The sequence below is a fragment of the Lepisosteus oculatus genome, unplaced genomic scaffold (assembly GCF_040954835.1).
Source record: "Lepisosteus oculatus isolate fLepOcu1 unplaced genomic scaffold, fLepOcu1.hap2 HAP2_SCAFFOLD_37, whole genome shotgun sequence".
Taxonomy (NCBI): domain Eukaryota; kingdom Metazoa; phylum Chordata; class Actinopteri; order Semionotiformes; family Lepisosteidae; genus Lepisosteus; species Lepisosteus oculatus.
The window spans coordinates 3,323,985-3,396,073 of NW_027167902.1; positions in this window are offsets into that span (position 1 = coordinate 3,323,985).

The following is a 72,089-nucleotide window of genomic DNA, read 5'->3' on the forward strand; positions in this document are numbered from 1 at the left end:
GCTGTTGCACTTTTAGCTGCACTTTAAATGACAAAATAAAGAGAGTTTACCCATTAGAACAGGTATTCTTCACACTTTTCATCTGGCTCAGTTTTGGATAAAATCACTGGATAGGGCAATATACAAAAAGGTGACCAAAACTGTCAGAAAACTAAAAGTGCAGATAGGAGCAAATTATCACTCATCCTAAAGATAACTGGGGAACCGGAATGCAGCACTGACAGTAAAAAACTTCTACCTGTTGTGGGAATGCTAACCCTAACTCTAGCTAGGGTTTTCAAATGTGCATTCCAGCAGGGTGTCTCAGAAGCCCTCCAAACATCAAAGTTGAATTTTTTCCTCAAACTCCAAAAACTCAGTCTCAAACTATCAAAACGGTTTTAAAAACCTCTAGGAAATGTATCTTCTTTAATAATCTGTCTTGTTCAGGCAAATTTTCATGAAGCTGAAAAATGCTGTTAAATGGTAGTTAAATCGGCACGCTTTTAATGCCTGACCAGTGTTAGGGTTACAAGAACCATAGAATTTTGCCAGCTGTTGCACTTTTAGCTGCACTTTAAATGACAAAATGAAGAGAGTTTACCCATTAGAACAGGTATTCTTTACACTTTTCATCTGGCTCAGTTTAGGGTAAAATCACTGGATAGGGCAATATACAAAAAGGTGACCAAAACTGTCAGAAAACTAAAAGTGCAGATAGGAGAAAATTATCACTCATCCTAAAGATAACTGGGGAACCGGAATGCAGCACTGACAGTAAAAAACTTCTACCTGTTGTGGGAATGCTAACCCTAACCCTAGCTAGGGTTTCAAATGTGCATTCCAGCAGGGTGTCTCAGAAGCCCTCCAAACATCAAAGTTGAATTTTTTCCTCAAACTACAAAAAATCAGTCTCAAACTATCAAAACGGTTTTAAAAACCTCTAGGAAATGTATCTTCTTTAATAATCTGTCTTGTTCAGGGAAATTTTCATGAAGCTGAAAAATGCTGTTAAATGGTAGTTAAATCGGCATGTTTTTAATGCCTGGCTAGGGTTAGGGTTACAAGAACCATAGAATTTTGCCCGCTCTTGCACTTTTAGCTGCACTTTAAATGACAAAATGAAGAGAGTTTTCCCATTAGAACAGGTATTCTTTACACTTTTCATCTGGCTCAGTTTAGGGTAAAATCACTGGATAGGGCAATATACAAAAAGGTGACCAAAACTGTCAGTAAACTAAAAGTGCAGATAGGAGAAAATTATCACTCATCCTAAAGATAACTGGGGACCCGGAATGCAGCACTGACAGTAAAAAACTTCTACCTGTTGTGGGAATGCTAACCCTAACTCTAGCTAGGTTTTCATATGTGCATTCCAGCAGGGTGTCTCAGAAGCCCTCCAAACATCAAAGTTGAATTTTTTCCTCAAACTCCAAAAACTCAGACTCAAACTATCAAAATGGTTTTAAAAACCTCTAGGAAATGTATCTTCTTTAATAATCGGTCTTGTTCAGGCAAATTTTCATGAAGCTGAAAAATGCTGTTAAATGGTAGTTAAATCGGCATGCTTTTAATGCCTGACCAGTGTTAGGGTTACAAGAACCATAGAATTTTGCCCGCTGTTGCACTTTTAGCTGCACTTTAAATGACAAAATGAAGAGAGTTTACCCATTAGAACAGGTATTCTTTACAGTTTTCATCTGGCTCAGTTTAGGGTAAAATCACTGGATAGGGCAATATTCAAAAAAGTGACCAAAACTGTCCGAAAACTAAAAGTGCAGATAGGAAGAAATTATCACTCATCCTAAAGATAACTGGGGGCCCGGAATGCAGCACTGACAGTAAAAAACTTCTACCTGTTGTGGGAATGCTAACCCTAACCCTTCTAGGGCTTCAAATGTGCATTCCAGCAGGGTGTCTCAGAAGCCCTCCAAACATCAAAGATGATTTTTTTCCTCAAACCAAAAAAAATCAGTCTCAAACTATCAAAACGGTTTCTAAAACCTCTAGGAGATGTATCTTCTTTAATATTCTGTCTGGTTTAGGCAAATTTTCATGAAGCTGAAAAATGTTGTTAAATGGTATTTAAATCGGCATGCTTTTAATGTCTGGCTAGGGTTAGGGTTACAAGAACCATAGAATTATGCTCGCTGTTGCACTTTTAGCTGCACTTTAAATGACAAAATGAAGAGAGTTTACCCATTAGAACTTGTATTCTTCACACTTTTCATCTGGCTCAGTTTTAGATAAAATCACTGGATAGGGCAATATTCAAAAAAGTGACCAAAACTGTCCGAAAACTAAAAGTGCAGATAGGAAGAAATTATCACTCATCCTAAAGATAACTGGGGGCCCGGAATGCAGCACTGACAGTAAAAAACTTCTACCTGTTGTGGGAATGCTAACCCTAACCCTTCTAGGGCTTCAAATGTGCATTCCAGCAGGGTGTCTCAGAAGCCCTCCAAACATCAAAGATGATTTTTTTCCTCAAACCAAAAAAAATCAGTCTCAAACTATCAAAACGGTTTCTAAAACCTCTAGGAGATGTATCTTCTTTAATATTCTGTCTGGTTTAGGCAAATTTTCATGAAGCTGAAAAATGTTGTTAAATGGTATTTAAATCGGCATGCTTTTAATGTCTGGCTAGGGTTAGGGTTACAAGAACCATAGAATTATGCTCGCTGTTGCACTTTTAGCTGCACTTTAAATGACAAAATGAAGAGAGTTTACCCATTAGAACTTGTATTCTTCACACTTTTCATCTGGCTCAGTTTTGGATAAAATCACTGGATAGGGCAATATACAAAAAGGTGACCAAAACTTTCCGAAAACTAAAAGTGCAGATAGGAGCAAATTATCACTCATCCTAAAGATAACTGGGGGCCCGGAATGCAGCACTGACAGTAAAAAACTTCTACCTGTTGTGGGAATGCTAACCCTAACCCTAACTAGGGTTTCAAATGTGCATTCCAGCAGGGTGTCTCAGAAACCCTCCAAACATCAAAGATGAATTTTTTCCTCAAACCAAAAAAAATCAGTCTCAAACTATCAAAACGGTTTTTAAAACCTCTAGGAAATGTATCTTCTTTAATATTCTGTCTTGTTCAGGGAAATTTTCATGAAGCTGAAAAATGCTGTTATATGGTAGTTAAATCGGCATATTTTTAATGCCTGGCTAGGGTTAGGGTTACAAGAACCATAGAATTTTGCCCGCTGTTGCACTTTTAGCTGCACTTTAAATGACAAAATGAAGAGAGTCTACCCATTAGAACAGGTATTCTTCACACTTTTCATCTGGCTCAGTTTTGCATAAAATCACTGGATAGGGCAATATACAAAAAGGTGACCAAAACTGTCCGAAAACTAAAAGTGCAGACAGGAGGAAACTATCACTCATCCTAAAGGTAACTGGGGACCCGGAATGCAGCACTGACAGTAAAAAACTTCTACCTGTTGTGGGAATGCTAACCCTAACCCTAACTAGGGTTTCAAATGTGCATTCCAGCAGGGTGTCTCAGAAGCCCTCCAAACATCAAAGATGAATTGTTTCCTCAAACCAAAAAAAATCAGTCTCAAACTATCAAAACGGTTTTAAAAACCTCTAGGAAATGTATCTTCTTTAATAATCTGTCTTGTTCAGGCAAATTTTCATGAAGCTGAAAAATGCTGTTAAATGGTAGTTAAATCGGCACGCTTTTAATGCCTGACCAGTGTTAGGGTTACAAGAACCATAGAATTTTGCCCGCTGTTGCACTTTTAGCTGCACTTTAAATGACAAAATGAAGAGAGTTTACCCATTAGAACAGGTATTCTTTACACTTTTCATCTGGCTCAGTTTAGGGTAAAATAACTGGATAGGGCAATATTCAAAAAAGTGACCAAAACTTTCCGAAAACTAAAAGTGCAGATAGGAGCAAATTATCACTCATCCTAAAGATAACTGGGGGCCCGGAATGCAGCACTGACAGTAAAAAACTTCTACCTGTTGTGGGAATGCTAACCCTAACCCTAACTAGGGTTTCAAATGTGCATTCCAGCAGGGTGTCTCAGAAGCCCTCCAAACATCAAAGATGAACTTTTTCCTCAAACCAAAAAAAATCAGTCTCAAACTATCAAAACGGTTTTTAAAACCTCTAGGAAAAGTATCTTCTTTAATAATCTGTCTTGTTCAGGCAAATTTTCATGAAGCTGAAAAATGCTGTTAAATGGTAGTTAAATCGGCATGTTTTTAATGCCTGGCTAGGGTTAGGGTTACAAGAACCATAGAATTTTGCCCGCTGTTGCACTTTTAGCTGCACTTTAAATGACAAAATGAAGAGAGTCTACCCATTAGAACAGGTATCCTTTACACTTTTCATCTGGCTCAGTTTTGGATAAAATCAATGGATAGGGCAATATTCAAAAAAGTGACCAAAACTTTCCGAAAACTAAAAGTGCAGATAGGAGCAAATTATCACTCATCCTAAAGATAACTGGGGGCCCGGAATGCAGCACTGACAGTAAAAAACTTCTACCTGTTGTGGGAATGCTAACCCTAACACTAGCTAGGGTTTCAAATGTGGATTCCAGCAGGGTGTCTCAGAAGCCCTCCAAACATCAAAGTTGAATTTTTTCCTCAAACTCCAAAAACTCAGTCTCAAACTATCAAAATGGTTTTTAAAACCTTTAGGAGATGTATCTTCTTTAATATTCTGTCTGGTTTAGGCAAATTTTCATGAAGCTGAAAAATGCTGTTAAATGGTAGTTAAATCGGCATGCTTTTAATGTCTGGCCAGGGTTAGGGTTACAAGAACCATAGAATTTTGCCTGTTGTTGCACTTTTAGCTGCACTTTAAATGACAAAATAATGAGAGTTTGCCCATTAGAACAGGTATTCTTCACACTTTTCATCTGGCTCAGTTTTGGATAAAATCACTGGATAGGGCAATATACAAAAAGGTGACCAAAACTGTCCGAAAACTAAAAGTGCAGATAGGAGCAAATTATCACTCATCCTAAAGATAACTGGGGGCCCGGAATGCAGCACTGACAGTAAAAAAATTCTACCTGTTGTGGGAATGCTAACCCTAACCCTAACTAGGGTTTCAAATGTGCATTCCAGCAGGGTGTCTCAGAAGCCCTCCAAACATCAAAGATGAATTTTTTCCTCAAACCAAAAAAAATCAGTCTCAAACTATCAAAACGGTTTTTAAAACCTCTAGGAAAAGTATCTTCTTTAATAATCTGTCTTTTTCAGGCCAATTTTCATGAAGCAGAAAAATGCTGTTAAATGGTAGTTAAATCGGCATGTTTTTAATGCCTGGCTAGGGTTAGGGTTACAAGAACCATAGAATTTTGCCCGCTGTTGCACTTTTAGCTGCACTTTAAATGACAAAATGAAGAGAGTTTACCCATTAGAACAGGTATTCTTCACACTTTTCATCTGGCTCAGTTTTGCATAAAATCACTGGATAGGGCAATATACAAAAAGGTGACCAAAACTGTCCGAGAACTAAAAGTGCAGACAGGAGGAAACTATCCCTCATCCTAAAGGTAACTGGGGACCCGGAATGCAGCACTGACAGTAAAAAACTTCTACCTGTTGTGGGAATGCTAACCCTAACCCTAACTAGGGTTTCAAATGTGCATTCCAGCAGGGTGTCTCAGAAGCCCTCCAAACATCAAAGATGAATTTTTTCCTCTAACCAAAAAAAAACAGTCTCAAACTATCAAAACGGTTTTAAAAACCTCTAGGAAATGTATTTTCTTTAATATTCTGTCTGGTTTAGGCCAATTTTCATGAAGCTGAAAAATGTTGTTAAATGGTAGTTAAATCGGCATGCTTTTAATGCCTGGTTAGGGCTAGGGTTACAAGAACCATAGAATTTTGCCCGCTGTTGCACTTTTAGCTGCACTTTAAATGACAAAATGAAGAGAGTCTACCCATTAGAACAGGTAATCTTTACACTTTTCATCTGGCTCAGTTTTGGATAAAATCAATGGATAGGGCAATATTCAATAAAGTGACCAAAACTTTCCGAAAACTAAAAGTGCAGATAGGAGCAAATTATCACTCATCCTAAAGATAACTGGGGGCCCGGAATGCAGCACTGACAGTAAAAAACTTCTACCTGTTGTGGGAATGCTAACCCTAACCCTAACTAGGGTTTCAAATGTGCATTCCAGCAGGGTGTCTCAGAAACCCTCCAAACATCAAAGATGAATTTTTTCCTCAAACCAAAAAAAATCAGTCTCAAACTATCAAAACGGTTTTTAAAACCTCTAGGAAAAGTATCTTCTTTAATAATCTGTCTTGTTCAGGCAAATTTTCATGAAGCTGAAAAATGCTGTTAAATGGTAGTTAAATCGGCATGTTTTTAATGCCTGGCTAGGGTTAGGGTTACAAGAACCATAGAATTTTGCCCGCTGTTGCACTTTTAGCTGCACTTTAAATGACAAAATGAAGAGAGTCTACCCATTAGAACAGGTATTCTTCACACTTTTCATCTGGCTCAGTTTTGCATAAAATCACTGGATAGGGCAATATACAAAAAGGTGACCAAAACTGTCCGAAAACTAAAAGTGCAGATAGGAGCAAATTATCACTCATCCTAAAGATAACTGGGGGCCCGGAATGCAGCACTGACAGTAAAAAACTTCTACCTGTTGTGGGAATGCTAACCCTAACCCTAACTAGGGTTTCAAATGTGCATTCCAGCAGGGTGTCTCAGAAGCCCTCCAAACATCAAAGATGAATTTTTTCCTCAAACCAAAAAAAATCAGTCTCAAACTATCAAAACGGTTTTAAAAACCTCTAGGAAATGTATCTTCTTTAATAATCTGTCTTGTTCAGGCAAATTTTCAAGAAGCTGAAAAATGCTGTTAAATGGTAGTTAAATCGGCATGTTTTTAATGCCTGGCTAGGGTTAGGGTTACAAGAACCATAGAATTTTGCCCGCTGTTGCACTTTTAGCTACACTTTAAATGACAAAATGAAGAGAGTTTACCCATTAGAACAGGTATTCTTCACACTTTTCATCTTGCTCAGTTTTGGATAAAATCACTGCATAGGGCAATATACAAAAAGGTGACCAAAACTGTCCGAAAACTAAAAGTGCAGATAGGAGCAAATTATCACTCATCCTAAAGATAACTGGGGACCCGGAATGCAGCACTGACAGTAAAAAACTTCTACCTGTTGTGGGAATGCTAACCCTAACCCTAGCTAGGGTTTAAAATGTGCATTCCAGCAGGGTGTCTCAGAAGCCCTCCAAACATCAAAGTTGAATTTTTCCTCAAACCAAAAAAAATCAGTCTCAAACTATCAAAACGGTTTCTAAAACCTCTAGGAAAAGTATCTTCTTTAATAATCTGTCTGGTTTAGGCAAATTTTCATGAAGCTGAAAAATGCTGTTAAATGGTTGTTAAATCGGAATGCTTTTAATGCCTGGCTAGGGTTAGGGTTACAAGAACCATAGAATTGTGCCCGCTGTTGCACTTTTAGCTGCACTTTAAATGATAAAATGAAGAGAGTTTACCCATTAGAACAGGTATTCTTCACACTTTTCATCTGGCTCAGTTTTGCATAAAATCACTGGATAGGGCAATATACAAAAAGGTGACCAAAACTGTCCGAAAACTAAAAGTGCAGAAAGGAGGAAATTATCACTCATCCTTAAGATAACTGGGGGCCCGGAATGCAGCACTGACAGTAAAAAACTTCTACCTGTTGTGGGAATTCTAACCCTAACCCTAGCTAGGGTTTCAAATGTGCATTCCAGCAGGGTGTCTCAGAAGCCCTCCAAACATCAAAGTTGAATTTTTCCTCAAACCAAAAAAAAATCAGTCTCAAACTATCAAAACGGTTTCTAAAACCTCTAGGAAAAGTATCTTCTTTAATAATCTGTCTGGTTTAGGCAAATTTTTATGAAGCTGAAAAATGCTGTTAAATGGTTGTTAAATCGGAATGCTTTTAATGCCTGGCTAGGGTTAGGGTTACAAGAACCATAGAATTGTGCCCGCTGTTGCACTTTTAGCTGCACTTTAAATGATAAAATGAAGAGAGTTTACCCATTAGAACAGGTATTCTTCACACTTTTCATCTGGCTCAGTTTTGCATAAAATCACTGGATAGGGCAATATACAAAAAGGTGACCAAAACTGTCCGAAAACTAAAAGTGCAGAAAGGAGGAAATTATCACTCATCCTTAAGATAACTGGGGGCCCGGAATGCAGCACTGACAGTAAAAAACTTCTACCTGTTGTGGGAATGCTAACCCTAACCCTAGCTAGGGTTTCAAATGTGCATTCCAGCAGGGTGTCTCAGAAGCCCTCCAAGTTTATTCTGCTGAAAAACATGTTTTGACACTGTCAGCACACTGGGGTTAAGACCTGAGCGTGTGGGCTCTTCTGAGCCTTGCAGTTACATAGGGATACAGCTGTCTGAAAAAACGCGTTTATTTCGGGCTGAAAAACACGTTTTGAAAAGTGTGCTGTTACTGCCCCATAACTTACATGGGGTTGACCAAACTTGCAGAAACATGTTTATTTCTGCTGAAAAACACGTTTTGACACTTTCAGCACACTGGGGTTAAGACCTGAGTGTGTGGGCTCTTCTGAGCCTTGCAGTTACATAGGGATACAGCTTTCTGAAAAAACGCGTTTATTTCGGGCTCAAAAACACGTTTTGAAAAGTGAGCTGTTACTGCCCCATAAGTCACATGGGGTTGACCAAACTTGCAGAAACATGTTTATTTCTGCTGAAAAACATGTTTTGACACTTTCAGCACACTGGGGTTAAGACCTGAGTGTGTGGGCTCTTCTGAGCCTTGCAGTTACATAGGGATACAGCTTTCTGAAAAAACGCGTTTATTTCGGGCTCAAAAACACGTTTTGAAAAGTGAGCTGTTACTGCCCCATAACTTACATGGGGTTGACCAAACTTGCAGAAACATGCTTATTTCTGCTGAAAAACATGTTTTGACACTGTCAGCACACTGGGGTTAAGACCTGTGTGTGTGGGCTCTTCTGAGCCTTGCAGTTACATAGGGATACAGCTGTCTGAAAAAACGCGTTTATTTCAGGCTGAAAAACACGTTTTGAAAAGTGTGCTGTTACTGCCCCATAACTTACATGGGGTCGACCAAACTTGCAGAAACATGTTTATTTCTGCTGAAAAACACGTTTTGACACTTTCAGCACACTGGGGTTAAGACCTGAGTGTGTGGGCTCTTCTGAGCCTTGCAGTTACATAGGGATACAGCTGTCTGAAAAAACGCGTTTATTTCGGGCTGAAAAACACGTTTTGAAAAGTGAGCTGTTACTGCCCCATAAGTTACATGGGGTTGACCAAACTTGCAGAAACATGTTTATTTCTGCTGAAAAACACGTTTTGACACTTTCAGCACACTGGGGTTAAGACCTGAGTGTGTGGGCTCTTCTGAGCCTTGCAGTTACATAGGGATACAGCTGTCTGAAAAAACGCGTTTATTTCGGGCTGAAAAACACGTTTTGAAAAGTGAGCTGTTACTGACCCATTACTTACATGGGGTTGACCAAACTTGCAGAAACATGTTTATTTCTGCTGAAAAACACATTTTGACACTTTCAGCACACTGGGGTTAAGACCTGAGTGTGTGGGCTCTTCTGAGCCTTGCAGTTACATAGGGATACAGCTGTCTGAAAAAACGTGTTTATTTGGGGCTGAAAAACACGTTTTGAAAAGTGTGCTGTTACTGCCCCATAACTTACATGGGGTTGACCAAACTTGCAGAAACATGTTTATTTCTGCTGAAAAACATGTTTTGACACTTTCAGCACACTGGGGTTAAGACCTGAGTGTGTGGGCTCTTCTGAGCCTTGCAGTTACATAGGGATACAGCTGTCTGAAAAAACGCGTTTATTTCTGGCTCAAAAACACGTTTTGAAAAGTGAGCTGTTACTGACCCATAACTTACATGGGGTTGACCAAACTTGCAGAAACATGTTTATTTCTGCTGAAAAACATGATTTGACACTTTCAGCACACTGGGGTTAAGACCTGAGTGTGTGGGCTCTTCTGAGCCTTGCAGTTACATAGGGATACAGCTGTCTGAAAAAACGCGTTTATTTAGGGCTGAAAAACACGTTTTGAAAAGTGAGCTGTTACTGACCCATAACTTACATGGGGTTGACCAAACTTGCAGAAACATGTTTATTTCTGCTGAAAAACATGTTTTGACACTGTCAGCACACTGGGGTTAAGACCTGAGTGTGTGGGCTCTTCTGAGCCTTGCAGTTACATAGGGATACAGCTTTCTGAAAATACGCGTTTATTTCGGGCTGAAAAACACGTTTTGAAAAGTGAGCTGTTACTGCCCCATAAGTTACATGGGGTTGACCAAACTTGCAGAAACATGTTTATTTTTGCTGAAAAACATGTTTTGACACTGTCAGCACACTGGGGTTAAGACCTGAGTGTGTGGGCTCTTCTGAGCCTTGCAGTTACATAGGGATACAGCTGTCTGAAAAAACGCGTTTATTTCGGGCTGAAAAACACGTTTTGAAAAGTGTGCTGTTACTGCCCCATAACGTACATGGGGTTGACCAAACTTGCAGAAACATGTTTATTTCTGCTGAAAAACACGTTTTGACACTTTCAGCACACTGGGGTTAAGACCTGAGTGTGTGGGCTCTTCTGAGCCTTGCAGTTACATAGGGATACAGCTGTCTGAAAAAACGCGTTTATTTCGGGCTGAAAAACACGTTTTGAAAAGTGAGCTGTTACTGCCCCATAAGTTACATGGGGTTGACCAAACTTGCAGAAACATGTTTATTTCTGCTGAAAAACATGTTTTGACACTTTCAGCACACTGGGGTTAAGACCTGAGTGTGTGGGCTCTTCTGAGCCTTGCAGTTACATAGGGATACAGCTGTCTGAAAAAACGCGTTTATTTCGGGCTGAAAAACACGTTTTGAAAAGTGAGCTGTTACTGACCCATAACTTACATGGGGTTGACCAAACTTGCAGAAACATGTTTATTACTGCTGAAAAACACATTTTGACACTTTCAGCACACTGGGGTTAAGACCTGAGTGTGTGGGCTCTTCTGAGCCTTGCAGTTACATAGGGATAGAGCTGTCTGAAAAAACGTGTTTATTTCGGGCTGAAAAACACGTTTTGAAAAGTGTGCTGTTACTGCCCCGTAACTTACATGGGGTTGACCAAACTTGCAGAAACATGTTTATTTCTGCTGAAAAACATGATTTGCTACTTTCAGCACACTGGGGTTAAGACCTGAGTGTGTGGGCTCTTCTGAGCCTTGCAGTTACATAGGGATACAGCTGTCAGAAAAAACGCGTTTATTTCGGGCTGAAAAACACGTTTTGAAAAGTGAGCTGTTACTGCCCCATAAGTTATATGGGGTTGACCAAACTTGCAGAAACATGTTTATTTCTGCTGAAAAACATGTTTTGACACTGTCAGCACACTGGGGTTAAGACCTGAGTGTGTGGGCTCTTCTGAGCCTTGCAGTTACATAGGGATACAGCTGTCTGAAAAAACGCGTTTATTTCGGGCTGAAAAACACGTTTTGAAAAGTGTGCTGTTACTGCCCCATAACTTACATGGGGTTGACCAAACTTGCAGAAACATGTTTATTTCTGCTGAAAAACACGTTTTGACACTTTCAGCACACTGGGGTTAAGACCTGAGTGTGTGGGCTCTTCTGAGCCTTGCAGTTACATAGGGATACAGCTGTCTGAAAAAACGCGTTTATTTCGGGCTGAAAAACACGTTTTGAAAAGTGAGCTGTTACTGCCCCATAAGTTACATGGGGTTGACCAAACTTGCAGAAACATGTTTATTTCTGCTGAAAAACATGTTTTGACACTTTCAGCACACTGGGGTTAAGACCTGAGTGTGTGGGCTCTTCTGAGCCTTGCAGTTACATAGGGATACAGCTGTCTGAAAAACGTGTTTATTTGGGGCTGAAAAACACGTTTTGAAAAGTGTGCTGTTACTGCCCCATAACTTACATTGGTTTGACCAAACTTGCAGAAACATGTTTATTTCTGCTGAAAAACATGTTTTGACACTTTCAGCACACTGGGGTTAAGACCTGAGTGTGTGGGCTCTTCTGAGCCTTGCAGTTACATAGGGATACAGCTGTCTGAAAAAACGCGTTTATTTCGGGCTCAAAAACACGTTTTGAAAAGTGAGCTGTTACTGACCCATAACTTACATGGGGTTGACCAAACTTGCAGAAACATGTTTATTTCTGCTGAAAAACATGATTTGACACTTTCAGCACACTGGGGTTAAGACCTGAGTGTGTGGGCTCTTCTGAGCCTTGCAGTTACATAGGGATACAGCTGTCTGAAAAAACGCGTTTATTTCGGGCTGAAAAACACGTTTTGAAAAGTGAGCTGTTACTGCCCCATAAGTTACATGGGGTTGACCAAACTTGCAGAAACATGTTTATTTCTGCTGAAAAACACGTTTTGACACTTTCAGCACACTGGGGTTAAGACCTGAGTGTGTGGGCTCTTCTGAGCCTTGCAGTTACATAGGGATACAGCTGTCTGAAAAAACGCGTTTATTTCGGACTGAAAAACACGTTTTGAAAAGTGAGCTGTTACTGACCCATAACTTACATGGGGTTGACCAAACTTGCAGAAACATGTTTATTTCTGCTGAAAAACATGTTTTGACACTGTCAGCACACTGGGGTTAAGACCTGAGTGTGTGGGCTCTTCTGAGCCTTGCAGTTACATAGGGATACAGCTTTCTGAAAATACGCGTTTATTTCGGGCTGAAAAACACGTTTTGAAAAGTGAGCTGTTACTGCCCCATAACTTACATGGGGTTGACCAAACTTGCAGAAACATGTTTATTTCTGCTGAAAAACATGTTTTGACACTATCAGCACACTGGGGTTAAGACCTGAGTGTGTGGGCTCTTCTGAGCCTTGCAGTTACATAGGGATACAGCTGTCTGAAAAAACGCGTTTATTTCGGGCTGAAAAACACGTTTTGAAAAGTGTGCTGTTACTGCCCCATAACTTACATGGGGTTGACCAAACTTGCAGAAACATGTTTATTTCTGCTGAAAAACACGATTTGACACTTTCAGCACACTGGGGTTAAGACCTGAGTGTGTGGGCTCTTCTGAGCCTTGCAGTTACATAGGGATACAGCTGTCTGAAAAAACGCGTTTATTTCGGGCTGAAAAACACGTTTTGAAAAGTGAGCTGTTACTGCCCCATAAGTTACATGGGGTTGACCAAACTTGCAGAAACATGTTTATTTCTGCTGAAAAACATGTTTTGACACTTTCAGCACACTGGGGTTAAGACCTGAGTGTGTGGGCTCTTCTGAGCCTTGCAGTTACATAGGGATACAGCTGTCTGAAAAAACGCGTTTATTTCGGGCTGAAAAACACGTTTTGAAAAGTGAGCTGTTACTGACCCATAACTTACATGGGGTTGACCAAACTTGCAGAAACATGTTTATTTCTGCTGAAAAACACATTTTGACACTTTCAGCACACTGGGGTTAAGACCTGAGTGTGTGGGCTCTTCTGAGCCTTGCAGTTACATAGGGATACAGCTGTCTGAAAAAACGTGTTTATTTCGGGCTGAAAAACACGTTTTGAAAAGTGTGCTGTTACTGCCCCATAACTTACACGGGGTTGACCAAACTTGCAGAAACATGTTTATTTCTGCTGAAAAACATGATTTGCTACTTTCAGCACACTGGGGTTAAGACCTGAGTGTGTGGGCTCTTCTGAGCCTTGCAGTTACAAAGGGATACAGCTGTCAGAAAAAACGCGTTTATTTCGGGCTGAAAAACACGTTTTGAAAAGTGAGCTGTTACTGCCCCATAAGTTATATGGGGTTGACCAAACTTGCAGAAACATGTTTATTTCTGCTGAAAAACATGTTTTGACACTGTCAGCACACTGGGGTTAAGACCTGAGTGTGTGGGCTCTTCTGAGCCTTGCAGTTACATAGGGATACAGCTGTCTGAAAAAACGCGTTTATTTCGGGCTGAAAAACACGTTTTGAAAAGTGTGCTGTTACTGCCCCATAACTTACATGGGGTTGACCAAACTTGCAGAAACATGTTTATTTCTGCTGAAAAACACGTTTTGACACTTTCAGCACACTGGGGTTAAGACCTGAGTGTGTGGGCTCTTCTGAGCCTTGCAGTTACATAGGGATACAGCTGTCTGAAAAAACGCGTTTATTTCGGGCTGAAAAACACGTTTTGAAAAGTGAGCTGTTACTGCCCCATAAGTTACATGGGGTTGACCAAACTTGCAGAAACATGTTTATTTCTGCTGAAAAACATGTTTTGACACTTTCAGCACACTGGGGTTAAGACCTGAGTGTGTGGGCTCTTCTGAGCCTTGCAGTTACATAGGGATACAGCTGTCTGAAAAACGTGTTTATTTGGGGCTCAAAAACACGTTTTGAAAAGTGAGCTGTTACCGACCCATAACTTACATGGGGTTGACCAAACTTGCAGAAACATGTTTATTTCTGCTGAAAAACATGATTTGACACTTTCAGCACACTGGGGTTAAGACCTGAGTGTGTGGGCTCTTCTGAGCCTTGCAGTTACATAGGGATACAGCTGTCTGAAAAAACGCGTTTATTTCGGGCTGAAAAACACGTTTTGAAAAGTGAGCTGTTACTGCCCCATAAGTTACATGGGGTTGACCAAACTTGCAGAAACATGTTTATTTCTGCTGAAAAACACGTTTTGACACTTTCAGCACACTGGGGTTAAGACCTGAGTGTGTGGGCTCTTCTGAGCCTTGCAGTTACATAGGGATACAGCTGTCTGAAAAAACGCGTTTATTTCGGGCTGAAAAACACGTTTTGAAAAGTGAGCTGTTACTGACCCATAACTTACATGGGGTTGACCAAACTTGCAGAAACATGTTTATTTCTGCTGAAAAACACATTTTGACACTTTCAGCACACTGGGGTTAAGACCTGAGTGTGTGGGCTCTTCTGAGCCTTGCAGTTACATAGGGATACAGCTGTCTGAAAAAACGCGTTTATTTCGGGCTGAAAAACACGTTTTGAAAAGTGAGCTGTTACTGACCCATAACTTACATGGGGTTGACCAAACTTGCAGAAACATGTTTATTTCTGCTGAAAAACACATTTTGACACTTTCAGCACACTGGGGTTAAGACCTGAGTGTGTGGGCTCTTCTGAGCCTTGCAGTTACATAGGGATACAGCTGTCTGAAAAAAACTTGTTTATTTGGGGCTGAAAAACACGTTTTGAAAAGTGTGCTGTTACTGCCCCATAACTTACATGGGGTTGACCAAACTTGCAGAAACATGTTTATTTCTGCTGAAAAACATGTTTTGACACTTTCAGCACATTGGGGTTAAGACCTGAGTGTGTGGGCTCTTCTGAGCCTTGCAGTTACATAGGGATACAGCTGTCTGAAAAAACGCGTTTATTTCTGGCTCAAAAACACGTTTTGAAAAGTGAGCTGTTACTGACCCATAACTTACATGGGGTTGACCAAACTTGCAGAAACATGTTTATTTCTGCTGAAAAACATGATTTGACACTTTCAGCACACTGGGGTTAAGACCTGAGTGTGTGGGCTCTTCTGAGCCTTGCAGTTACATAGGGATACAGCTTTCTGAAAAAACGCGTTTATTTCGGGCTCAAAAACACGTTTTGAAAAGTGAGCTGTTACTGCCCCATAACTTACATGGGGTTGACCAAACTTGCAGAAACATGTTTATTTCTGCTGAAAAACATGTTTTGACACTGTCAGCACACTGGGGTTAAGACCTGAGTGTGTGGGCTCTTCTGAGCCTTGCAGTTACATAGGGATACAGCTGTCTGAAAAAACGCGTTTATTTCGGGCTGAAAAACACGTTTTGAAAAGTGTGCTGTTACTGCCCCATAACTTACATGGGGTTGACCAAACTTGCAGAAACATGTTTATTTCTGCTGAAAAACACGTTTTGACACTTTCAGCACACTGGGGTTAAGACCTGAGTGTGTGGGCTCTTCTGAGCCTTGCAGTTACATAGGGATACAGCTGTCTGAAAAAACGCGTTTATTTCGGGCTGAAAAACACGTTTTGAAAAGTGAGCTGTTACTGACCCATAACTTACATGGGGTTGACCAAACTTGCAGAAACATGTTTATTTCTGCTGAAAAACATGTTTTGACACTGTCAGCACACTGGGGTTAAGACCTGAGTGTGTGGGCTCTTCTGAGCCTTGCAGTTACATAGGGATACAGCTTTCTGAAAATACGCGTTTATTTCGGGCTGAAAAACACGTTTTGAAAAGTGAGCTGTTACTGCCCCATAAGTTACATGGGGTTGACCAAACTTGCAGAAACATGTTTATTTCTGCTGAAAAACATGTTTTGACACTGTCAGCACACTGGGGTTAAGACCTGAGTGTGTGGGCTCTTCTGAGCCTTGCAGTTACATAGGGATACAGCTGTCTGAAAAAACGCGTTTATTTCGGGCTGAAAAACACGTTTTGAAAAGTGTGCTGTTACTGCCCCATAACTTACATGGGGTTGACCAAACTTGCAGAAACATGTTTATTTCTGCTGAAAAACACGTTTTGACACTTTCAGCACACTGGGGTTAAGACCTGAGTGTGTGGGCTCTTCTGAGCCTTGCAGTTACATAGGGATACAGCTGTCTGAAAAAACGCGTTTATTTCGGGCTGAAAAACACGTTTTGAAAAGTGAGCTGTTACTGCCCCATAAGTTACATGGGGTTGACCAAACTTGAAGAAACATGTTTATTTCTGCTGAAAAACATGTTTTGACACTTTCAGCACACTGGGGTTAAGACCTGAGTGTGTGGGCTCTTCTGAGCCTTGCAGTTACATAGGGATACAGCTGTCTGAAAAAACGCGTTTATTTCGGGCTGAAAAACACGTTTTGAAAAGTGAGCTGTTACTGACCCATAACTTACATGGGGTTGACCAAACTTGCAGAAACATGTTTATTTCTGCTGAAAAACACATTTTGACACTTTCAGCACACTGGGGTTAAGACCTGAGTGTGTGGGCTCTTCTGAGCCTTGCAGTTACATAGGGATACAGCTGTCTGAAAAAACGTGTTTATTTCGGGCTGAAAAACACGTTTTGAAAAGTGTGCTGTTACTGCCCCATAACTTACATGGGGTTGACCAAACTTGCAGAAACATGTTTATTTCTGCTGAAAAACATGATTTGCTACTTTCAGCACACTGGGGTTAAGACCTGAGTGTGTGGGCTCTTCTGAGCCTTGCAGTTACAAAGGGATACAGCTGTCAGAAAAAACGCGTTTATTTCGGGCTGAAAAACACGTTTTGAAAAGTGTGCTGTTACTGCCCCATAACTTACATGGGGTTGACCAAACTTGCAGAAACATGTTTATTTCTGCTGAAAAACACGTTTTGACACTTTCAGCACACTGGGGTTAAGACCTGAGTGTGTGGGCTCTTCTGAGCCTTGCAGTTACATAGGGATACAGCTGTCTGAAAAAACGCGTTTATTTCGGGCTGAAAAACACGTTTTGAAAAGTGAGCTGTTACTGCCCCATAAGTTACATGGGGTTGACCAAACTTGCAGAAACATGTTTATTTCTGCTGAAAAACATGTTTTGACACTTTCAGCACACTGGGGTTAAGACCTGAGTGTGTGGGCTCTTCTGAGCCTTGCAGTTACATAGGGATACAGCTGTCTGAAAAAACGCGTTTATTTCGGGCTGAAAAACACGTTTTGAAAAGTGAGCTGTTACTGACCCATAACTTACATGGGGTTGACCAAACTTGCAGAAACATGTTTATTTCTGCTGAAAAACACATTTTGACACTTTCAGCACACTGGGGTTAAGACCTGAGTGTGTGGGCTCTTCTGAGCCTTGCAGTTACATAGGGATACAGCTGTCTGAAAAAACGTGTTTATTTCGGGCTGAAAAACACGTTTTGAAAAGTGTGCTGTTACTGCCCCATAACTTACATGGGGTTGACCAAACTTGCAGAAACATGTTTATTTCTGCTGAAAAACATGATTTGCTACTTTCAGCACACTGGGGTTAAGACCTGAGTGTGTGGGCTCTTCTGAGCCTTGCAGTTACAAAGGGATACAGCTGTCAGAAAAAACGCGTTTATTTCGGGCTGAAAAACACGTTTTGAAAAGTGAGCTGTTACTGCCCCATAAGTTATATGGGGTTGACCAAACTTGCAGAAACATGTTTATTTCTGCTGAAAAACATGTTTTGACACTTTCAGCACACTGGGGTTAAGACCTGAGTGTGTGGGCTCTTCTGAGCCTTGCAGTTACATAGGGATACAGCTGTCTGAAAAAACGCGTTTATTTCGGGCTCAAAAACACGTTTTGAAAAGTGAGCTGTTACTGACCCATAACTTACATGGGGTTGACCAAACTTGCAGAAACATGTTTATTTCTGCTGAAAAACATGATTTGACACTTTCAGCACACTGGGGTTAAGACCTGAGTGTGTGGGCTCTTCTGAGCCTTGCAGTTACATAGGGATACAGCTGTCTGAAAAAACGCGTTTATTTCGGGCTGAAAAACACGTTTTGAAAAGTGAGCTGTTACTGCCCCATAAGTTACATGGGGTTGACCAAACTTGCAGAAACATGTTTATTTCTGCTGAAAAACACGTTTTGACACTTTCAGCACACTGGGGTTAAGACCTGAGTGTGTGGGCTCTTCTGAGCCTTGCAGTTACATAGGGATACAGCTGTCTGAAAAAACGCGTTTATTTCGGGCTGAAAAACACGTTTTGAAAAGTGAGCTGTTACTGACCCATAACTTACATGGGGTTGACCAAACTTGCAGAAACATGTTTATTTCTGCTGAAAAACACATTTTGACACTTTCAGCACACTGGGGTTAAGACCTGAGTGTGTGGGCTCTTCTGAGCCTTGCAGTTACATAGGGATACAGCTGTCTGAAAAAACGCGTTTATTTCGGGCTGAAAAACACGTTTTGAAAAGTGAGCTGTTACTGACCCATAACTTACATGGGGTTGACCAAACTTGCAGAAACATGTTTATTTCTGCTGAAAAACACATTTTGACACTTTCAGCACACTGGGGTTAAGACCTGAGTGTGTGGGCTCTTCTGAGCCTTGCAGTTACATAGGGATACAGCTGTCTGAAAAAACGCGTTTATTTCGGGCTGAAAAACACGTTTTGAAAAGTGTGCTGTTACTGCCCCATAACTTACATGGGGTTGACCAAACTTGCAGAAACATGTTTATTTCTGCTGAAAAACACGTTTTGACACTTTCAGCACACTGGGGTTAAGACCTGAGTGTGTGGGCTCTTCTGAGCCTTGCAGTTACATAGGGATACAGCTGTCTGAAAAAACGCGTTTATTTCGGGCTGAAAAACAAGTTTTGAAAAGTGAGCTGTTACTGACCCATAACTTACATGGGGTTGACCAAACTTGCAGAAACATGTTTATTTCTGCTGAAAAACACATTTTGACACTTTCAGCACACTGGGGTTAAGACCTGAGTGTGTGGGCTCTTCTGAGCCTTGCAGTTACATAGGGATACAGCTGTCTGAAAAAACGTGTTTATTTCGGGCTGAAAAACACGTTTTGAAAAGTGTGCTGTTACTGCCCCACAACTTACATGGGGTTGACCAAACTTGCAGAAACATGTTTATTTCTGCTGAAAAACATGATTTGCTACTTTCAGCACACTGGGGTTAAGACCTGAGTGTGTGGGCTCTTCTGAGCCTTGCAGTTACAAAGGGATACAGCTGTCAGAAAAAACGCGTTTATTTCGGGCTGAAAAACACGTTTTGAAAAGTGAGCTGTTACTGCCCCATAAGTTACATGGGGTTGACCAAACTTGCAGAAACATGTTTATTTCTGCTGAAAAACATGTTTTGACACTTTCAGCACACTGGGGTTAAGACCTGAGTGTGTGGGCTCTTCTGAGCCTTGCAGTTACATAGGGATACAGCTGTCTGAAAAAACGCGTTTATTTCGGGCTGAAAAACACGTTTTGAAAAGTGAGCTGTTACTGACCCATAACTTACATGGGGTTGACCAAACTTGCAGAAACATGTTTATTTCTGCTGAAAAACACATTTTGACACTTTCAGCACACTGGGGTTAAGACCTGAGTGTGTGGGCTCTTCTGAGCCTTGCAGTTACATAGGGATACAGCTGTCTGAAAAAACGCGTTTATTTCGGGCTGAAAAACACGTTTTGAAAAGTGTGCTGTTACTGCCCCATAACTTACATGGGGTTGACCAAACTTGCAGAAACATGTTTATTTCTGCTGAAAAACACGTTTTGACACTTTCAGCACACTGGGGTTAAGACCTGAGTGTGTGGGCTCTTCTGAGCCTTGCAGTTACATAGGGATACAGCTGTCTGAAAAAACGCGTTTATTTCGGGCTGAAAAACACGTTTTGAAAAGTGAGCTGTTACTGCCCCATAAGTTACATGGGGTTGACCAAACTTGCAGAAACATGTTTATTTCTGCTGAAAAACATGTTTTGACACTTTCAGCACACTGGGGTTAAGACCTGAGTGTGTGGGCTCTTCTGAGCCTTGCAGTTACATAGGGATACAGCTGTCTGAAAAAACGCGTTTATTTCGGGCTGAAAAACAAGTTTTGAAAAGTGAGCTGTTACTGACCCATAACTTACATGGGGTTGACCAAACTTGCAGAAACATGTTTATTTCTGCTGAAAAACACATTTTGACACTTTCAGCACACTGGGGTTAAGACCTGAGTGTGTGGGCTCTTCTGAGCCTTGCAGTTACATAGGGATACAGCTGTCTGAAAAAACGTGTTTATTTCGGGCTGAAAAACACGTTTTGAAAAGTGTGCTGTTACTGCCCCACAACTTACATGGGGTTGACCAAACTTGCAGAAACATGTTTATTTCTGCTGAAAAACATGATTTGCTACTTTCAGCACACTGGGGTTAAGACCTGAGTGTGTGGGCTCTTCTGAGCCTTGCAGTTACAAAGGGATACAGCTGTCAGAAAAAACGCGTTTATTTCGGGCTGAAAAACACGTTTTGAAAAGTGAGCTGTTACTGCCCCATAAGTTATATGGGGTTGACCAAACTTGCAGAAACATGTTTATTTCTGCTGAAAAACATGTTTTGACACTGTCAGCACACTGGGGTTAAGACCTGAGTGTGTGGGCTCTTCTGAGCCTTGCAGTTACATAGGGATACAGCTGTCTGAAAAAACGCTTTTATTTCGGGCTGAAAAACACGTTTTGAAAAGTGTGCTGTTACTGCCCCATAACTTACATGGGGTTGACCAAACTTGCAGAAACATGTTTATTTCTGCTGAAAAACACGTTTTGACACTTTCAGCACACTGGGGGTAAGACCTGAGTGTGTGGGCTCTTCTGAGCCTTGCAGTTACATAGGGATACAGCTGTCTGAAAAAACGCGTTTATTTCGGGCTGAAAAACACGTTTTGAAAAGTGAGCTGTTACTGCCCCATAAGTTACATGGGGTTGACCAAACTTGCAGAAACATGTTTATTTCTGCTGAAAAACATGTTTTGACACTTTCAGCACACTGGGGTTAAGACCTGAGTGTGTGGGCTCTTCTGAGCCTTGCAGTTACATAGGGATACAGCTGTCTGAAAAAACGCGTTTATTTCGGGCTGAAAAACACGTTTTGAAAAGTGAGCTGTTACTGACCCATAACTTACATGGGGTTCACCAAACTTGCAGAAACATGTTTATTTCTGCTGAAAAACACATTTTGACACTTTCAGCACACTGGGGTTAAGACCTGAGTGTGTGGGCTCTTCTGAGCCTTGCAGTTACATAGGGATACAGCTGTCTGAAAAAACGCGTTTATTTCGGGCTGAAAAACACGTTTTGAAAAGTGAGCTGTTACTGACCCATTACTTACATGGGGTTGACCAAACTTGCAGAAACATGTTTATTTCTGCTGAAAAACACATTTTGACACTTTCAGCACACTGGGGTTAAGACCTGAGTGTGTGGGCTCTTCTGAGCCTTGCAGTTACATAGGGATACAGCTGTCTGAAAAAACGTGTTTATTTGGGGCTGAAAAACACGTTTTGAAAAGTGTGCTGTTACTGCCCCATAACTTACATGGGGTTGACCAAACTTGCAGAAACATGTTTATTTCTGCTGAAAAACATGTTTTGACACTTTCAGCACACTGGGGTTAAGACCTGAGTGTGTGGGCTCTTCTGAGCCTTGCAGTTACATAGGGATACAGCTGTCTGAAAAAACGCGTTTATTTCTGGCTCAAAAACACGTTTTGAAAAGTGAGCTGTTACTGACCCATAACTTACATGGGGTTGACCAAACTTGCAGAAACATGTTTATTTCTGCTGAAAAACATGATTTGACACTTTCAGCACACTGGGGTTAAGACCTGAGTGTGTGGGCTCTTCTGAGCCTTGCAGTTACATAGGGATACAGCTGTCTGAAAAAACGCGTTTATTTAGGGCTGAAAAACACGTTTTGAAAAGTGAGCTGTTACTGACCCATAACTTACATGGGGTTGACCAAACTTGCAGAAACATGTTTATTTCTGCTGAAAAACATGTTTTGACACTGTCAGCACACTGGGGTTAAGACCTGAGTGTGTGGGCTCTTCTGAGCCTTGCAGTTACATAGGGATACAGCTTTCTGAAAATACGCGTTTATTTCGGGCTGAAAAACACGTTTTGAAAAGTGAGCTGTTACTGCCCCATAAGTTACATGGGGTTGACCAAACTTGCAGAAACATGTTTATTTTTGCTGAAAAACATGTTTTGACACTGTCAGCACACTGGGGTTAAGACCTGAGTGTGTGGGCTCTTCTGAGCCTTGCAGTTACATAGGGATACAGCTGTCTGAAAAAACGCGTTTATTTCGGGCTGAAAAACACGTTTTGAAAAGTGTGCTGTTACTGCCCCATAACTTACATGGGGTTGACCAAACTTGCAGAAACATGTTTATTTCTGCTGAAAAACACGTTTTGACACTTTCAGCACACTGGGGTTAAGAAATGAGTGTGTGGGCTCTTCTGAGCCTTGCAGTTACATAGGGATACAGCTGTCTGAAAAAACGCGTTTATTTCGGGCTGAAAAACACGTTTTGAAAAGTGAGCTGTTACTGCCCCATAAGTTACATGGGGTTGACCAAACTTGCAGAAACATGTTTATTTCTGCTGAAAAACATGTTTTGACACTTTCAGCACACTGGGGTTAAGACCTGAGTGTGTGGGCTCTTCTGAGCCTTGCAGTTACATAGGGATACAGCTGTCTGAAAAAACGCGTTTATTTCGGGCTGAAAAACACGTTTTGAAAAGTGAGCTGTTACTGACCCATAACTTACATGGGGTTGACCAAACTTGCAGAAACATGTTTATTTCTGCTGAAAAACACATTTTGACACTTTCAGCACACTGGGGTTAAGACCTGAGTGTGTGGGCTCTTCTGAGCCTTGCAGTTACATAGGGATAGAGCTGTCTGAAAAAACGTGTTTATTTCGGGCTGAAAAACACGTTTTGAAAAGTGTGCTGTTACTGCCCCGTAACTTACATGGGGTTGACCAAACTTGCAGAAACATGTTTATTTCTGCTGAAAAACATGATTTGCTACTTTCAGCACACTGGGGTTAAGACCTGAGTGTGTGGGCTCTTCTGAGCCTTGCAGTTACATAGGGATACAGCTGTCAGAAAAAACGCGTTTATTTCGGGCTGAAAAACACGTTTTGAAAAGTGAGCTGTTACTGCCCCATAAGTTATATGGGGTTGACCAAACTTGCAGAAACATGTTTATTTCTGCTGAAAAACATGTTTTGACACTGTCAGCACACTGGGGTTAAGACCTGAGTGTGTGGGCTCTTCTGAGCCTTGCAGTTACATAGGGATACAGCTGTCTGAAAAAACGCGTTTATTTCGGGCTGAAAAACACGTTTTGAAAAGTGTGCTGTTACTGCCCCATAACTTACATGGGGTTGACCAAACTTGCAGAAACATGTTTATTTCTGCTGAAAAACACGTTTTGACACTTTCAGCACACTGGGGTTAAGACCTGAGTGTGTGGGCTCTTCTGAGCCTTGCAGTTACATAGGGATACAGCTGTCTGAAAAAACGCGTTTATTTCGGGCTGAAAAACACGTTTTGAAAAGTGAGCTGTTACTGCCCCATAAGTTACATGGGGTTGACCAAACTTGCAGAAACATGTTTATTTCTGCTGAAAAACATGTTTTGACACTTTCAGCACACTGGGGTTAAGACCTGAGTGTGTGGGCTCTTCTGAGCCTTGCAGTTACATAGGGATACAGCTGTCTGAAAAACGTGTTTATTTGGGGCTGAAAAACACGTTTTGAAAAGTGTGCTGTTACTGCCCCATAACTTACATTGGTTTGACCAAACTTGCAGAAACATGTTTATTTCTGCTGAAAAACATGTTTTGACACTTTCAGCACACTGGGGTTAAGACCTGAGTGTGTGGGCTCTTCTGAGCCTTGCAGTTACATAGGGATACAGCTGTCTGAAAAAACGCGTTTATTTCGGGCTCAAAAACACGTTTTGAAAAGTGAGCTGTTACTGACCCATAACTTACATGGGGTTGACCAAACTTGCAGAAACATGTTTATTTCTGCTGAAAAACATGATTTGACACTTTCAGCACACTGGGGTTAAGACCTGAGTGTGTGGGCTCTTCTGAGCCTTGCAGTTACATAGGGATACAGCTGTCTGAAAAAACGCGTTTATTTCGGGCTGAAAAACACGTTTTGAAAAGTGAGCTGTTACTGCCCCATAAGTTACATGGGGTTGACCAAACTTGCAGAAACATGTTTATTTCTGCTGAAAAACACGTTTTGACACTTTCAGCACACTGGGGTTAAGACCTGAGTGTGTGGGCTCTTCTGAGCCTTGCAGTTACATAGGGATACAGCTGTCTGAAAAAACGCGTTTATTTCGGACTGAAAAACACGTTTTGAAAAGTGAGCTGTTACTGACCCATAACTTACATGGGGTTGACCAAACTTGCAGAAACATGTTTATTTCTGCTGAAAAACATGTTTTGACACTGTCAGCACACTGGGGTTAAGACCTGAGTGTGTGGGCTCTTCTGAGCCTTGCAGTTACATAGGGATACAGCTTTCTGAAAATACGCGTTTATTTCGGGCTGAAAAACACGTTTTGAAAAGTGAGCTGTTACTGCCCCATAACTTACATGGGGTTGACCAAACTTGCAGAAACATGTTTATTTCTGCTGAAAAACATGTTTTGACACTATCAGCACACTGGGGTTAAGACCTGAGTGTGTGGGCTCTTCTGAGCCTTGCAGTTACATAGGGATACAGCTGTCTGAAAAAACGCGTTTATTTCGGGCTGAAAAACACGTTTTGAAAAGTGTGCTGTTACTGCCCCATAACTTACATGGGGTTGACCAAACTTGCAGAAACATGTTTATTTCTGCTGAAAAACACGATTTGACACTTTCAGCACACTGGGGTTAAGACCTGAGTGTGTGGGCTCTTCTGAGCCTTGCAGTTACATAGGGATACAGCTGTCTGAAAAAACGCGTTTATTTCGGGCTGAAAAACACGTTTTGAAAAGTGAGCTGTTACTGCCCCATAAGTTACATGGGGTTGACCAAACTTGCAGAAACATGTTTATTTCTGCTGAAAAACATGTTTTGACACTTTCAGCACACTGGGGTTAAGACCTGAGTGTGTGGGCTCTTCTGAGCCTTGCAGTTACATAGGGATACAGCTGTCTGAAAAAACGCGTTTATTTCGGGCTGAAAAACACGTTTTGAAAAGTGAGCTGTTACTGACCCATAACTTACATGGGGTTGACCAAACTTGCAGAAACATGTTTATTTCTGCTGAAAAACACATTTTGACACTTTCAGCACACTGGGGTTAAGACCTGAGTGTGTGGGCTCTTCTGAGCCTTGCAGTTACATAGGGATACAGCTGTCTGAAAAAACGTGTTTATTTCGGGCTGAAAAACACGTTTTGAAAAGTGTGCTGTTACTGCCCCATAACTTACATGGGGTTGACCAAACTTGCAGAAACATGTTTATTTCTGCTGAAAAACATGATTTGCTACTTTCAGCACACTGGGGTTAAGACCTGAGTGTGTGGGCTCTTCTGAGCCTTGCAGTTACAAAGGGATACAGCTGTCAGAAAAAACGCGTTTATTTCGGGCTGAAAAACACGTTTTGAAAAGTGAGCTGTTACTGCCCCATAAGTTATATGGGGTTGACCAAACTTGCAGAAACATGTTTATTTCTGCTGAAAAACATGTTTTGACACTGTCAGCACACTGGGGTTAAGACCTGAGTGTGTGGGCTCTTCTGAGCCTTGCAGTTACATAGGGATACAGCTGTCTGAAAAAACGCGTTTATTTCGGGCTGAAAAACACGTTTTGAAAAGTGTGCTGTTACTGCCCCATAACTTACATGGGGTTGACCAAACTTGCAGAAACATGTTTATTTCTGCTGAAAAACACGTTTTGACACTTTCAGCACACTGGGGTTAAGACCTGAGTGTGTGGGCTCTTCTGAGCCTTGCAGTTACATAGGGATACAGCTGTCTGAAAAAACGCGTTTATTTCGGGCTGAAAAACACGTTTTGAAAAGTGAGCTGTTACTGCCCCATAACTTACATGGGGTTGACCAAACTTGCAGAAACATGTTTATTTCTGCTGAAAAACATGTTTTGACACTTTCAGCACACTGGGGTTAAGACCTGAGTGTGTGGGCTCTTCTGAGCCTTGCAGTTACATAGGGATACAGCTGTCTGAAAAACATGTTTATTTGGGGCTCAAAAACACGTTTTGAAAAGTGAGCTGTTACTGACCCATAACTTACATGGGGTTGACCAAACTTGCAGAAACATGTTTATTTCTGCTGAAAAACATGATTTGACACTTTCAGCACACTGGGGTTAAGACCTGAGTGTGTGGGCTCTTCTGAGCCTTGCAGTTACATAGGGATACAGCTGTCTGAAAAAACGCGTTTATTTCGGGCTGAAAAACACGTTTTGAAAAGTGAGCTGTTACTGCCCCATAAGTTACATGGGGTTGACCAAACTTGCAGAAACATGTTTATTTCTGCTGAAAAACACGTTTTGACACTTTCAGCACACTGGGGTTAAGACCTGAGTGTGTGGGCTCTTCTGAGCCTTGCAGTTACATAGGGATACAGCTGTCTGAAAAAACGCGTTTATTTCGGGCTGAAAAACACGTTTTGAAAAGTGAGCTGTTACTGACCCATAACTTACATGGGGTTGACCAAACTTGCAGAAACATGTTTATTTCTGCTGAAAAACACATTTTGACACTTTCAGCACACTGGGGTTAAGACCTGAGTGTGTGGGCTCTTCTGAGCCTTGCAGTTACATAGGGATACAGCTGTCTGAAAAAACGCGTTTATTTCGGGCTGAAAAACACGTTTTGAAAAGTGAGCTCTTACTGACCCATAACTTACATGGGGTTGACCAAACTTGCAGAAACATGTTTATTTCTGCTGAAAAACACATTTTGACACTTTCAGCACACTGGGGTTAAGATCTGAGTGTGTGGGCTCTTCTGAGCCTTGCAGTTACATAGGGATACAGCTGTCTGAAAAAAACTTGTTTATTTGGGGCTGAAAAACACGTTTTGAAAAGTGTGCTGTTACTGCCCCATAACTTACATGGGGTTGACCAAACTTGCAGAAACATGTTTATTTCTGCTGAAAAACATGTTTTGACACTTTCAGCACACTGGGGTTAAGACCTGAGTGTGTGGGCTCTTCTGAGCCTTGCAGTTACATAGGGATACAGCTGTCTGAAAAAACGCGTTTATTTCTGGCTCAAAAACACGTTTTGAAAAGTGAGCTGTTACTGACCCATAACTTACATGGGGTTGACCAAACTTGCAGAAACATGTTTATTTCTGCTGAAAAACATGATTTGACACTTTCAGCACACTGGGGTTAAGACCTGAGTGTGTGGGCTCTTCTGAGCCTTGCAGTTACATAGGGATACAGCTTTCTGAAAAAACGCGTTTATTTCGGGCTCAAAAACACGTTTTGAAAAGTGAGCTGTTACTGCCCCATAACTTACATGGGGTTGACCAAACTTGCAGAAACATGTTTATTTCTGCTGAAAAACATGTTTTGACACTGTCAGCACACTGGGGTTAAGACCTGAGTGTGTGGGCTCTTCTGAGCCTTGCAGTTACATAGGGATACAGCTGTCTGAAAAAACGCGTTTATTTCGGGCTGAAAAACACGTTTTGAAAAGTGTGCTGTTACTGCCCCATAACTTACATGGGGTTGACCAAACTTGCAGAAACATGTTTATTTCTGCTGAAAAACACGTTTTGACACTTTCAGCACACTGGGGTTAAGACCTGAGTGTGTGGGCTCTTCTGAGCCTTGCAGTTACATAGGGATACAGCTGTCTGAAAAAACGCGTTTATTTCGGGCTGAAAAACACGTTTTGAAAAGTGAGCTGTTACTGCCCCATAAGTTACATGGGGTTGACCAAACTTGCAGAAACATGTTTATTTCTGCTGAAAAACATGTTTTGACACTTTCAGCACACTGGGGTTAAGACCTGAGTGTGTGGGCTCTTCTGAGCCTTGCAGTTACATAGGGATACAGCTGTCTGAAAAAACGCGTTTATTTCGGGCTGAAAAACACGTTTTGAAAAGTGAGCTGTTACTGACCCATAACTTACATGGGGTTGACCAAACTTGCAGAAACATGTTTATTTCTGCTGAAAAACACATTTTGACACTTTCAGCACACTGGGGTTAAGACCTGAGTGTGTGGGCTCTTCTGAGCCTTGCAGTTACATAGGGATACAGCTGTCTGAAAAAACGTGTTTATTTCGGGCTGAAAAACACGTTTTGAAAAGTGTGCTGTTACTGCCCCATAACTTACATGGGGTTGACCAAACTTGCAGAAACATGTTTATTTCTGCTGAAAAACATGATTTGCTACTTTCAGCACACTGGGGTTAAGACCTGAGTGTGTGGGCTCTTCTGAGCCTTGCAGTTACAAAGGGATACAGCTGTCAGAAAAAACGCGTTTATTTCGGGCTGAAAAACACGTTTTGAAAAGTGAGCTGTTACTGCCCCATAAGTTATATGGGGTTGACCAAACTTGCAGAAACATGTTTATTTCTGCTGAAAAACATGTTTTGACACTTTCAGCACACTGGGGTTAAGACCTGAGTGTGTGGGCTCTTCTGAGCCTTGCAGTTACATAGGGATACAGCTGTCTGAAAAAACGCGTTTATTTCGGGCTCAAAAACACGTTTTGAAAAGTGAGCTGTTACTGACCCATAACTTACATGGGGTTGACCAAACTTGCAGAAACATGTTTATTTCTGCTGAAAAACATGATTTGACACTTTCAGCACACTGGGGTTAAGACCTGAGTGTGTGGGCTCTTCTGAGCCTTGCAGTTACATAGGGATACAGCTGTCTGAAAAAACGCGTTTATTTCGGGCTGAAAAACACGTTTTGAAAAGTGAGCTGTTACTGCCCCATAAGTTACATGGGGTTGACCAAACTTGCAGAAACATGTTTATTTCTGCTGAAAAACACGTTTTGACACTTTCAGCACACTGGGGTTAAGACCTGAGTGTGTGGGCTCTTCTGAGCCTTGCAGTTACATAGGGATACAGCTGTCTGAAAAAACGCGTTTATTTCGGGCTGAAAAACACGTTTTGAAAAGTGAGCTGTTACTGACCCATAACTTACATGGGGTTGACCAAACTTGCAGAAACATGTTTATTTCTGCTGAAAAACACATTTTGACACTTTCAGCACACTGGGGTTAAGACCTGAGTGTGTGGGCTCTTCTGAGCCTTGCAGTTACATAGGGATACAGCTGTCTGAAAAAACGCGTTTATTTCGGGCTGAAAAACACGTTTTGAAAAGTGAGCTGTTACTGACCCATAACTTACATGGGGTTGACCAAACTTGCAGAAACATGTTTATTTCTGCTGAAAAACACATTTTGACACTTTCAGCACACTGGGGTTAAGACCTGAGTGTGTGGGCTCTTCTGAGCCTTGCAGTTACATAGGGATACAGCTGTCTGAAAAAACGCGTTTATTTCGGGCTGAAAAACACGTTTTGAAAAGTGTGCTGTTACTGCCCCATAACTTACATGGGGTTGACCAAACTTGCAGAAACATGTTTATTTCTGCTGAAAAACACGTTTTGACACTTTCAGCACACTGGGGTTAAGACCTGAGTGTGTGGGCTCTTCTGAGCCTTGCAGTTACATAGGGATACAGCTGTCTGAAAAAACGCGTTTATTTCGGGCTGAAAAACACGTTTTGAAAAGTGAGCTGTTACTGCCCCATAAGTTACATGGGGTTGACCAAACTTGCAGAAACATGTTTATTTCTGCTGAAAAACATGTTTTGACACTTTCAGCACACTGGGGTTAAGACCTGAGTGTGTGGGCTCTTCTGAGCCTTGCAGTTACATAGGGATACAGCTGTCTGAAAAAACGCGTTTATTTCGGGCTGAAAAACAAGTTTTGAAAAGTGAGCTGTTACTGACCCATAACTTACATGGGGTTGACCAAACTTGCAGAAACATGTTTATTTCTGCTGAAAAACACATTTTGACACTTTCAGCACACTGGGGTTAAGACCTGAGTGTGTGGGCTCTTCTGAGCCTTGCAGTTACATAGGGATACAGCTGTCTGAAAAAACGTGTTTATTTCGGGCTGAAAAACACGTTTTGAAAAGTGTGCTGTTACTGCCCCACAACTTACATGGGGTTGACCAAACTTGCAGAAACATGTTTATTTCTGCTGAAAAACATGATTTGCTACTTTCAGCACACTGGGGTTAAGACCTGAGTGTGTGGGCTCTTCTGAGCCTTGCAGTTACAAAGGGATACAGCTGTCAGAAAAAACGCGTTTATTTCGGGCTGAAAAACACGTTTTGAAAAGTGAGCTGTTACTGCCCCATAAGTTATATGGGGTTGACCAAACTTGCAGAAACATGTTTATTTCTGCTGAAAAACATGTTTTGACACTGTCAGCACACTGGGGTTAAGACCTGAGTGTGTGGGCTCTTCTGAGCCTTGCAGTTACATAGGGATACAGCTGTCTGAAAAAACGCGTTTATTTCGGGCTGAAAAACACGTTTTGAAAAGTGTGCTGTTACTGCCCCATAACTTACATGGGGTTGACCAAACTTGCAGAAACATGTTTATTTCTGCTGAAAAACACGTTTTGACACTTTCAGCACACTGGGGTTAAGACCTGAGTGTGTGGGCTCTTCTGAGCCTTGCAGTTACATAGGGATACAGCTGTCTGAAAAAACGCGTTTATTTCGGGCTGAAAAACACGTTTTGAAAAGTGAGGTGTTACTGCCCCATAAGTTACATGGGGTTGACCAAACTTGCAGAAACATGTTTATTTCTGCTGAAAAACATGTTTTGACACTTTCAGCACACTGGGGTTAAGACCTGAGTGTGTGGGCTCTTCTGAGCCTTGCAGTTACATAGGGATACAGCTGTCTGAAAAAACGCGTTTATTTCGGGCTGAAAAACACGTTTTGAAAAGTGAGCTGTTACTGACCCATAACTTACATGGGGTTGACCAAACTTGCAGAAACATGTTTATTTCTGCTGAAAAACACATTTTGACACTTTCAGCACACTGGGGTTAAGACCTGAGTGTGTGGGCTCTTCTGAGCCTTGCAGTTACATAGGGATACAGCTGTCTGAAAAAACGCGTTTATTTCGGGCTGAAAAACACGTTTTGAAAAGTGTGCTGTTACTGCCCCATAATTTACATGGGGTTGACCAAACTTGCAGAAACATGTTTATTTCTGCTGAAAAACACGTTTTGACACTTTCAGCACACTGGGGTTAAGACCTGAGTGTGTGGGCTCTTCTGAGCCTTGCAGTTACATAGGGATACAGCTGTCTGAAAAAACGCGTTTATTTCGGGCTGAAAAACACGTTTTGAAAAGTGAGCTGTTACTGCCCCATAAGTTACATGGGGTTGACCAAACTTGCAGAAACATGTTTATTTCTGCTGAAAAACATGTTTTGACACTTTCAGCACACTGGGGTTAAGACCTGAGTGTGTGGGCTCTTCTGAGCCTTGCAGTTACATAGGGATACAGCTGTCTGAAAAAACGCGTTTATTTCGGGCTGAAAAACAAGTTTTGAAAAGTGAGCTGTTACTGACCCATAACTTACATGGGGTTGACCAAACTTGCAGAAACATGTTTATTTCTGCTGAAAAACACATTTTGACACTTTCAGCACACTGGGGTTAAGACCTGAGTGTGTGGGCTCTTCTGAGCCTTGCAGTTACATAGGGATACAGCTGTCTGAAAAAACGTGTTTATTTCGGGCTGAAAAACACGTTTTGAAAAGTGTGCTGTTACTGCCCCACAACTTACATGGGGTTGACCAAACTTGCAGAAACATGTTTATTTCTGCTGAAAAACACGTTTTGACACTTTCAGCACACTGGGGTTAAGACCTGAGTGTGTGGGCTCTTCTGAGCCTTGCAGTTACATAGGGATACAGCTGTCTGAAAAAACGCGTTCATTTCGGGCTGAAAAACACGTTTTGAAAAGTGAGCTGTTACTGCCCCATAAGTTACATGGGGTTGACCAAACTTGCAGAAACATGTTTATTTCTGCTGAAAAACATGTTTTGACACTTTCAGCACACTGGGGTTAAGACCTGAGTGTGTGGGCTCTTCTGAGCCTTGCAGTTACATAGGGATACAGCTGTCTGAAAAAACGCGTTTATTTCGGGCTGAAAAACACGTTTTGAAAAGTGAGCTGTTACTGACCCATAACTTACATGGGGTTGACCAAACTTGCAGAAACATGTTTATTTCTGCTGAAAAACACATTTTGACACTTTCAGCACACTGGGGTTAAGACCTGAGTGTGTGGGCTCTTCTGAGCCTTGCAGTTACATAGGGATACAGCTGTCTGAAAAAACGTGTTTATTTGGGGCTGAAAAACACGTTTTGAAAAGTGTGCTGTTACTGACCCATAACTTACATGGGGTTGACCAAACTTGCAGAAACATGTTTATTTCTGCTGAAAAACATGATTTGACACTTTCAGCACACTGGGGTTAAGACCTGAGTGTGTGGGCTCTTCTGAGCCTTGCAGTTACATAGGGATACAGCTGACTGAAAAAACGCGTTTATTTCGGGCTGAAAAACACGTTTTGAAAAGTGAGCTGTTACTGCCCCATAAGTTACATGGGGTTGACCAAACTTGCAGAAACATGTTTATTTCTGCTGAAAAACATGTTTTGACACTGTCAGCACACTGGGGTTAAGACCTGAGTGTGTGGGCTCTTCTGAGCCTTGCAGTTACATAGGGATACAGCTTTCTGAAAAAACGCGTTTATTTCGGGCTGAAAAACACGTTTTGAAAAGTGAGCTGTTACTGCCCCATAAGTTACATGGGGTTGACCAAACTTGCAGAAACATGTTTATTTCTGCTGAAAAACATGTTTTGACACTGTCAGCACACTGGGGTTAAGACCTGAGTGTGTGGGCTCTTCTGAGCCTTGCAGTTACATAGGGATACAGCTGTCTGAAAAAACGCGTTTATTTCGGGCTGAAAAACACGTTTTGAAAAGTGTGCTGTTACTGACCCATAACTTACATGGGGTTGACCAAACTTGCAGAAACATGTTTATTTCTGCTGAAAAACACGTTTTGACACTTTCAGCACACTGGGGTTAAGACCTGAGTGTGTGGGCTCTTCTGAGCCTTGCAGTTACATAGGGATACAGCTGTCTGAAAAAACGCGTTCATTTCGGGCTGAAAAACACGTTTTGAAAAGTGAGCTGTTACTGCCCCATAAGTTACATGGGGTTGACCAAACTTGCAGAAACATGTTTATTTCTGCTGAAAAACATGTTTTGACACTTTCAGCACACTGGGGTTAAGACCTGAGTGTGTGGGCTCTTCTGAGCCTTGCAGTTACATAGGGATACAGCTGTCTGAAAAAACGCGTTTATTTCGGGCTGAAAAACACGTTTTGAAAAGTGAGCTGTTACTGACCCATAACTTACATGGGGTTGACCAAACTTGCAGAAACATGTTTATTTCTGCTGAAAAACACATTTTGACACTTTCAGCACACTGGGGTTAAGACCTGAGTGTGTGGGCTCTTCTGAGCCTTGCAGTTACATAGGGATACAGCTGTCTGAAAAAACGTGTTTATTTGGGGCTGAAAAACACGTTTTGAAAAGTGTGCTGTTACTGCCCCATAACTTACATGGGGTTGACCAAACTTGCAGAAACATGTTTATTTCTGCTGAAAAACATGTTTTGACACTTTCAGCACACTGGGGTTAAGACCTGAGTGTGTGGGCTCTTCTGAGCCTTGCAGTTACATAGGGATACAGCTGTCTGAAAAAACGCGTTTATTTCTGGCTCAAAAACACGTTTTGAAAAGTGAGCTGTTACTGACCCATAACTTACATGGGGTTGACCAAACTTGCAGAAACATGTTTATTTCTGCTGAAAAACATGATTTGACACTTTCAGCACACTGGGGTTAAGACCTGAGTGTGTGGGCTCTTCTGAGCCTTGCAGTTACATAGGGATACAGCTGACTGAAAAAACGCGTTTATTTCGGGCTGAAAAACACGTTTTGAAAAGTGAGCTGTTACTGACCCATAACTTACATGGGGTTGACCAAACTTGCAGAAACATGTTTATTCTGCTGAAAAACATGTTTTGACACTGTCAGCACACTGGGGTTAAGACCTGAGTGTGTGGGCTCTTCTGAGCCTTGCAGTTACATAGGGATACAGCTGTCAGAAAAAACGCGTTTATTTCGGGCTGAAAAACACGTTTTGAAAAGTGAGCTGTTACTGCCCCATAAGTTACATGGGGTTGACCAAACTTGCAGAAACATGTTTATTTCTGCTGAAAAACATGTTTTGACACTGTCAGCACACTGGGGTTAAGACCTGAGTGTGTGGGCTCTTCTGAGCCTTGCAGTTACATAGGGATACAGCTTTCTGAAAAAACGCGTTTATTTCGGGCTGAAAAACACGTTTTGAAAAGTGAGCTGTTACTGCCCCATAAGTTACATGGGGTTGACCAAACTTGCAGAAACATGTTTATTTCTGCTGAAAAACATGTTTTGACACTGTCAGCACACTGGGGTTAAGACCTGAGTGTGTGGGCTCTTCTGAGCCTTGCAGTTACATAGGGATACAGCTGTCTGAAAAAACGCGTTTATTTCGGGCTGAAAAACACGTTTTGAAAAGTGTGCTGTTACTGACCCATAACTTACATGGGGTTGACCAAACTTGCAGAAACATGTTTATTTCTGCTGAAAAACACGTTTTGACACTTTCAGCACACTGGGGTTAAGACCTGAGTGTGTGGGCTCTTCTGAGCCTTGCAGTTACATAGGGATACAGCTGTCTGAAAAAACGCGTTTATTTCGGGCTGAAAAACACGTTTTGAAAAGTGAGCTGTTACTGCCCCATAAGTTACATGGGGTTGACCAAACTTGCAGAAACATGTTTATTTCTGCTGAAAAACATGTTTTGACACTTTCAGCACACTGGGGTTAAGACCTGAGTGTGTGGGCTCTTCTGAGCCTTGCAGTTACATAGGGATACAGCTGTCTGAAAAACGTGTTTATTTGGGGCTGAAAAACACGTTTTGAAAAGTGTGCTGTTCCTGCCCCATAACTTACATTGGGTTGACCAAACTTGCAGAAACATGTTTATTTCTGCTGAAAAACATGTTTTGACACTTTCAGCACACTGGGGTTAAGACCTGAGTGTGTGGGCTCTTCTGAGCCTTGCAGTTACATAGGGATACAGCTGTCTGAAAAAACGCGTTTATTTCGGGCTCAAAAACACGTTTTGAAAAGTGAGCTGTTACTGACCCATAACTTACATGGGGTTGACCAAACTTGCAGAAACATGTTTATTTCTGCTGAAAAACATGATTTGACACTTTCAGCACACTGGGGTTAAGACCTGAGTGTGTGGGCTCTTCTGAGCCTTGCAGTTACATAGGGATACAGCTGTCTGAAAAAACGCGTTTATTTCGGGCTGAAAAACACGTTTTGAAAAGTGAGCTGTTACTGCCCCATAAGTTACATGGGGTTGACCAAACTTGCAGAAACATGTTTATTTCTGCTGAAAAACACGTTTTGACACTTTCAGCACACTGGGGTTAAGACCTGAGTGTGTGGGCTCTTCTGAGCCTTGCAGTTACATAGGGATACAGCTGTCTGAAAAAACGCGTTTATTTCGGGCTGAAAAACACGTTTTGAAAAGTGAGCTGTTACTGCCCCATAAGTTATATGGGGTTGACCAAACTTGCAGAAACATGTTTATTTCTGCTGAAAAACATGTTTTGACACTGTCAGCACACTGGGGTTAAGACCTGAGTGTGTGGGCTCTTCTGAGCCTTGCAGTTACACAGGGATACAGCTGTCTGAAAAAACGCGTTTATTTCGGGCTGAAAAACACGTTTTGAAAAGTGTGCTGTTACTGCCCCATAACTTACATGGGGTTGACCAAACTTGCAGAAACATGTTTATTTCTGCTGAAAAACACAATTTGACACTTTCAGCACACTGGGGTTAAGACCTGAGTGTGTGGGCTCTTCTGAGCCTTGCAGTTACATAGGGATACAGCTGTCTGAAAAAAACGTGTTTATTTGGGGCTGAAAAACACGTTTTGAAAAGTGTGCTGTTACTGCCCCATAACTTACATGGGGTTGACCAAACTTGCAGAAACATGTTTATTTCTGCTGAAAAACATGTTTTGACACTTTCAGCACACTGGGGTTAAGACCTGAGTGTGTGGGCTCTTCTGAGCCTTGCAGTTACATAGGGATACAGCTGTCTGAAAAAACGCGTTTATTTCTGGCTCAAAAACACGTTTTGAAAAGTGAGCTGTTACTGACCCATAACTTACATGGGGTTGACCAAACTTGCAGAAACATGTTTATTTCTGCTGAAAAACATGATTTGACACTTTCAGCACACTGGGGTTAAGACCTGAGTGTGTGGGCTCTTCTGAGCCTTGCAGTTACATAGGGATACAGCTTTCTGAAAAAACGCGTTTATTTCGGGCTCAAAAACACGTTTTGAAAAGTGAGCTGTTACTGCCCCATAACTTACATGGGGTTGACCAAACTTGCAGAAACATGTTTATTTCTGCTGAAAAACATGTTTTGACACTTTCAGCACACTGGGGTTAAGACCTGTGTGTGTGGGCTCTTCTGAGCCTTGCAGTTACATAGGGATACAGCTGTCTGAAAAAACGCGTTTATTTCGGGCTGAAAAACACGTTTTGAAAAGTGTGCTGTTACTGCCCCATAACTTACATGGGGTCGACCAAACTTGCAGAAACATGTTTATTTCTGCTGAAAAACACGTTTTGACACTTTCAGCACACTGGGGTTAAGACCTGAGTGTGTGGGCTCTTCTGAGCCTTGCAGTTACATAGGGATACAGCTGTCTGAAAAAACGCGTTCATTTCGGGCTGAAAAACACGTTTTGAAAAGTGAGCTGTTACTGCCCCATAAGTTACATGGGGTTGACCAAACTTGCAGAAACATGTTTATTTCTGCTGAAAAACATGTTTTGACACTTTCAGCACACTGGGGTTAAGACCTGAGTGTGTGGGCTCTTCTGAGCCTTGCAGTTACATAGGGATACAGCTGTCTGAAAAAACGCGTTTATTTCGGGCTGAAAAACACGTTTTGAAAAGTGAGCTGTTACTGACCCATAACTTACATGGGGTTGACCAAACTTGCAGAAACATGTTTATTTCTGCTGAAAAACACATTTTGACACTTTCAGCACACTGGGGTTAAGACCTGAGTGTGTGGGCTCTTCTGAGCCTTGCAGTTACATAGGGATACAGCTGTCTGAAAAAACGTGTTTATTTGGGGCTGAAAAACACGTTTTGAAAAGTGTGCTGTTACTGCCCCATAACTTACATGGGGTTGACCAAACTTGCAGAAACATGTTTATTTCTGCTGAAAAACATGTTTTGACACTTTCAGCACACTGGGGTTAAGACCTGAGTGTGTGGGCTCTTCTGAGCCTTGCAGTTACATAGGGATACAGCTGTCTGAAAAAACGCATTTATTTCTGGCTCAAAAACACGTTTTGAAAAGTGAGCTGTTACTGACCCATAACTTACATGGGGTTGACCAAACTTGCAGAAACATGTTTATTTCTGCTGAAAAACATGATTTGACACTTTCAGCACACTGGGGTTAAGACCTGAGTGTGTGGGCTCTTCTGAGCCTTGCAGTTACATAGGGATACAGCTGACTGAAAAAACGCGTTTATTTCGGGCTGAAAAACACGTTTTGAAAAGTGAGCTGTTACTGACCCATAACTTACATGGGGTTGACCAAACTTGCAGAAACATGTTTATTTCTGCTGAAAAACATGTTTTGACACTGTCAGCACACTGGGGTTAAGACCTGAGTGTGTGGGCTCTTCTGAGCCTTGCAGTTACATAGGGATACAGCTGTCAGAAAAAACGCGTTTATTTCGGGCTGAAAAACACGTTTTGAAAAGTGAGCTGTTACTGCCCCATAAGTTACATGGGGTTGACCAAACTTGCAGAAACATGTTTATTTCTGCTGAAAAACATGTTTTGACACTGTCAGCACACTGGGGTTAAGACCTGAGTGTGTGGGCTCTTCTGAGCCTTGCAGTTACATAGGGATACAGCTTTCTGAAAAAACGCGTTTATTTCGGGCTGAAAAACACGTTTTGAAAAGTGAGCTGTTACTGCCCCATAAGTTACATGGGGTTGACCAAACTTGCAGAAACATGTTATTTCTGCTGAAAAACATGTTTTGACACTGTCAGCACACTGGGGGTTAAGACCTGAGTGTGTGGGCTCTTCTGAGCCTTGCAGTTACATAGGGATACAGCTGTCTGAAAAAACGCGTTTATTTCGGGCTGAAAAACACGTTTTGAAAAGTGTGCTGTTACTGACCCATAACTTACATGGGGTTGACCAAACTTGCAGAAACATGTTTATTTCTGCTGAAAAACACGTTTTGACACTTTCAGCACACTGGGGTTAAGACCTGAGTGTGTGGGCTCTTCTGAGCCTTGCAGTTACATAGGGATACAGCTGTCTGAAAAAACGCGTTCATTTCGGGCTGAAAAACACGTTTTGAAAAGTGAGCTGTTACTGCCCCATAAGTTACATGGGGTTGACCAAACTTGCAGAAACATGTTTATTTCTGCTGAAAAACATGTTTTGACACTTTCAGCACACTGGGGTTAAGACCTGAGTGTGTGGGCTCTTCTGAGCCTTGCAGTTACATAGGGATACAGCTGTCTGAAAAAACGCGTTTATTTCGGGCTGAAAAACACGTTTTGAAAAGTGAGCTGTTACTGACCCATAACTTACATGGGGTTGACCAAACTTGCAGAAACATGTTTATTTCTGCTGAAAAACACATTTTGACACTTTCAGCACACTGGGGTTAAGACCTGAGTGTGTGGGCTCTTCTGAGCCTTGCAGTTACATAGGGATACAGCTGTCTGAAAAAACGTGTTTATTTGGGGCTGAAAAACACGTTTTGAAAAGTGTGCTGTTACTGCCCCATAACTTACATGGGGTTGACCAAACTTGCAGAAACATGTTTATTTCTGCTGAAAAACACGTTTTGAGACTTTCAGCACACTGGGGTTAAGACCTGAGTGTGTGGGCTCTTCTGAGCCTTGCAGTTACATAGGGATACAGCTGTCTGAAAAAACGCGTTTATTTCTGGCTCAAAAACACGTTTTGAAAAGTGAGCTGTTACTGACCCATAACTTACATGGGGTTGACCAAACTTGCAGAAACATGTTTATTTCTGCTGAAAAACATGATTTGACACTTTCAGCACACTGGGGTTAAGACCTGAGTGTGTGGGCTCTTCTGAGCCTTGCAGTTACATAGGGATACAGCTGACTGAAAAAACGCGTTTATTTCGGGCTGAAAAACACGTTTTGAAAAGTGAGCTGTTACTGACCCATAACTTACATGGGGTTGACCAAACTTGCAGAAACATGTTTATTTCTGCTGAAAAACATGTTTTGACACTGTCAGCACACTGGGGTTAAGACCTGAGTGTGTGGGCTCTTCTGAGCCTTGCAGTTACATAGGGATACAGCTGTCAGAAAAAACGCGTTTATTTCGGGCTGAAAAACACGTTTTGAAAAGTGAGCTGTTACTGCCCCATAAGTTACATGGGGTTGACCAAACTTGCAGAAACATGTTTATTTCTGCTGAAAAACATGTTTTGACACTGTCAGCACACTGGGGTTAAGACCTGAGTGTGTGGGCTCTTCGGAGCCTTGCAGTTACATAGGGATTCAGCTTTCTGAAAAAACGCGTTTATTTCGGGCTGAAAAACACGTTTTGAAAAGTGAGCTGTTACTGCCCCATAAGTTACATGGGGTTGACCAAACTTGCAGAAACATGTTTATTTCTGCTGAAAAACATGTTTTGACACTGTCAGCACACTGGGGTTAAGACCTGAGTGTGTGGGCTCTTCTGAGCCTTGCAGTTACATAGGGATACAGCTGTCTGAAAAAACGCGTTTATTTCGGGCTGAAAAACACGTTTTGAAAAGTGTGCTGTTACTGACCAATAACTTACATGGGGTTGACCAAACTTGCAGAAACATGTTTATTTCTGCTGAAAACACGTTTTGACACTTTCAGCACACTGGGGTTAAGACCTGAGTGTGTGGGCTCTTCTGAGCCTTGCAGTTACATAGGGATACAGCTGTCAGAAAAAACGCGTTTATTTCGGGCTGAAAAACACGTTTTGAAAAGTGAGCTGTTACTGCCCCATAAGTTATATGGGGTTGACCAAACTTGCAGAAACATGTTTATTTCTGCTGAAAAACATGTTTTGACACTTTCAGCACACTGGGGTTAAGACCTGAGTGTGTGGGCTCTTCTGAGCCTTGCAGTTACATAGGGATACAGCTGTCTGAAAAAACGCGTTTATTTCGGGCTGAAAAACACGTTTTGAAAAGTGAGCTGTTACTGACCCATAACTTACATGGGGTTGACCAAACTTGCAGAAACATGTTTATTTCTGCTGAAAAACACATTTTGACACTTTCAGCACACTGGGGTTAAGACCTGAGTGTGTGGGCTCTTCTGAGCCTTGCAGTTACATAGGGATACAGCTGTCTGAAAAAACGTGTTTATTTCGGGCTGAAAAACACGTTTTGAAAAGTGTGCTGTTACTGCCCCATAACTTACATGGGGTTGACCAAACTTGCAGAAACATGTTTATTTCTGCTGAAAAACATGATTTGCTACTTTCAGCACACTGGGGTTAAGACCTGAGTGTGTGGGCTCTTCTGAGCCTTGCAGTTACATAGGGATACAGCTGTCAGAAAAAACGCGTTTATTTCGGGCTGAAAAACACGTTTTGAAAAGTGAGCTGTTACTGCCCCATAAGTTATATGGGGTTGACCAAACTTGCAGAAACATGTTTATTTCTGCTGAAAAACATGTTTTGACACTGTCAGCACACTGGGGTTAAGACCTGAGTGTGTGGGCTCTTCTGAGCCTTGCAGTTACACAGGGATACAGCTGTCTGAAAAAACGCGTTTATTTCGGGCTGAAAAACACGTTTTGAAAAGTGTGCTGTTACTGCCCCATAACTTACATGGGGTTGACCAAACTTGCAGAAACATGTTTATTTCTGCTGAAAAACACGTTTTGACACTTTCAGCACACTGGGGTTAAGACCTGAGTGTGTGGGCTCTTCTGAGCCTTGCAGTTACATAGGGATACAGCTGTCTGAAAAAACGCGTTTATTTCGGGCTGAAAAACACGTTTTGAAAAGTGAGCTGTTACTGCCCCATAAGTTACATGGGGTTGACCAAACTTGCAGAAACATGTTTATTTCTGCTGAAAAACATGTTTTGACACTTTCAGCACACTGGGGTTAAGACCTGAGTGTGTGGGCTCTTCTGAGCCTTGCAGTTACATAGGGATACAGCTGTCTGAAAAACGTGTTTATTTGGGGCTGAAAAACACGTTTTGAAAAGTGTGCTGTTACTGCCCCATAACTTACATTGGGTTGACCAAACTTGTAGAAACATGTTTATTTCTGCTGAAAAACATGTTTTGACACTTTCAGCACACTGGGGTTAAGACCTGAGTGTGTGGGCTCTTCTGAGCCTTGCAGTTACATTGGGATACAGCTGTCTGAAAAAACGCGTTTATTTCGGGCTGAAAAACACGTTTTGAAAAGTGAGCTGTTACTGCCCCATAATTTACATGGGGTTGACCAAACTTGCAGAAACATGTTTATTTCTGCTGAAAAACACGTTTTGACACTTTCAGCACACTGGGGTTAAGACCTGAGTGTGTGGGCTCTTCTGAGCCTTGCAGTTACATAGGGATACAGCTGTCTGAAAAAACGCGTTTATTTCGGGCTGAAAAACACGTTTTGAAAAGTGAGCTGTTACTGACCCATAACTTACATGGGGTTGACCAAACTTGCAGAAACATGTTTATTTCTGCTGAAAAACACATTTTGACACTTTCAGCACACTGGGGTTAAGACCTGAGTGTGTGGGCTCTTCTGAGCCTTGCAGTTACATAGGGATACAGCTGTCTGAAAAAACGCGTTTATTTCGGGCTGAAAAACACGTTTTGAAAAGTGAGCTGTTACTGACCCATAACTTACATGGGGTTGACCAAACTTGCAGAAACATGTTTATTTCTGCTGAAAAACACAATTTGACACTTTCAGCACACTGGGGTTAAGACCTGAGTGTGTGGGCTCTTCTGAGCCTTGCAGTTACATAGGGATACAGCTGTCTGAAAAAAACGTGTTTATTTGGGGCTGAAAAACACGTTTTGAAAAGTGTGCTGTTACTGCCCCATAACTTACATGGGGTTGACCAAACTTGCAGAAACATGTTTATTTCTGCTGAAAAACATGTTTTGACACTTTCAGCACACTGGGGTTAAGACCTGAGTGTGTGGGCTCTTCTGAGCCTTGCAGTTACATAGGGATACAGCTGTCTGAAAAAACGCGTTTATTTCTGGCTCAAAAACACGTTTTGAAAAGTGAGCTGTTACTGACCCATAAGTTACATGGGGTTGACCAAACTTGCAGAAACATGTTTATTTCTGCTGAAAAACATGATTTGACACTTTCAGCACACTGGGGTTAAGACCTGAGTGTGTGGGCTCTTCTGAGCCTTGCAGTTACATAGGGATACAGCTGTCTGAAAAAACGCGTTTATTTCGGGCTGAAAAACACGTTTTGAAAAGTGTGCTGTTACTGCCCCATAACTTACATGGGGTCGACCAAACTTGCAGAAACATGTTTATTTCTGCTGAAAAACACGTTTTGACACTTTCAGCACACTGGGGTTAAGACCTGAGTGTGTGGGCTCTTCTGAGCCTTGCAGTTACATAGGGATACAGCTGTCTGAAAAAACGCGTTTATTTCGGGCTGAAAAACACGTTTTGAAAAGTGAGCTGTTACTGCCCCATAAGTTACATGGGGTTGACCAAACTTGCAGAAACATGTTTATTTCTGCTGAAAAACGTTTTGACACTTTCAGCACACTGGGGTTAAGACCTGAGTGTGTGGGCTCTTCTGAGCCTTGCAGTTACATAGGGATACAGCTGTCTGAAAAAACGCGTTTTTTTCGGGCTGAAAAACACGTTTTGAAAAGTGAGCTGTTACTGACCCATAACTTACATGGGGTTGACCAAACTTGCAGAAACATGTTTATTTCTGCTGAAAAACACATTTTGACACTTTCAGCACACTGGGGTTAAGACCTGAGTGTGTGGGCTCTTCTGAGCCTTGCAGTTACATAGGGATACAGCTGTCTGAAAAAACGTGTTTATTTGGGGCTGAAAAACACGTTTTGAAAAGTGTGCTGTTACTGCCCCATAACTTACATGGGGTTGACCAAACTTGCAGAAACATGTTTATTTCTGCTGAAAAAACATGTTTTGACACTTTCAGCACACTGGGGTTAAGACCTGAGTGTGTGGGCTCTTCTGAGCCTTGCAGTTACATAGGGATACAGCTGTCTGAAAAAACGCGTTTATTTCTGGCTCAAAAACACGTTTTGAAAAGTGAGCTGTTACTGACCCATAACTTACATGGGGTTGACCAAACTTGCAGAAACATGTTTATTTCTGCTGAAAAACATGATTTGACACTTTCAGCACACTGGGGTTAAGACCTGAGTGTGTGGGCTCTTCTGAGCCTTGCAGTTACATAGGGATACAGCTGACTGAAAAAACGCGTTTATTTCGGGCTGAAAAACACGTTTTGAAAAGTGAGCTGTTACTGACCCATAACTTACATGGGGTTGACCAAACTTGCAGAAACATGTTTATTTCTGCTGAAAAACACATTTTGACACTTTCAGCACACTGGGGTTAAGACCTGAGTGTGTGGGCTCTTCTGAGCCTTGCAGTTACATAGGGATACAGCTGTCTGAAAAAACGTGTTTATTTGGGGCTGAAAAACACGTTTTGAAAAGTGTGCTGTTACTGCCCCATAACTTACATGGGGTTGACCAAACTTGCAGAAACATGTTTATTTCTGCTGAAAAACATGTTTTGACACTTTCAGCACACTGGGGTTAAGACCTGAGTGTGTGGGCTCTTCTGAGCCTTGCAGTTACATAGGGATACAGCTGTCTGAAAAAACGCGTTTATTTCTGGCTCAAAAACACGTTTTGAAAAGTGAGCTGTTACTGACCCATAACTTACATGGGGTTGACCAAACTTGCAGAAACATGTTTATTTCTGCTGAAAAACATGATTTGACACTTTCAGCACACTGGGGTTAAGACCTGAGTGTGTGGGCTCTTCTGAGCCTTGCAGTTACATAGGGATACAGCTGACTGAAAAAACGCGTTTATTTCGGGCTGAAAAACACGTTTTGAAAAGTGAGCTGTTACTGACCCATAACTTACATGGGGTTGACCAAACTTGCAGAAACATGTTTATTTCTGCTGAAAAACATGTTTTGACACTGTCAGCACACTGGGGTTAAGACCTGAGTGTGTGGGCTCTTCTGAGCCTTGCAGTTACATAGGGATACAGCTGTCAGAAAAAACGCGTTTATTTCGGGCTGAAAAACACGTTTTGAAAAGTGAGCTGTTACTGCCCCATAAGTTACATGGGGTTGACCAAACTTGCAGAAACATGTTTATTTCTGCTGAAAAACATGTTTTGACACTGTCAGCACACTGGGGTTAAGACCTGAGTGTGTGGGCTCTTCTGAGCCTTGCAGTTACATAGGGATACAGCTTTCTGAAAAAACGCGTTTATTTCGGGCTGAAAAACACGTTTTGAAAAGTGAGCTGTTACTGCCCCATAAGTTACATGGGGTTGACCAAACTTGCAGAAACATGTTTATTTCTGCTGAAAAACATGTTTTGACACTGTCAGCACACTGGGGTTAAGACCTGAGTGTGTGGGCTCTTCTGAGCCTTGCAGTTACATAGGGATACAGCTGTCAGAAAAAACGCGTTTATTTCGGGCTGAAAAACACGTTTTGAAAAGTGAGCTGTTACTGCCCCATAAGTTATATGGGGTTGACCAAACTTGCAGAAACATGTTTATTTCTGCTGAAAAACATGTTTTGACACTGTCAGCACACTGGGGTTAAGACCTGAGTGTGTGGGCTCTTCTGAGCCTTGCAGTTACATAGGGATACAGCTGTCTGAAAAAACGCGTTTATTTCGGGCTGAAAAACACGTTTTGAAAAGTGAGCTGTTACTGCCCCATAAGTTACATGGGGTTGACCAAACTTGCAGAAACATGTTTATTTCTGCTGAAAAACACATTTTGACACTTTCAGCACACTGGGGTTAAGACCTGAGTGTGTGGGCTCTTCTGAGCCTTGCAGTTACATAGGGATACAGCTGTCTGAAAAAACGTGTTTATTTCGGGCTGAAAAACACGTTTTGAAAAGTGTGCTGTTACTGCCCCATAACTTACATGGGGTTGACCAAACTTGCAGAAACATGTTTATTTCTGCTGAAAAACATGATTTGCTACTTTCAGCACACTGGGGTTAAGACCTGAGTGTGTGGGCTCTTCTGAGCCTTGCAGTTACATAGGGATACAGCTGTCAGAAAAAACGCGTTTATTTCGGGCTGAAAAACACGTTTTGAAAAGTGAGCTGTTACTGCCCCATAAGTTATATGGGGTTGACCAAACTTGCAGAAACATGTTTATTTCTGCTGAAAAACATGTTTTGACACTGTCAGCACACTGGGGTTAAGACCTGAGTGTGTGGGCTCTTCTGAGCCTTGCAGTTACACAGGGATACAGCTGTCTGAAAAAACGCGTTTATTTCGGGCTGAAAAACACGTTTTGAAAAGTGTGCTGTTACTGCCCCATAACTTACATGGGGTTGACCAAACTTGCAGAAACATGTTTATTTCTGCTGAAAAACACAATTTGACACTTTCAGCACACTGGGGTTAAGACCTGAGTGTGTGGGCTCTTCTGAGCCTTGCAGTTACATAGGGATACAGCTGTCTGAAAAAAACGTGTTTATTTGGGGCTGAAAAACACGTTTTGAAAAGTGTGCTGTTACTGCCCCATAACTTACATGGGGTTGACCAAACTTGCAGAAACATGTTTATTTCTGCTGAAAAACATGTTTTGACACTTTCAGCACACTGGGGTTAAGACCTGAGTGTGTGGGCTCTTCTGAGCCTTGCAGTTACATAGGGATACAGCTGTCTGAAAAAACGCGTTTATTTCTGGCTCAAAAACACGTTTTGAAAAGTGAGCTGTTACTGACCCATAACTTACATGGGGTTGACCAAACTTGCAGAAACATGTTTATTTCTGCTGAAAAACATGATTTGACACTTTCAGCACACTGGGGTTAAGACCTGAGTGTGTGGGCTCTTCTGAGCCTTGCAGTTACATAGGGATACAGCTTTCTGAAAAAACGCGTTTATTTCGGGCTCAAAAACACGTTTTGAAAAGTGAGCTGTTACTGCCCCATAACTTACATGGGGTTGACCAAACTTGCAGAAACATGTTTATTTCTGCTGAAAAACATGTTTTGACACTTTCAGCACACTGGGGATAAGACCTGTGTGTGTGGGCTCTTCTGAGCCTTGCAGTTACATAGGGATACAGCTGTCTGAAAAAACGCGTTTATTTCGGGCTGAAAAACACGTTTTGAAAAGTGTGCTGTTACTGCCCCATAACTTACATGGGGTCGACCAAACTTGCAGAAACATGTTTATTTCTGCTGAAAAACACGTTTTGACACTTTCAGCACACTGGGGTTAAGACCTGAGTGTGTGGGCTCTTCTGAGCCTTGCAGTTACATAGGGATACAGCTGTCTGAAAAAACGCGTTCATTTCGGGCTGAAAAACACGTTTTGAAAAGTGAGCTGTTACTGCCCCATAAGTTACATGGGGTTGACCAAACTTGCAGAAACATGTTTATTTCTGCTGAAAAACATGTTTTGACACTTTCAGCACACTGGGGTTAAGACCTGAGTGTGTGGGCTCTTCTGAGCCTTGCAGTTACATAGGGATACAGCTGTCTGAAAAAACGCGTTTATTTCGGGCTGAAAAACACGTTTTGAAAAGTGAGCTGTTACTGACCCATAACTTACATGGGGTTGACCAAACTTGCAGAAACATGTTTATTTCTGCTGAAAAACACATTTTGACACTTTCAGCACACTGGGGTTAAGACCTGAGTGTGTGGGCTCTTCTGAGCCTTGCAGTTACATAGGGATACAGCTGTCTGAAAAAACGTGTTTATTTGGGGCTGAAAAACACGTTTTGAAAAGTGTCCTTTTACTGCCCCATAACTTACATGGGGTTGACCAAACTTGCAGAAACATGTTTATTTCTGCTGAAAAACATGTTTTGACACTTTCAGCACACTGGGGTTAAGACCTGAGTGTGTGGGCTCTTCTGAGCCTTGCAGTTACATAGGGATACAGCTGTCTGAAAAAACGCGTTTATTTCTGGCTCAAAAACACGTTTTGAAAAGTGAGCTGTTACTGACCCATAACTTACATGGGGTTGACCAAACTTGCAGAAACATGTTTATTTCTGCTGAAAAACATGATTTGACACTTTCAGCACACTGGGGTTAAGACCTGAGTGTGTGGGCTCTTCTGAGCCTTGCAGTTACATAGGGATACAGCTGTCTGAAAAAACGCGTTTATTTCGGGCTGAAAAACACGTTTTGAAAAGTGAGCTGTTACTGCCCCATAAGTTACATGGGGTTGACCAAACTTGCAGAAACATGTTTATTTCTGCTGAAAAACGTTTTGACACTTTCAGCACACTGGGGTTAAGACCTGAGTGTGTGGGCTCTTCTGAGCCTTGCAGTTACATAGGGATACAGCTGTCTGAAAAAACGCGTTTTTTTCGGGCTGAAAAACACGTTTTGAAAAGTGAGCTGTTACTGACCCATAACTTACATGGGGTTGACCAAACTTGCAGAAACATGTTTATTTCTGCTGAAAAACACATTTTGACACTTTCAGCACACTGGGGTTAAGACCTGAGTGTGTGGGCTCTTCTGAGCCTTGCAGTTACATAGGGATACAGCTGTCTGAAAAAACGTGTTTATTTGGGGCTGAAAAACACGTTTTGAAAAGTGTGCTGTTACTGCCCCATAACTTACATGGGGTTGACCAAACTTGCAGAAACATGTTTATTTCTGCTGAAAAAACATGTTTTGACACTTTCAGCACACTGGGGTTAAGACCTGAGTGTGTGGGCTCTTCTGAGCCTTGCAGTTACATAGGGATACAGCTGTCTGAAAAAACGCGTTTATTTCTGGCTCAAAAACACGTTTTGAAAAGTGAGCTGTTACTGACCCATAACTTACATGGGGTTGACCAAACTTGCAGAAACATGTTTATTTCTGCTGAAAAACATGATTTGACACTTTCAGCACACTGGGGTTAAGACCTGAGTGTGTGGGCTCTTCTGAGCCTTGCAGTTACATAGGGATACAGCTGACTGAAAAAACGCGTTTATTTCGGGCTGAAAAACACGTTTTGAAAAGTGAGCTGTTACTGACCCATAACTTACATGGGGTTGACCAAACTTGCAGAAACATGTTTATTTCTGCTGAAAAACACATTTTGACACTTTCAGCACACTGGGGTTAAGACCTGAGTGTGTGGGCTCTTCTGAGCCTTGCAGTTACATAGGGATACAGCTGTCTGAAAAAACGTGTTTATTTGGGGCTGAAAAACACGTTTTGAAAAGTGTGCTGTTACTGCCCCATAACTTACATGGGGTTGACCAAACTTGCAGAAACATGTTTATTTCTGCTGAAAAACATGTTTTGACACTTTCAGCACACTGGGGTTAAGACCTGAGTGTGTGGGCTCTTCTGAGCCTTGCAGTTACATAGGGATACAGCTGTCTGAAAAAACGCGTTTATTTCTGGCTCAAAAACACGTTTTGAAAAGTGAGCTGTTACTGACCCATAACTTACATGGGGTTGACCAAACTTGCAGAAACATGTTTATTTCTGCTGAAAAACATGATTTGACACTTTCAGCACACTGGGGTTAAGACCTGAGTGTGTGGGCTCTTCTGAGCCTTGCAGTTACATAGGGATACAGCTGACTGAAAAAACGCGTTTATTTCGGGCTGAAAAACACGTTTTGAAAAGTGAGCTGTTACTGACCCATAACTTACATGGGGTTGACCAAACTTGCAGAAACATGTTTATTTCTGCTGAAAAACATGTTTTGACACTGTCAGCACACTGGGGTTAAGACCTGAGTGTGTGGGCTCTTCTGAGCCTTGCAGTTACATAGGGATACAGCTGTCAGAAAAAACGCGTTTATTTCGGGCTGAAAAACACGTTTTGAAAAGTGAGCTGTTACTGCCCCATAAGTTACATGGGGTTGACCAAACTTGCAGAAACATGTTTATTTCTGCTGAAAAACATGTTTTGACACTGTCAGCACACTGGGGTTAAGACCTGAGTGTGTGGGCTCTTCTGAGCCTTGCAGTTACATAGGGATACAGCTTTCTGAAAAAACGCGTTTATTTCGGGCTGAAAAACACGTTTTGAAAAGTGAGCTGTTACTGCCCCATAAGTTACATGGGGTTGACCAAACTTGCAGAAACATGTTTATTTCTGCTGAAAAACATGTTTTGACACTGTCAGCACACTGGGGTTAAGACCTGAGTGTGTGGGCTCTTCTGAGCCTTGCAGTTACATAGGGATACAGCTGTCAGAAAAAACGCGTTTATTTCGGGCTGAAAAACACGTTTTGAAAAGTGAGCTGTTACTGCCCCATAAGTTATATGGGGTTGACCAAACTTGCAGAAACATGTTTATTTCTGCTGAAAAACATGTTTTGACACTGTCAGCACACTGGGGTTAAGACCTGAGTGTGTGGGCTCTTCTGAGCCTTGCAGTTACATAGGGATACAGCTGTCTGAAAAAACGCGTTTATTTCGGGCTGAAAAACACGTTTTGAAAAGTGAGCTGTTACTGCCCCATAAGTTACATGGGGTTGACCAAACTTGCAGAAACATGTTTATTTCTGCTGAAAAACACATTTTGACACTTTCAGCACACTGGGGTTAAGACCTGAGTGTGTGGGCTCTTCTGAGCCTTGCAGTTACATAGGGATACAGCTGTCTGAAAAAACGTGTTTATTTCGGGCTGAAAAACACGTTTTGAAAAGTGTGCTGTTACTGCCCCATAACTTACATGGGGTTGACCAAACTTGCAGAAACATGTTTATTTCTGCTGAAAAACATGATTTGCTACTTTCAGCACACTGGGGTTAAGACCTGAGTGTGTGGGCTCTTCTGAGCCTTGCAGTTACATAGGGATACAGCTGTCAGAAAAAACGCGTTTATTTCGGGCTGAAAAACACGTTTTGAAAAGTGAGCTGTTACTGCCCCATAAGTTATATGGGGTTGACCAAACTTGCAGAAACATGTTTATTTCTGCTGAAAAACATGTTTTGACACTGTCAGCACACTGGGGTTAAGACCTGAGTGTGTGGGCTCTTCTGAGCCTTGCAGTTACACAGGGATACAGCTGTCTGAAAAAACGCGTTTATTTCGGGCTGAAAAACACGTTTTGAAAAGTGTGCTGTTACTGCCCCATAACTTACATGGGGTTGACCAAACTTGCAGAAACATGTTTATTTCTGCTGAAAAACACAATTTGACACTTTCAGCACACTGGGGTTAAGACCTGAGTGTGTGGGCTCTTCTGAGCCTTGCAGTTACATAGGGATACAGCTGTCTGAAAAAAACGTGTTTATTTGGGGCTGAAAAACACGTTTTGAAAAGTGTGCTGTTACTGCCCCATAACTTACATGGGGTTGACCAAACTTGCAGAAACATGTTTATTTCTGCTGAAAAACATGTTTTGACACTTTCAGCACACTGGGGTTAAGACCTGAGTGTGTGGGCTCTTCTGAGCCTTGCAGTTACATAGGGATACAGCTGTCTGAAAAAACGCGTTTATTTCTGGCTCAAAAACACGTTTTGAAAAGTGAGCTGTTACTGACCCATAACTTACATGGGGTTGACCAAACTTGCAGAAACATGTTTATTTCTGCTGAAAAACATGATTTGACACTTTCAGCACACTGGGGTTAAGACCTGAGTGTGTGGGCTCTTCTGAGCCTTGCAGTTACATAGGGATACAGCTTTCTGAAAAAACGCGTTTATTTCGGGCTCAAAAACACGTTTTGAAAAGTGAGCTGTTACTGCCCCATAACTTACATGGGGTTGACCAAACTTGCAGAAACATGTTTATTTCTGCTGAAAAACATGTTTTGACACTTTCAGCACACTGGGGTTAAGACCTGAGTGTGTGGGCTCTTCTGAGCCTTGCAGTTACATAGGGATACAGCTGTCTGAAAAAACGCGTTCATTTCGGGCTGAAAAACACGTTTTGAAAAGTGAGCTGTTACTGCCCCATAAGTTACATGGGGTTGACCAAACTTGCAGAAACATGTTTATTTCTGCTGAAAAACATGTTTTGACACTTTCAGCACACTGGGGTTAAGACCTGAGTGTGTGGGCTCTTCTGAGCCTTGCAGTTACATAGGGATACAGCTGTCTGAAAAAACGCGTTTATTTCGGGCTGAAAAACACGTTTTGAAAAGTGAGCTGTTACTGACCCATAACTTACATGGGGTTGACCAAACTTGCAGAAACATGTTTATTTCTGCTGAAAAACACATTTTGACACTTTCAGCACACTGGGGTTAAGACCTGAGTGTGTGGGCTCTTCTGAGCCTTGCAGTTACATAGGGATACAGCTGTCTGAAAAAACGTGTTTATTTGGGGCTGAAAAACACGTTTTGAAAAGTGTCCTTTTACTGCCCCATAACTTACATGGGGTTGACCAAACTTGCAGAAACATGTTTATTTCTGCTGAAAAACATGTTTTGACACTTTCAGCACACTGGGGTTAAGACCTGAGTGTGTGGGCTCTTCTGAGCCTTGCAGTTACATAGGGATACAGCTGTCTGAAAAAACGCGTTTATTTCTGGCTCAAAAACACGTTTTGAAAAGTGAGCTGTTACTGACCCATAACTTACATGGGGTTGACCAAACTTGCAGAAACATGTTTATTTCTGCTGAAAAACATGATTTGACACTTTCAGCACACTGGGGTTAAGACCTGAGTGTGTGGGCTCTTCTGAGCCTTGCAGTTACATAGGGATACAGCTGACTGAAAAAACGCGTTTATTTCGGGCTGAAAAACACGTTTTGAAAAGTGAGCTGTTACTGACCCATAACTTACATGGGGTTGACCAAACTTGCAGAAACATGTTTATTTCTGCTGAAAAACATGTTTTGACACTGTCAGCACACTGGGGTTAAGACCTGAGTGTGTGGGCTCTTCTGAGCCTTGCAGTTACATAGGGATACAGCTGTCAGAAAAAACGCGTTTATTTCGGGCTGAAAAACACGTTTTGAAAAGTGAGCTGTTACTGCCCCATAAGTTACATGGGGTTGACCAAACTTGCAGAAACATGTTTATTTCTGCTGAAAAACATGTTTTGACACTGTCAGCACACTGGGGTTAAGACCTGAGTGTGTGGGCTCTTCTGAGCCTTGCAGTTACATAGGGATACAGCTTTCTGAAAAAACGCGTTTATTTCGGGCTGAAAAACACGTTTTGAAAAGTGAGCTGTTACTGCCCCATAAGTTACATGGGGTTGACCAAACTTGCAGAAACATGTTTATTTCTGCTGAAAAACATGTTTTGACACTGTCAGCACACTGGGGTTAAGACCTGAGTGTGTGGGCTCTTCTGAGCCTTGCAGTTACATAGGGATACAGCTGTCTGAAAAAACGCGTTTATTTCGGGCTGAAAAACACGTTTTGAAAAGTGTGCTGTTACTGACCCATAACTTACATGGGGTTGACCAAACTTGCAGAAACATGTTTATTTCTGCTGAAAAACACGTTTTGACACTTTCAGCACACTGGGGTTAAGACCTGAGTGTGTGGGCTCTTCTGAGCCTTGCAGTTACATAGGGATACAGCTGTCTGAAAAAACGCGTTCATTTCGGGCTGAAAAACACGTTTTGAAAAGTGAGCTGTTACTGCCCCATAAGTTACATGGGGTTGACCAAACTTGCAGAAACATGTTTATTTCTGCTGAAAAACATGTTTTGACACTTTCAGCACACTGGGGTTAAGACCTGAGTGTGTGGGCTCTTCTGAGCCTTGCAGTTACATAGGGATACAGCTGTCTGAAAAAACGCGTTTATTTCGGGCTGAAAAACACGTTTTGAAAAGTGAGCTGTTACTGACCCATAACTTACATGGGGTTGACCAAACTTGCAGAAACATGTTTATTTCTGCTGAAAAACACATTTTGACACTTTCAGCACACTGGGGTTAAGACCTGAGTGTGTGGGCTCTTCTGAGCCTTGCAGTTACATAGGGATACAGCTGTCTGAAAAAACGTGTTTATTTGGGGCTGAAAAACACGTTTTGAAAAGTGTGCTGTTACTGCCCCATAACTTACATGGGGTTGACCAAACTTGCAGAAACATGTTTATTTCTGCTGAAAAACACGTTTTGAGACTTTCAGCACACTGGGGTTAAGACCTGAGTGTGTGGGCTCTTCTGAGCCTTGCAGTTACATAGGGATACAGCTGTCTGAAAAAACGCGTTTATTTCTGGCTCAAAAACACGTTTTGAAAAGTGAGCTGTTACTGACCCATAACTTACATGGGGTTGACCAAACTTGCAGAAACATGTTTATTTCTGCTGAAAAACATGATTTGACACTTTCAGCACACTGGGGTTAAGACCTGAGTGTGTGGGCTCTTCTGAGCCTTGCAGTTACATAGGGATACAGCTGACTGAAAAAACGCGTTTATTTCGGGCTGAAAAACACGTTTTGAAAAGTGAGCTGTTACTGACCCATAACTTACATGGGGTTGACCAAACTTGCAGAAACATGTTTATTTCTGCTGAAAAACATGTTTTGACACTGTCAGCACACTGGGGTTAAGACCTGAGTGTGTGGGCTCTTCTGAGCCTTGCAGTTACATAGGGATACAGCTGTCAGAAAAAACGCGTTTATTTCGGGCTGAAAAACACGTTTTGAAAAGTGAGCTGTAACTGCCCCATAAGTTACATGGGGTTGACCAAACTTGCAGAAACATGTTTATTTCTGCTGAAAAACATGTTTTGACACTGTCAGCACACTGGGGTTAAGACCTGAGTGTGTGGGCTCTTCTGAGCCTTGCAGTTACATAGGGATTCAGCTTTCTGAAAAAACGCGTTTATTTCGGGCTGAAAAACACGTTTTGAAAAGTGAGCTGTTACTGCCCCATAAGTTACATGGGGTTGACCAAACTTGCAGAAACATGTTTATTTCTGCTGAAAAACATGTTTTGACACTGTCAGCACACTGGGGTTAAGACCTGAGTGTGTGGGCTCTTCTGAGCCTTGCAGTTACATAGGGATACAGCTGTCTGAAAAAACGCGTTTATTTCGGGCTGAAAAACACGTTTTGAAAAGTGAGCTGTTACTGCCCCATAAGTTACATGGGGTTGACCAAACTTGCAGAAACATGTTTATTTCTGCTGAAAAACATGTTTTGACACTTTCAGCACACTGGGGTTAAGACCTGAGTGTGTGGGCTCTTCTGAGCCTTGCAGTTACATAGGGATACAGCTGTCTGAAAAAACGCGTTTATTTCGGGCTGAAAAACACGTTTTGAAAAGTGAGCTGTTACTGACCCATAACTTACATGGGGTTGACCAAACTTGTAGAAACATGTTTATTTCTGCTGAAAAACACATTTTGACACTTTCAGCACACTGGGGTTAAGACCTGAGTGTGTGGGCTCTTCTGAGCCTTGCAGTTACATAGGGATACAGCTGTCTGAAAAAACGCGTTTATTTCGGGCTGAAAAACACGTTTTGAAAAGTGTGCTGTTACTGCCCCATAACTTACATGGGGTTGACCAAACTTGCAGAAACATGTTTATTTCTGCTGAAAAACACGTTTTGACACTTTCAGCACACTGGGGTTAAGACCTGAGTGTGTGGGCTCTTCTGAGCCTTGCAGTTACATAGGGATACAGCTGTCTGAAAAAACGCGTTTATTTCGGGCTGAAAAACACGTTTTGAAAAGTGAGCTGTTACTGCCCCATAAGTTACATGGGGTTGACCAAACTTGCAGAAACATGTTTATTTCTGCTGAAAAACATGTTTTGACACTTTCAGCACACTGGGGTTAAGACCTGAGTGTGTGGGCTCTTCTGAGCCTTGCAGTTACATAGGGATACAGCTGTCTGAAAAACGTGTTTATTTGGGGCTGAAAAACACGTTTTGAAAAGTGTGCTGTTACTGCCCCATAACTTACATTGGGTTGACCAAACTTGTAGAAACATGTTTATTTCTGCTGAAAAACATGTTTTGACACTTTCAGCACACTGGGGTTAAGACCTGAGTGTGTGGGCTCTTCTGAGCCTTGCAGTTACATTGGGATACAGCTGTCTGAAAAAACGCGTTTATTTCGGGCTGAAAAACACGTTTTGAAAAGTGAGCTGTTACTGCCCCATAATTTACATGGGGTTGACCAAACTTTCAGAAACATGTTTATTTCTGCTGAAAAACACGTTTTGACACTTTCAGCACACTGGGGTTAAGACCTGAGTGTGTGGGCTCTTCTGAGCCTTGCAGTTACATAGGGATACAGCTGTCTGAAAAAACGCGTTTATTTCGGGCTGAAAAACACGTTTTGAAAAGTGAGCTGTTACTGACCCATAACTTACATGGGGTTGACCAAACTTGCAGAAACATGTTTATTTCTGCTGAAAAACACATTTTGACACTTTCAGCACACTGGGGTTAAGACCTGAGTGTGTGGGCTCTTCTGAGCCTTGCAGTTACATAGGGATACAGCTGTCTGAAAAAACGCGTTTATTTCGGGCTGAAAAACACGTTTTGAAAAGTGAGCTGTTACTGCCCCATAAGTTACATGGGGTTGACCAAACTTGCAGAAACATGTTTATTTCTGCTGAAAAACACGTTTTGACACTTTCAGCACACTGGGGTTAAGACCTGAGTGTGTGGGCTCTTCTGAGCCTTGCAGTTACATAGGGATACAGCTGTCTGAAAAAACGCGTTTATTTCTGGCTCAAAAACACGTTTTGAAAAGTGAGCTGTTACTGACCCATAAGTTACATGGGGTTGACCAAACTTGCAGAAACATGTTTATTTCTGCTGAAAAACATGATTTGACACTTTCAGCACACTGGGGTTAAGACCTGAGTGTGTGGGCTCTTCTGAGCCTTGCAGTTACATAGGGATACAGCTGTCTGAAAAAACGCGTTTATTTCGGGCTGAAAAACACGTTTTGAAAAGTGTGCTGTTACTGCCCCATAACTTACATGGGGTCGACCAAACTTGCAGAAACATGTTTATTTCTGCTGAAAAACACGTTTTGACACTTTCAGCACACTGGGGTTAAGACCTGAGTGTGTGGGCTCTTCTGAGCCTTGCAGTTACATAGGGATACAGCTGTCTGAAAAAACGCGTTTATTTCGGGCTGAAAAACACGTTTTGAAAAGTGAGCTGTTACTGCCCCATAAGTTACATGGGGTTGACCAAACTTGCAGAAACATGTTTATTTCTGCTGAAAAACGTTTTGACACTTTCAGCACACTGGGGTTAAGACCTGAGTGTGTGGGCTCTTCTGAGCCTTGCAGTTACATAGGGATACAGCTGTCTGAAAAAACGCGTTTATTTCGGGCTGAAAAACACGTTTTGAAAAGTGAGCTGTTACTGACCCATAACTTACATGGGGTTGACCAAACTTGCAGAAACATGTTTATTTCTGGTGAAAAACACATTTTGACACTTTCAGCACACTGGGGTTAAGACCTGAGTGTGTGGGCTCTTCTGAGCCTTGCAGTTACATAGGGATACAGCTGTCTGAAAAAACGTGTTTATTTGGGGCTGAAAAACACGTTTTGAAAAGTGTGCTGTTACTGCCCCATAACTTACATGGGGTTGACCAAACTTGCAGAAACATGTTTATTTCTGCTGAAAAAACATGTTTTGACACTTTCAGCACACTGGGGTTAAGACCTGAGTGTGTGGGCTCTTCTGAGCCTTGCAGTTACATAGGGATACAGCTGTCTGAAAAAACGCGTTTATTTCTGGCTGAAAAACACGTTTTGAAAAGTGAGCTGTTACTGACCCATAACTTACATGGGGTTGACCAAACTTGCAGAAACATGTTTATTTCTGCTGAAAAACATGATTTGACACTTTCAGCACACTGGGGTTAAGACCTGAGTGTGTGGGCTCTTCTGAGCCTTGCAGTTACATAGGGATACAGCTGACTGAAAAAACGCGTTTATTTCGGGCTGAAAAACACGTTTTGAAAAGTGAGCTGTTACTGACCCATAACTTACATGGGGTTGACCAAACTTGCAGAAACATGTTTATTTCTGCTGAAAAACACATTTTGACACTTTCAGCACACTGGGGTTAAGACCTGAGTGTGTGGGCTCTTCTGAGCCTTGCAGTTACATAGGGATACAGCTGTCTGAAAAAACGTGTTTATTTGGGGCTGAAAAACACGTTTTGAAAAGTGTGCTGTTACTGCCCCATAACTTACATGGGGTTGACCAAACTTGCAGAAACATGTTTATTTCTGCTGAAAAACATGTTTTGACACTTTCAGCACACTGGGGTTAAGACCTGAGTGTGTGGGCTCTTCTGAGCCTTGCAGTTACATAGGGATACAGCTGTCTGAAAAAACGCGTTTATTTCTGGCTCAAAAACACGTTTTGAAAAGTGAGCTGTTACTGACCCATAACTTACATGGGGTTGACCAAACTTGCAGAAACATGTTTATTTCTGCTGAAAAACATGATTTGACACTTTCAGCACACTGGGGTTAAGACCTGAGTGTGTGGGCTCTTCTGAGCCTTGCAGTTACATAGGGATACAGCTGACTGAAAAAACGCGTTTATTTCGGGCTGAAAAACACGTTTTGAAAAGTGAGCTGTTACTGACCCATAACTTACATGGGGTTGACCAAACTTGCAGAAACATGTTTATTTCTGCTGAAAAACATGTTTTGACACTGTCAGCACACTGGGGTTAAGACCTGAGTGTGTGGGCTCTTCTGAGCCTTGCAGTTACATAGGGATACAGCTGTCAGAAAAAACGCGTTTATTTCGGGCTGAAAAACACGTTTTGAAAAGTGAGCTGTTACTGCCCCATAAGTTACATGGGGTTGACCAAACTTGCAGAAACATGTTTATTTCTGCTGAAAAACATGTTTTGACACTGTCAGCACACTGGGGTTAAGACCTGAGTGTGTGGGCTCTTCTGAGCCTTGCAGTTACATAGGGATACAGCTTTCTGAAAAAACGCGTTTATTTCGGGCTGAAAAACACGTTTTGAAAAGTGAGCTGTTACTGCCCCATAAGTTACATGGGGTTGACCAAACTTGCAGAAACATGTTTATTTCTGCTGAAAAACATGTTTTGACACTGTCAGCACACTGGGGTTAAGACCTGAGTGTGTGGGCTCTTCTGAGCCTTGCAGTTACATAGGGATACAGCTGTCAGAAAAAACGCGTTTATTTCGGGCTGAAAAACACGTTTTGAAAAGTGAGCTGTTACTGCCCCATAAGTTATATGGGGTTGACCAAACTTGCAGAAACATGTTTATTTCTGCTGAAAAACATGTTTTGACACTGTCAGCACACTGGGGTTAAGACCTGAGTGTGTGGGCTCTTCTGAGCCTTGCAGTTACATAGGGATACAGCTGTCTGAAAAAACGCGTTTATTTCGGGCTGAAAAACACGTTTTGAAAAGTGAGCTGTTACTGCCCCATAAGTTACATGGGGTTGACCAAACTTGCAGAAACATGTTTATTTCTGCTGAAAAACACATTTTGACACTTTCAGCACACTGGGGTTAAGACCTGAGTGTGTGGGCTCTTCTGAGCCTTGCAGTTACATAGGGATACAGCTGTCTGAAAAAACGTGTTTATTTCGGGCTGAAAAACACGTTATGAAAAGTGTGCTGTTACTGCCCCATAACTTACATGGGGTTGACCAAACTTGCAGAAACATGTTTATTTCTGCTGAAAAACATGATTTGCTACTTTCAGCACACTGGGGTTAAGACCTGAGTGTGTGGGCTCTTCTGAGCCTTGCAGTTACATAGGGATACAGCTGTCAGAAAAAACGCGTTTATTTCGGGCTGAAAAACACGTTTTGAAAAGTGAGCTGTTACTGCCCCATAAGTTATATGGGGTTGACCAAACTTGCAGAAACATGTTTATTTCTGCTGAAAAACATGTTTTGACACTGTCAGCACACTGGGGTTAAGACCTGAGTGTGTGGGCTCTTCTGAGCCTTGCAGTTACACAGGGATACAGCTGTCTGAAAAAACGCGTTTATTTCGGGCTGAAAAACACGTTTTGAAAAGTGTGCTGTTACTGCCCCATAACTTACATGGGGTTGACCAAACTTGCAGAAACATGTTTATTTCTGCTGAAAAACACGTTTTGACACTTTCAGCACACTGGGGTTAAGACCTGAGTGTGTGGGCTCTTCTGAGCCTTGCAGTTACATAGGGATACAGCTGTCTGAAAAAACGCGTTTATTTCGGGCTGAAAAACACGTTTTGAAAAGTGAGCTGTTACTGCCCCATAAGTTACATGGGGTTGACCAAACTTGCAGAAACATGTTTATTTCTGCTGAAAAACATGATTTGACACTTTCAGCACACTGGGGTTAAGACCTGAGTGTGTGGGCTCTTCTGAGCCTTGCAGTTACATAGGGATACAGCTGTCTGAAAAACGTGTTTATTTGGGGCTGAAAAACACGTTTTGAAAAGTGTGCTGTTACTGCCCCATAACTTACATTGGGTTGACCAAACTTGCAGAAACATGTTTATTTCTGCTGAAAAACATGTTTTGACACTTTCAGCACACTGGGGTTAAGACCTGAGTGTGTGGGCTCTTCTGAGCCTTGCAGTTACATTGGGATACAGCTGTCTGAAAAAACGCGTTTATTTCGGGCTGAAAAACACGTTTTGAAAAGTGAGCTGTTACTGCCCCATAATTTACATGGGGTTGACCAAACTTGCAGAAACATGTTTATTTCTGCTGAAAAACACGTTTTGACACTTTCAGCACACTGGGGTTAAGACCTGAGTGTGTGGGCTCTTCTGAGCCTTGCAGTTACATAGGGATACAGCTGTCTGAAAAAACGCGTTTATTTCGGGCTGAAAAACACGTTTTGAAAAGTGAGCTGTTACTGACCCATAACTTACATGGGGTTGACCAAACTTGCAGAAACATGTTTATTTCTGCTGAAAAACACATTTTGACACTTTCAGCACACTGGGGTTAAGACCTGAGTGTGTGGGCTCTTCTGAGCCTTGCATTTACATAGGGATACAGCTGTCTGAAAAAAACGTGTTTATTTGGGGCTGAAAAACACGTTTTGAAAAGTGTGCTGTTACTGCCCCATAACTTACATGGGGTTGACCAAACTTGCAGAAACATGTTTATTTCTGCTGAAAAACATGTTTTGACACTTTCAGCACACTGGGGTTAAGACCTGAGTGTGTGGGCTCTTCTGAGCCTTGCAGTTACATAGGGATACAGCTGTCTGAAAAAACGCGATTATTTCTGGCTCAAAAACACGTTTTGAAAAGTGAGCTGTTACTGACCCATAACTTACATGGGGTTGACCAAACTTGCAGAAACATGTTTATTTCTGCTGAAAAACATGATTTGACACTTTCAGCACACTGGGGTTAAGACCTGAGTGTGTGGGCTCTTCTGAGCCTTGCAGTTACATAGGGATACAGCTGTCTGAAAAAACGCGTTTATTTCGGGCTGAAAAACACGTTTTGAAAAGTGTGCTGTTACTGCCCCATAACTTACATGGGGTCGACCAAACTTGCAGAAACATGTTTATTTCTGCTGAAAAACACGTTTTGACACTTTCAGCACACTGGGGTTAAGACCTGAGTGTGTGGGCTCTTCTGAGCCTTGCAGTTACATAGGGATACAGCTGTCTGAAAAAACGCGTTTATTTCGGGCTGAAAAACACGTTTTGAAAAGTGAGCTGTTACTGACCCATAACTTACATGGGGTTGACCAAACTTGCAGAAACATGTTTATTTCTGCTGAAAAACACATTTTGACACTTTCAGCACACTGGGGTTAAGACCTGAGTGTGTGGGCTCTTCTGAGCCTTGCAGTTACATAGGGATACAGCTGTCTGAAAAAACGTGTTTATTTGGGGCTGAAAAACACGTTTTGAAAAGTGTGCTGTTACTGCCCCATAACTTACATGGGGTTGACCAAACTTGCAGAAACATGTTTATTTCTGCTGAAAAACACGTTTTGAGACTTTCAGCACACTGGGGTTAAGACCTGAGTGTGTGGGCTCTTCTGAGCCTTGCAGTTACATAGGGATACAGCTGTCTGAAAAAACGCGTTTATTTCTGGCTCAAAAACACGTTTTGAAAAGTGAGCTGTTACTGACCCATAACTTACATGGGGTTGACCAAACTTGCAGAAACATGTTTATTTCTGCTGAAAAACATGATTTGACACTTTCAGCACACTGGGGTTAAGACCTGAGTGTGTGGGCTCTTCTGAGCCTTGCAGTTACATAGGGATACAGCTGACTGAAAAAACGCGTTTATTTCGGGCTGAAAAACACGTTTTGAAAAGTGAGCTGTTACTGACCCATAACTTACATGGGGTTGACCAAACTTGCAGAAACATGTTTATTTCTGCTGAAAAACATGTTTTGACACTGTCAGCACACTGGGGTTAAGACCTGAGTGTGTGGGCTCTTCTGAGCCTTGCAGTTACATAGGGATACAGCTGTCAGAAAAAACGCGTTTATTTCGGGCTGAAAAACACGTTTTGAAAAGTGAGCTGTAACTGCCCCATAAGTTACATGGGGTTGACCAAACTTGCAGAAACATGTTTATTTCTGCTGAAAAACATGTTTTGACACTGTCAGCACACTGGGGTTAAGACCTGAGTGTGTGGGCTCTTCTGAGCCTTGCAGTTACATAGGGATTCAGCTTTCTGAAAAAACGCGTTTATTTCGGGCTGAAAAACACGTTTTGAAAAGTGAGCTGTTACTGTCCCATAAGTTACATGGGGTTGACCAAACTTGCAGAAACATGTTTATTTCTGCTGAAAAACATGTTTTGACACTGTCAGCACACTGGGGTTAAGACCTGAGTGTGTGGGCTCTTCTGAGCCTTGCAGTTACATAGGGATACAGCTGTCTGAAAAAACGCGTTTATTTCGGGCTGAAAAACACGTTTTGAAAAGTGAGCTGTTACTGCCCCATAAGTTACATGGGGTTGACCAAACTTGCAGAAACATGTTTATTTCTGCTGAAAAACATGTTTTGACACTTTCAGCACACTGGGGTTAAGACCTGAGTGTGTGGGCTCTTCTGAGCCTTGCAGTTACATAGGGATACAGCTGTCTGAAAAAACGCGTTTATTTCGGGCTGAAAAACACGTTTTGAAAAGTGAGCTGTTACTGACCCATAACTTACATGGGGTTGACCAAACTTGCAGAAACATGTTTATTTCTGCTGAAAAACACATTTTGACACTTTCAGCACACTGGGGTTAAGACCTGAGTGTGTGGGCTCTTCTGAGCCTTGCAGTTACATAGGGATACAGCTGTCTGAAAAAACGTGTTTATTTCGGGCTGAAAAACACGTTTTGAAAAGTGTGCTGTTACTGCCCCATAACTTACATGGGGTTGACCAAACTTGCAGAAACATGTTTATTTCTGCTGAAAAACATGTTTTGACACTGTCAGCACACTGGGGTTAAGACCTGAGTGTGTGGGCTCTTCTGAGCCTTGCAGTTACACAGGGATACAGCTGTCTGAAAAAACGCGTTTATTTCGGGCTGAAAAACACGTTTTGAAAAGTGTGCTGTTACTGCCCCATAACTTACATGGGGTTGACCAAACTTGCAGAAACATGTTTATTTCTGCTGAAAAACACGTTTTGACACTTTCAGCACACTGGGGTTAAGACCTGAGTGTGTGGGCTCTTCTGAGCCTTGCAGTTACATAGGGATACAGCTGTCTGAAAAACGTGTTTATTTGGGGCTGAAAAACACGTTTTGAAAAGTGTGCTGTTACTGCCCCATAACTTACATGGGGTTGACCAAACTTGCAGAAACATGTTTATTTCTGCTGAAAAACATGTTTTGACACTGTCAGCACACTGGGGTTAAGACCTGAGTGTGTGGGCTCTTCTGAGCCTTGCAGTTACACAGGGATACAGCTGTCTGAAAAAACGCGTTTATTTCGGGCTGAAAAACACGTTTTGAAAAGTGTGCTGTTACTGCCCCATAACTTACATGGGGTTGACCAAACTTGCAGAAACATGTTTATTTCTGCTGAAAAACACGTTTTGACACTTTCAGCACACTGGGGTTAAGACCTGAGTGTGTGGGCTCTTCTGAGCCTTGCAGTTACATAGGGATACAGCTGTCTGAAAAACGTGTTTATTTGGGGCTGAAAAACACGTTTTGAAAAGTGTGCTGTTACTGCCCCATAACTTACATTGGGTTGACCAAACTTGCAGAAACATGTTTATTTCTGCTGAAAAACATGTTTTGACACTTTCAGCACACTGGGGTTAAGACCTGAGTGTGTGGGCTCTTCTGAGCCTTGCAGTTACATTGGGATACAGCTGTCTGAAAAAACGCGTTTATTTCGGGCTGAAAAACACGTTTTGAAAAGTGAGCTGTTACTGCCCCATAATTTACATGGGGTTGACCAAACTTGCAGAAACATGTTTATTTCTGCTGAAAAACACGTTTTGACACTTTCAGCACACTGGGGTTAAGACCTGAGTGTGTGGGCTCTTCTGAGCCTTGCAGTTACATAGGGATACAGCTGTCTGAAAAAACGCGTTTATTTCGGGCTGAAAAACACGTTTTGAAAAGTGAGCTGTTACTGACCCATAACTTACATGGGGTTGACCAAACTTGCAGAAACATGTTTATTTCTGCTGAAAAACACATTTTGACACTTTCAGCACACTGGGGTTAAGACCTGAGTGTGTGGGCTCTTCTGAGCCTTGCATTTACATAGGGATACAGCTGTCTGAAAAAAACGTGTTTATTTGGGGCTGAAAAACACGTTTTGAAAAGTGTGCTGTTACTGCCCCATAACTTACATGGGGTTGACCAAACTTGCAGAAACATGTTTATTTCTGCTGAAAAACATGTTTTGACACTTTCAGCACACTGGGGTTAAGACCTGAGTGTGTGGGCTCTTCTGAGCCTTGCAGTTACATAGGGATACAGCTGTCTGAAAAAACGCGATTATTTCTGGCTCAAAAACACGTTTTGAAAAGTGAGCTGTTACTGACCCATAACTTACATGGGGTTGACCAAACTTGCAGAAACATGTTTATTTCTGCTGAAAAACATGATTTGACACTTTCAGCACACTGGGGTTAAGACCTGAGTGTGTGGGCTCTTCTGAGCCTTGCAGTTACATAGGGATACAGCTGTCTGAAAAACGCGTTTATTTCGGGCTGAAAAACACGTTTTGAAAAGTGTGCTGTTACTGCCCCATAACTTACATGGGGTCGACCAAACTTGCAGAAACATGTTTATTTCTGCTGAAAAACACGTTTTGACACTTTCAGCACACTGGGGTTAAGACCTGAGTGTGTGGGCTCTTCTGAGCCTTGCAGTTACATAGGGATACAGCTGTCTGAAAAAAACGCGTTTATTTCGGGCTGAAAAACACGTTTTGAAAAGTGAGCTGTTACTGACCCATAACTTACATGGGGTTGACCAAACTTGCAGAAACATGTTTATTTCTGCTGAAAAACACATTTTGACACTTTCAGCACACTGGGGTTAAGACCTGAGTGTGTGGGCTCTTCTGAGCCTTGCAGTTACATAGGGATACAGCTGTCTGAAAAAACGTGTTTATTTGGGGCTGAAAAACACGTTTTGAAAAGTGTGCTGTTACTGCCCCATAACTTACATGGGGTTGACCAAACTTGCAGAAACATGTTTATTTCTGCTGAAAAACACGTTTTGAGACTTTCAGCACACTGGGGTTAAGACCTGAGTGTGTGGGCTCTTCTGAGCCTTGCAGTTACATAGGGATACAGCTGACTGAAAAAACGCGTTTATTTCGGGCTGAAAAACACGTTTTGAAAAGTGAGCTGTTACTGACCCATAACTTACATGGGGTTGACCAAACTTGCAGAAACATGTTTATTTCTGCTGAAAAACATGTTTTGACACTGTCAGCACACTGGGGTTAAGACCTGAGTGTGTGGGCTCTTCTGAGCCTTGCAGTTACATAGGGATACAGCTGTCAGAAAAAACGCGTTTATTTCGGGCTGAAAAACACGTTTTGAAAAGTGAGCTGTAACTGCCCCATAAGTTACATGGGGTTGACCAAACTTGCAGAAACATGTTTATTTCTGCTGAAAAACATGTTTTGACACTGTCAGCACACTGGGGTTAAGACCTGAGTGTGTGGGCTCTTCTGAGCCTTGCAGTTACATAGGGATTCAGCTTTCTGAAAAAACGCGTTTATTTCGGGCTGAAAAACACGTTTTGAAAAGTGAGCTGTTACTGCCCCATAAGTTACATGGGGTTGACCAAACTTGCAGAAACATGTTTATTTCTGCTGAAAAACATGTTTTGACACTGTCAGCACACTGGGGTTAAGACCTGAGTGTGTGGGCTCTTCTGAGCCTTGCAGTTACATAGGGATACAGCTGTCTGAAAAAACGCGTTATTTCGGGCTGAAAAACACGTTTTGAAAAGTGAGCTGTTACTGCCCCATAAGTTACATGGGGTTGACCAAACTTGCAGAAACATGTTTATTTCTGCTGAAAAACATGTTTTGACACTTTCAGCACACTGGGGTTAAGACCTGAGTGTGTGGGCTCTTCTGAGCCTTGCAGTTACATAGGGATACAGCTGTCTGAAAAAACGCGTTTATTTCGGGCTGAAAAACACGTTTTGAAAAGTGAGCTGTTACTGACCCATAACTTACATGGGGTTGACCAAACTTGCAGAAACATGTTTATTTCTGCTGAAAAACACATTTTGACACTTTCAGCACACTGGGGTTAAGACCTGAGTGTGTGGGCTCTTCTGAGCCTTGCAGTTACATAGGGATACAGCTGTCTGAAAAAACGTGTTTATTTCGGGCTGAAAAACACGTTTTGAAAAGTGTGCTGTTACTGCCCCATAACTTACATGGGGTTGACCAAACTTGCAGAAACATGTTTATTTCTGCTGAAAAACATGATTTGCTACTTTCAGCACACTGGGGTTAAGACCTGAGTGTGTGGCTCTTCTGAGCCTTGCAGTTACATAGGGATACAGCTGTCAGAAAAAACGCGTTTATTTCGGGCTGAAAAACACGTTTTGAAAAGTGAGCTGTTACTGCCCCATAAGTTATATGGGGTTGACCAAACTTGCAGAAACATGTTTATTTCTGCTGAAAAACATGTTTTGACACTGTCAGCACACTGGGGTTAAGACCTGAGTGTGTGGGCTCTTCTGAGCCTTGCAGTTACACAGGGATACAGCTGTCTGAAAAAACGCGTTTATTTCGGGCTGAAAAACACGTTTTGAAAAGTGTGCTGTTACTGCCCCATAACTTACATGGGGTTGACCAAACTTGCAGAAACATGTTTATTTCTGCTGAAAAACACGTTTTGACACTTTCAGCACACTGGGGTTAAGACCTGAGTGTGTGGGCTCTTCTGAGCCTTGCAGTTACATAGGGATACAGCTGTCTGAAAAAACGCGTTTATTTCGGGCTGAAAAACACGTTTTGAAAAGTGAGCTGTTACTGCCCCATAAGTTACATGGGGTTGACCAAACTTGCAGAAACATGTTTATTTCTGCTGAAAAACATGTTTTGACACTTTCAGCACACTGGGGTTAAGACCTGAGTGTGTGGGCTCTTCTGAGCCTTGCAGTTACATAGGGATACAGCTGTCTGAAAAACGTGTTTATTTGGGGCTGAAAAACACGTTTTGAAAAGTGTGCTGTTACTGCCCCATAACTTACATTGGGTTGACCAAACTTGTAGAAACATGTTTATTTCTGCTGAAAAACATGTTTTGACACTTTCAGCACACTGGGGTTAAGACCTGAGTGTGTGGGCTCTTCTGAGCCTTGCAGTTACATTGGGATACAGCTGTCTGAAAAAACGCGTTTATTTCGGGCTGAAAAACACGTTTTGAAAAGTGAGCTGTTACTGCCCCATAATTTACATGGGGTTGACCAAACTTTCAGAAACATGTTTATTTCTGCTGAAAAACACGTTTTGACACTTTCAGCACACTGGGGTTAAGACCTGAGTGTGTGGGCTCTTCTGAGCCTTGCAGTTACATAGGGATACAGCTGTCTGAAAAAAACGCGTTTATTTCGGGCTGAAAAACACGTTTTGAAAAGTGAGCTGTTACTGACCCATAACTTACATGGGGTTGACCAAACTTGCAGAAACATGTTTATTTCTGCTGAAAACACATTTTGACACTTTCAGCACACTGGGGTTAAGACCTGAGTGTGTGGGCTCTTCTGAGCCTTGCAGTTACATAGGGATACAGCTGTCTGAAAAAAACGTGTTTATTTGGGGCTGAAAAACACGTTTTGAAAAGTGTGCTGTTACTGCCCCATAACTACATGGGGTTGACCAAACTTGCAGAAACATGTTTATTTCTGCTGAAAAACATGTTTTGACACTTTCAGCACACTGGGGTTAAGACCTGAGTGTGTGGGCTCTTCTGAGCCTTGCAGTTACATAGGGATACAGCTGTCTGAAAAAACGCGTTTATTTCTGGCTCAAAAACACGTTTTGAAAAGTGAGCTGTTACTGACCCATAAGTTACATGGGGTTGACCAAACTTGCAGAAACATGTTTATTTCTGCTGAAAACATGATTTGACACTTTCAGCACACTGGGGTTAAGACCTGAGTGTGTGGGCTCTTCTGAGCCTTGCAGTTACATAGGGATACAGCTGTCTGAAAAAACGCGTTTATTTCGGGCTGAAAAACACGTTTTGAAAAGTGTGCTGTTACTGCCCCATAACTTACATGGGGTCGACCAAACTTGCAGAAACATGTTTATTTCTGCTGAAAAACACGTTTTGACACTTTCAGCACACTGGGGTTAAGACCTGAGTGTGTGGGCTCTTCTGAGCCTTGCAGTTACATAGGGATACAGCTGTCTGAAAAAACGCGTTTTATTTCGGGCTGAAAAACACGTTTTGAAAAGTGAGCTGTTACTGCCCCATAAGTTACATGGGGTTGACCAAACTTGCAGAAACATGTTTATTTCTGCTGAAAAACGTTTTGACACTTTCAGCACACTGGGGTTAAGACCTGAGTGTGTGGGCTCTTCTGAGCCTTGCAGTTACATAGGGATACAGCTGTCTGAAAAAACGCGTTTATTTCGGGCTGAAAAACACGTTTTGAAAAGTGAGCTGTTACTGACCCATAACTTACATGGGGTTGACCAAACTTGCAGAAACATGTTTATTTCTGCTGAAAAACACATTTTGACACTTTCAGCACACTGGGGTTAAGACCTGAGTGTGTGGGCTCTTCTGAGCCTTGCAGTTACATAGGGATACAGCTGTCTGAAAAAACGTGTTTATTTGGGGCTGAAAAACACGTTTTGAAAAGTGTGCTGTTACTGCCCCATAACTTACATGGGGTTGACCAAACTTGCAGAAACATGTTTATTTCTGCTGAAAAAAACATGTTTTGACACTTTCAGCACACTGGGGTTAAGACCTGAGTGTGTGGGCTCTTCTGAGCCTTGCAGTTACATAGGGATACAGCTGTCTGAAAAAACGCGTTTATTTCTGGCTGAAAAACACGTTTTGAAAAGTGAGCTGTTACTGACCCATAACTTACATGGGGTTGACCAAACTTGCAGAAACATGTTTATTTCTGCTGAAAAACATGATTTGACACTTTCAGCACACTGGGGTTAAGACCTGAGTGTGTGGGCTCTTCTGAGCCTTGCAGTTACATAGGGATACAGCTGACTGAAAAAACGCGTTTATTTCGGGCTGAAAAACACGTTTTGAAAAGTGAGCTGTTACTGACCCATAACTTACATGGGGTTGACCAAACTTGCAGAAACATGTTTATTTCTGCTGAAAAACACATTTTGACACTTTCAGCACACTGGGGTTAAGACCTGAGTGTGTGGGCTCTTCTGAGCCTTGCAGTTACATAGGGATACAGCTGTCTGAAAAAACGTGTTTATTTGGGGCTGAAAAACACGTTTTGAAAAGTGTGCTGTTACTGCCCCATAACTTACATGGGGTTGACCAAACTTGCAGAAACATGTTTATTTCTGCTGAAAAACATGTTTTGACACTTTCAGCACACTGGGGTTAAGACCTGAGTGTGTGGGCTCTTCTGAGCCTTGCAGTTACATAGGGATACAGCTGTCTGAAAAAACGCGTTTATTTCTGGCTCAAAAACACGTTTTGAAAAGTGAGCTGTTACTGACCCATAACTTACATGGGGTTGACCAAACTTGCAGAAACATGTTTATTTCTGCTGAAAAACATGATTTGACACTTTCAGCACACTGGGGTTAAGACCTGAGTGTGTGGGCTCTTCTGAGCCTTGCAGTTACATAGGGATACAGCTGACTGAAAAAACGCGTTTATTTCGGGCTGAAAAACACGTTTTGAAAAGTGAGCTGTTACTGACCCATAACTTACATGGGGTTGACCAAACTTGCAGAAACATGTTTATTTCTGCTGAAAAACATGTTTTGACACTGTCAGCACACTGGGGTTAAGACCTGAGTGTGTGGGCTCTTCTGAGCCTTGCAGTTACATAGGGATACAGCTGTCAGAAAAAACGCGTTTATTTCGGGCTGAAAAACACGTTTTGAAAAGTGAGCTGTTACTGCCCCATAAGTTACATGGGGTTGACCAAACTTGCAGAAACATGTTTATTTCTGCTGAACAACATGTTTTGACACTGTCAGCACACTGGGGTTAAGACCTGAGTGTGTGGGCTCTTCTGAGCCTTGCAGTTACATAGGGATACAGCTTTCTGAAAAAACGCGTTTATTTCGGGCTGAAAAACACGTTTTGAAAAGTGAGCTGTTACTGCCCCATAAGTTACATGGGGTTGACCAAACTTGCAGAAACATGTTTATTTCTGCTGAAAAACATGTTTTGACACTGTCAGCACACTGGGGTTAAGACCTGAGTGTGTGGGCTCTTCTGAGCCTTGCAGTTACATAGGGATACAGCTGTCAGAAAAAACGCGTTTATTTCGGGCTGAAAAACACGTTTTGAAAAGTGAGCTGTTACTGCCCCATAAGTTATATGGGGTTGACCAAACTTGCAGAAACATGTTTATTTCTGCTGAAAAACATGTTTTGACACTGTCAGCACACTGGGGTTAAGACCTGAGTGTGTGGGCTCTTCTGAGCCTTGCAGTTACATAGGGATACAGCTGTCTGAAAAAACGCGTTTATTTCGGGCTGAAAAACACGTTTTGAAAAGTGAGCTGTTACTGCCCCATAAGTTACATGGGGTTGACCAAACTTGCAGAAACATGTTTATTTCTGCTGAAAAACACATTTTGACACTTTCAGCACACTGGGGTTAAGACCTGAGTGTGTGGGCTCTTCTGAGCCTTGCAGTTACATAGGGATACAGCTGTCTGAAAAAACGTGTTTATTTCGGGCTGAAAAACACGTTATGAAAAGTGTGCTGTTACTGCCCCATAACTTACATGGGGTTGACCAAACTTGCAGAAACATGTTTATTTCTGCTGAAAAACATGATTTGCTACTTTCAGCACACTGGGGTTAAGACCTGAGTGTGTGGGCTCTTCTGAGCCTTGCAGTTACATAGGGATACAGCTGTCAGAAAAAACGCGTTTATTTCGGGCTGAAAAACACGTTTTGAAAAGTGAGCTGTTACTGCCCCATAAGTTATATGGGGTTGACCAAACTTGCAGAAACATGTTTATTTCTGCTGAAAAACATGTTTTGACACTGTCAGCACACTGGGGTTAAGACCTGAGTGTGTGGGCTCTTCTGAGCCTTGCAGTTACACAGGGATACAGCTGTCTGAAAAAACGCGTTTATTTCGGGCTGAAAAACACGTTTTGAAAAGTGTGCTGTTACTGCCCCATAACTTACATGGGGTTGACCAAACTTGCAGAAACATGTTTATTTCTGCTGAAAAACACGTTTTGACACTTTCAGCACACTGGGGTTAAGACCTGAGTGTGTGGGCTCTTCTGAGCCTTGCAGTTACATAGGGATACAGCTGTCTGAAAAAACGCGTTTATTTCGGGCTGAAAAACACGTTTTGAAAAGTGAGCTGTTACTGCCCCATAAGTTACATGGGGTTGACCAAACTTGCAGAAACATGTTTATTTCTGCTGAAAAACATGATTTGACACTTTCAGCACACTGGGGTTAAGACCTGAGTGTGTGGGCTCTTCTGAGCCTTGCAGTTACATAGGGATACAGCTGTCTGAAAAACGTGTTTATTTGGGGCTGAAAAACACGTTTTGAAAAG